The sequence below is a fragment of the Scyliorhinus torazame genome, chromosome 1, assembly GCF_047496885.1.
Source record: "Scyliorhinus torazame isolate Kashiwa2021f chromosome 1, sScyTor2.1, whole genome shotgun sequence".
NCBI classification, from domain to species: domain Eukaryota; kingdom Metazoa; phylum Chordata; class Chondrichthyes; order Carcharhiniformes; family Scyliorhinidae; genus Scyliorhinus; species Scyliorhinus torazame.
The window spans coordinates 411,111,834-411,183,922 of record NC_092707.1 but is presented as its reverse complement, the minus strand read 5'-3'; the positions used below and the strand labels follow the sequence as shown (position 1 = coordinate 411,183,922).

At 49.7% G+C, this 72,089-nt stretch overlaps 1 protein-coding gene across 1 annotated transcript; it reads right to left on the bottom strand.

The window, feature by feature from the left end:
• Positions 1 to 50,872: 50,872 nt before the first annotated feature.
• Positions 50,873 to 60,553, bottom strand: LOC140429222 (uncharacterized). Its single transcript, XM_072515966.1, has 5 exons — positions 60,544 to 60,553; positions 57,723 to 58,073; positions 54,740 to 55,084; positions 53,448 to 53,789; positions 50,873 to 51,304 (listed from the first exon to the last, which is right to left on the bottom strand). Exons 1-5 carry the CDS (start codon positions 60,551 to 60,553, stop codon positions 51,198 to 51,200), a joined length of 1,155 nt encoding a protein of 384 aa, XP_072372067.1. The 3' UTR covers positions 50,873 to 51,197.
• Positions 60,554 to 72,089: the final 11,536 nt, after the last annotated feature.

Sequence of the window (72,089 nt, the reverse complement as noted above, 5' to 3'; positions counted from 1 at the left end):
GGCAATAAATGCCGGCCTAACCAGCGATGCCCCGTAAATAAATATAAAAACATTTAAATCCCCAACTCCAAAGTTGTGAGTGAAGTGCAGCTCGCCAGGTGAGGCCCTCCCTCTGGTGTCCAGTGTTGAATGGGACCGGTTGAATTATCTGTCGGTGGAGCACCGTGAACATGATTTCAGAGAGCTGGGTGTTTCATCAGCATATCTGAGATGCAAAGGGGTAAACGTGGTGCCAAACATCCTCCCGGCACCGACCCGGCACCCGGCATCGACCCCGGCACCCGGCATCGACCCCGACACCCGGCATCGACCCCGGCACCCGGCACCGACCCCGGCACCCGGCATCGACCCCGGCAGCCGGCACCGACCCCGGCACCCGGCATCGACCCCGGCACCCGGCATCGACCCCGACACCCGGCATCGACCCCGACACCCGGCATCGACCCCGGCACCCGGCATCGACCCCGACACCCGGCATCGATCCCGGCACCCGGCATCGACCCCGGCACCCGGCATCGACCCCGGCACCCGGCATCGACCCAGGCACCCGGCATCGACCCCGGCACCCGGCATCGACCCCGGCACCCGGCATCGACCCCGGCACCCGGCATCGACCCGGCACCCGGCATCGACCCCGGCACCCGGCATCGACCCTGGCACCCGGCATCGACCCCGGCACCCGGCATCGACCCCGGCACCCGGCACCGACCCCGGCATCGACCCCGGCACCCGGCATCGACCCCGGCACCTGGCATCGACCCCGGCACCGACCCCGGCACCCGGCATCGACCCCGGCACCCGGCATCGACCCCGACACCCGGCACCGACCCCGCCACCACAAAATCCCCTTCCTAACATTCAGGAGCCAGAATTGGGAGAGGGAATTGACAGACTAGTCAAACAGCAGCCTGACACGGTGATACTGACACGGCATCGACCCCGGCACCTGGCATCGACCCCGGCACCGAGCCCGGCACCCGGCATCGACCCCGGCACCCGGCATCGACCCCGGCACCCGGCATCGACCCCGGCACCCGGCATCGACCCCGGCACCCGGCATCGACCCCAGCACCCGGCACCACAAAATCCCCTTCCTAACATTCAGGAGCCAAAATTGGGAGAGGGAATTGACAGACTAGTCAAACAGCAGCCTGACACGGTGATACTGACAGACCCCAGACACTGTCACCATCCTTCAATATGACCTGTCTCACCGACAGGTCACACCCAGCAGAGGTGGTGGTGCCGTGGTATACAGTCGGGATTTAGGTGTCTGGGAATCCCCAGTGTTTGTCCCAGAGGAACTGTATGAACATTCTCTGGATTTCTGTGACAGAGTCAGGGGGAGGGGCCAATGTGACCAGCCGGTACCACAACATGGAGGCAATCAGCTGGTTTATGACCAGAACTCGGCCCTGTAAGACAGCACTCGGAGCAGTCCTGTCCACTCTCTCAGGCGAGCGGTGGCCTTGGCCTCCAGCTCCTGCCAGTTAGCCGGCCAGGATTCCTCAGCCGGACAAAGATGGACGCCCAAGTAGAGGAGGCTGGTCCTGCTCCAGGTGAAAGGCCTGATCTCCTCTGGGAGGGATGTCCATCCGCCACGGACTGACCCGGAGTCGCGAGCAGTCGGCCCAGTGGATCCAGGGAGGAGACGCAGCTTCCGCTGCAGGTCAGCAGGGTTCATGAACATGAGGACATGTCATCAGCGGAGGCCAGAAGGACCACTCCAATGCCCAGCTGGCACAGAACCAATCCGGACCACCTCCTCCGCAGGAGGCGCTGAACATGGGTTCAACAACAGGAAGACTCCTTCAATCACCACCAGAGACAATGATTGGGTTCAACAATCATTGACAAATTACTTGCTGCTTATTTTCTCCTGACTCCGAGTTTCCGGAAGTGCTGTGTGCTTTGAGACAAAGTCTCGTAGCAGGTAGCCTTATCCATGCTGGTTGTTCAGGGAGCATTTTCCATATCTCCTGTGGTATCCAGAGTTATGCGTGTGCTGTCTGTGGTTCCTGGAGGAGGCCCTCACAGAGATGTACTCCTCTGGAATCAGATCCACATTCCAGTTCTGTAAAAAGGTCATTTAGATCCGAAACGTGTTTCCCTCTCCAAATACACTTCCAGACTTGCTGAGGTTATCCAGCATTTTCTGTTTGTAGTCCATGGGCACCGTGGCCACCACCTGCCCACCCACCCTGACCCCATCACAATTGTACCCATGGCAAGGGTAATATCGGGAGGCCGACCTGTCCACTGGGCCAATAGAGGCCATTAATTGGCCAAACATTTTGCCATCACTGGCATTGAACCAGCAGCAGGAGAAATCCAAAGCTGACCTGCAGCCGGGCAGCTTTCATTGGGTGGGCTGCTGGCGAGCGAGGGGGCTCCTCCTTTATGCCCCATTGGGCCTATCTGGGCAATGCCCCCAAGCTCTTCCCCACACCCCCCTGCCCCCACCCCCCAGTGAAGTTCCTCATCCTCAAACCATTTCTGTCAATCTTTTCTGCATTTTCTCCAATGCCTTCACATCCTTTCTAAAGTGTGGTGCCCAGAGCTAGACGCAAACCTCCATTGAGACTGGACCCGTCATTTATAAAGGTTCACTAGACCATCCTTGCTTTTAGTCGACATCACAATATACATGAACGATCTGGAAGAAGGAACTGAAGGCACTGTTGCCAAGTCTGCAGATGATACAAAGATATGTCGAGGGACAGGTCGTATTGAGGAAGCAGGGGGGCTGCTGATGGACTTGGACAGGCTGGGAGAGTGGGCAAAGAAGTGGCAGCTGGAAAACAATCTGGAAAAGAGGTTATGCATTTTGGTAGGAAGAATGGAGGCATAGACTATTTCGAAATAGGGAGATGCTTCGGAAATCAGAGGCACAAAGGGACTTGGGAGTCCTTGTTCACGATTCTCTTAAGGTCAATGTGCATCTTCAGTTGGCAGTTAAGAAGGCAAATGAAATGTTAGCATTCATGTCAAGAGTGCTAGAATACAAGCCCAGGGGTGTTCTTCTGAGGCTATCTCAGGCTCTGGTCAGACCCCATTTGGAGTATTGTGAGCAGTTTTGGGCCCCGTATCTAAGGAAGGATGTGCTGGCCTTGGAAAGGGACCAGCGGAGGTTCACAAGAATGTTCCCTGGAATGAAGAGCTTGTCATATGAAGAATGGTTGAGGACTCTCGGTCTACACTCAGAGTTTAGAAGGATGAGGGAGGATCTCATTGAAACGTACAAGATACTGCGGGGCCTGGATAGAGTGGACTTGGAGAGGATGGTTCCACTCGAGGAGTTTCCACGTGGAGAGGAGTTTCAAAATAGCGACAGCGATTGCTTATTCAGTCAAAGAGAGATAATGGCTTCCCAGCCAGGGATTTTCCTGCCCGGCTTGGGCATGCTCCAAAGCATACTTCCCCATCTCATTTCGTTTTCATTTCATTTCATTTTCATTTCATTCATTTCATTTCAAGCATACTTCCCCATGGTGAGAAGTAGAATATCGGGACTGAGTTGCGGGTGAGTTCAGGTTGATGAAGGGTGGAAGATGTGAGGCTGGCCTGGAGGGCATTAGGGGCGTTCTATTTGAAAGTGAGCAATGACGAGGGTTTCAGATGGATGGGGGTTGTTGGGGGATTCGGGGGAGGCAGCCAAAGTATGTCCTCAGTTTACAACATCACATTTTCCTTTGCACCACAATTGGGACAATATGTAAATAAAAAGAGGATCTCTGTCAAGCCTATTTGTACTTGTATTTCTCTTCAGGAGGCAGTGGTGTAGTGGTATTGTCACTGGACTAGTAAACCAGACACCCAGAGTAATACTGTGGAGACACAGGTTCAAATCCCACCAGATGGAGAAATTTGAATTGAAGGAAATAAATCTGGAATTAAAAATCGAAAGATGTCTATGAAACCATTGTCGATTATCATAAAAACCCATTGGGTTCACTAATGTCCTCGAGGGAAGTAAATCTGCCGTTCTTACCTGGTCTGGCCTACATGTGACTCCAGACCCACAGTACTGTGGTTGATTCTTTACTGCCCCCTCAAGGGCAATGAATCAATAAATGCAGGCCCGGCCTGCCCCGCCCACATCCCGTGGAATAAAAAACCTGTTGCCAGACAGACTGCAATGATTGTGTATTTTTTAAATGACTTCCTTAAATGTTTCAACGCAGACTTCAGTGGAGAAGTGACAAGGCCAGCAGCATTGTGCACCCTGCTATTGGACAGTCAAATGTGCAGAGGCCACAACTCCACAAACAAAAGCGCGCATTCAGACATGTTCAATCCGAGGAGGTCACAAGGCCTTTGACAAGGTCCCTCATGGCAGACTAGTACAAAAGGTGAAGTCACACGGGTCAGAGGTGAGCTGTTAAGATGGGTACAGAATTGGTTCGGTCATAGAAGGCAGAGAGTAGCAATGGAAGGGTGCTTTTCTGATTGGAGGGCTGTGACGAGTGGTGTTTCGCAGGGATCAGTGCTGGGAACTTTGCTGTTCGTAGCAGATATAAATGATTTAGAGAAAATGTAACTGGTCTGATTAGTAAGTTTGCAGACGACACAAAGTTTGGTGGAATTGCGGATAGCGATGAGGACTTTCAGAGGATACAGCAGGATTTAAATCGTTTGGAGACTTGGGCGGAGAGATGACAGGTGGAGTTTAATCAGGGCAAATGTGAGGCCTGTTCCTGTGCTGTACTTTTCTTTGTTCTTTGTTCTTTATTCAAAAATAAACTCCTGTGGTATTGTTTCAAGTTCAACTTCCCCTTTTACAGCTTCCTCAGTGACATTTCCATCAAGAAGGGGTTTGTGTCCTTTCCATATACGGCCAGCACTGAAAACTGAGTCAGCAACAAACTCGGATGTATTTCTTATCAAAGTTGCTATTCTGGAAGGAAGGTACCTGAATCAAGAGCCAAAAAAAGAACAGTTACATTTCTGTAGCACCTTTCAGCCTTTCAGGAAATTCAGCCGCTCATTTTCACCCAACGGTATCACAATGGCAGGTTTTAAATTGTCATAGAATTGCTACAGTGCACAAGGAGACCATTCGGCACATCGAGTCTGTACCTAGACTCTGATTGATCACTCTACCTAGGCCCACTCCCCGCCCTATCCCATTTTGGGTGAATTGGTTCCACAGCCTGAAGTTTACACAGTGCCTGTGGACCTGGACTTGAGTGGGAGTCACTGGATTCAATAAAAGAGACATTGAAGGGTGATTGGTGCCAATCTGTTTGCCCTCTTGTTCCTGATTTGTGAATTGTATATCAGAGCGCAGTCCCTCTTTCTCTTGTTATTCCTTCCTCTTTCTGTGACTGGTATTCGAGTTACGTGAACCGTAGTGAGAGTCAGTTACATCTGAAACTTCAGCAGTATCAGATTATACTCGGTGTGAAAGATCAGGGGCGAAATTCTCCCGAAACGGGGCGATGTCCGCCGACTGGCGCACAAAACGGCGCCAATCAGACGGGCATCGCGCCGCCCCATAGGTGCGGAATGTTCCGCATCTTTGGGGGCCGAGCCCCAACATTGAGGGGCTAGGCCGACGCCGGAGGAATTTCCAACCCGCCAGCTGGCGGAAACGGCCTTTGTTGCCCCGCCAGCTGGCGCGGAAATGACATCCACGGGCAGCGCATGCGCGGGAGCGTCAGCTACTGCTGACAGTTTCCCGTGCATGCGCAGTGGCGGGAGTCTCTTCCGCCTCCGCCATGGTGAAGACCGTGGCGGAGGCGGAAGGGAAAGAGTGCCCCCATGGCACAGGCCCGCCCGCGGATCGGTGGGCCCCGATCGCGGGCCAGGCCACCGTGGGGGCACCCCCCGGGGCCAGATCGCCCCGCGCCCACCTCAGGACCCCGGAGCCCTCCCTCGCCGCCTTGTCCCGCCGTTCAAAAGGTGGTTTAATCCACGCCGGCGAGACAGGCAATTTATCGGCGGGACTTCGGCCCATCCGGGCCGGAGAATCGAGCGGGGGGGCCCGCCAACCGGCGCGGCCCGATTCCCGCACCCGCCGAATATCCGGTGCCGGAGACTTCGGCAACCGGCGGGGGCGGGATTCACGGCAGCCCCCGGCTATTCTCCAACCCGGAGGGGGGATCAGAGAATGACGCCCCAGGAATTTCACCTTTGAAAAATCAGCTTGTTTGAAATGTTTGACTGGATTCTCTCAGCGCTGACTCTGGCCCTCGATCTCACAATCAGTAAGTAAACACCCAGGGTTGACTTTGTTTGGTGTGGTTATGTTTTGGAATTCGATTTGCTGGTTATTGGTGGGCGACGTGTATTTTGGGTCAGATATTTCTGTTTTGGAAGGTGATAGTTTGGGATTCCTCGCGGTTCGATGGGAAAGTCGGAGATAAGACTGAGTCCCCAGCCCAGTTATCGGTGTGTGTCAGACTGCTGGACTTTGTCACGATATGCAGACATGCACATAATGAGATACAGACAGGCAGCTAATGAACACAGAGAACAGGACATAACTAATCAGCAGGCAGAACACTTGGGGGTGGTTTCCCACTATAAAAAGCACGAGGCACTCACACTCCACCTCTTTCAACTGGGGACATCTACAGAGTGAGTCAGGTGTATATATCACATAACACCTACAGCACATGGCTAAGAGCCAGTCTGGTTCAGTCAGACAGAGTAATCACATTTAGGTTAGCAGAGTGTTGAACTCACAGAGAACTGAGCTAACTGTGTGACAGGTTCAATAAATCAAATTGAACTAACTTCAAGGTCTGGAGTATATTTCAGTTATAGCTGCACCAGTTGCAGCCCGTGTTACCTCAGTGTGCTTAACACGACATAGTACCAGAAGACTGCTATCCCTAGGTTGTTTACCTCAATCTGTTCCGTGACGACCAGCAAATGTATCCCGGTACCATGGAGAAGATCCAGGCTCCTCAACAGCTGCGGACCTCCAGCAATCTCAGTGCCAATTGACGGAATTTCAAGCAAAGGTTTCTGCTGTACATCGAAGCCTCAGACCTCGAGGGTGCGCCTGATACAAGAAAGATCGCGCTTCTCCTCTCAACTGCGGGGGATCAAGCCATCCAAATCTTTAACTTGTTTAACTTCACCGAAGGCCAGTACAAGACAAAGTTTCAGACCATCCTGGACAAGTTTGATAGTCATTGTGAAGTGGACTCCAATGAAATCTTCGAGCGCTAGAGATTCAAACAACGCCTACAAGGTAAAGATGAATCTTTCATCTCCTTCTTAACTAATTTCCGTCTACTAGCGCTGTCCTGCAACTTTGGTGATATTGCTGACTCCATGATCAGAGACCAAATCGTGTTTGGAGTTCACTCTCATCCTCTGAGAGAGCAGCTCTTGAAAATCAAGCATTTGACCCTGTCAGTCGCGATTGAAACATATACAGTGCATGAGCATGCCAAAAATCGGTATTCCCAATAGAAATCGGCTGAAAATGAGAAACTTGCCTCCCACGAGGCAGAGAGTGTACAGGTCATCGCCCGGATGCAGCACCTCAGCATTGAAGACAGCGGCCATCTCGCGCGCTTTCCCTGGAGCCCCACGCATGCGTGATGCGAACGGGTTAACGAAGCGGCCGACACCCACACTGCGCAGGTGCTGATGTCTGCCGACCGCACAACGCATGTGCGACGACGCACGGAGCGTAACAACGTCATGACGTGCCCGAACTGCAGCACCGCCCACTTAAAGAAACACTGCCCTGCAAGAGGCAGGTGCTGTTTAAATTGCGGAGAGCCTGGACACTATGCAGCCTTGTGCAGGTCTGCACCACCAGTCAAGGGCCAGCACTCCCAATTCCAACGCAGGCGCATTCGGAGTGTCCAACAAGGTTGACAGGATTCTGATCCTGGCAGTCCAACGGATCCAGAGGACGATTGCCTGGAGTTCCCCTGCCATGTGGGCATCATTACCACACGTGAACATGCCTGACCGACATCATCACGGTGCCTGCCCATCCTCACTGCGGATTCTGCGGACCAATGGCGAGCGGTGATGCAAGTAAATCAATGCTCTATCCAGTTACAGCTGGACACAGGTGCTTCTGCCAATCTCCTTTCACAGGCAGATTTCAACCGCATCAAGAAGCCACCCAAGCTCCTTCCAGCAGTCTGCCAGCTCCTGGATTATAACGGCAATGCCATCACAGCACTGGGATCCTGCCACCTGCTCGTCTCCAACAGGAGCATTCGCGCAAAGCTAAGGTTTAAAATCATCAAGCCAGACATGGCCTCCCTGCCCGACGCATGTGCATGCAAGCAGCTAAACCTTGGCAGCGGGTCTACACAATGCCCTCCCCCAACGTGGATCTTCAAGCCGGCATTGACGACATCCTCGCTCAGTATCCGGATGTGTTTGACGGGATGGGCATTCTGCCATATCGGTACAAGATCCTGCTACGGCCTGATGCCACGCCTGTGGCCCACGCACCACGACGGGTCCCGGCTCCACTGAAGGAGCGTCTGAAGGCTCAGCTAAAGGATCTTCAGGACCAGGGCAGCATTTCCAAAGTTACAGAACCGACTGACTGGGTCAGCTTGATGGTATGTGTAAAAAAGCCTTTGGGGGAGCTGCGCATCTGCATTGATCCCAAGGACCTCAATCAGAATATAATGCGGGAACACTACCCCATCCCGGAGCGGGATGACACTGACAAGTGAGATGCACACGCCCAGTTTTTCACAAAGTTAGATGCGTCACATGGATTCTGGCAAATCCAGCTGGCTGAGTCCAGCAGAAGGTGTCATAATATACACCAGTATATCATGGTGCAGACACACACTGATGGACACACAGTGGGACCAATCAACACACACAACACTGCAGCCAATCACCAGTGAGAGCACATGCACCATAAAGACAGGGGGCATCAGAGTTCCCGCTCATTCGAGTTGCAGCTAGCTAGGAGGACAGAGCTCACAGCCTGCAACACAGACATTCACCATGTGCTGAGTGCATCGACTGGTTAGAACAAGGCAAAGGGTTTTAGTTCAAGCTAGTATCTTATTAACCCACAGTCTAAGTATGTTTAAACAGTTAATGATTCAGTAAAATAGTGGCACTATTTCAAGTGTTGGTGACCTGTATGTGATCCAGAACACCCAACACATCATGATACCAGGGGTGGTGGGATACTAGCACTTCTTAGACAAACCTGCAAGTGATCTGCCTTCCGCCAGCATTCCATCATCCTGCAACATGGACAACATCAGCCCGCCGCCGCCGCTCCGCATCGCCGGCAACCTTGGGGCCAACTGGAAGATTTTCAAACAGTGCTTCCAGCTCTTCCTCGAAGCCACGGACAGGGAGGGCGCCTGGGACACCAGAAAGACTGCTCTTCGCCTCTCCACGGCCGGGGACTATGCCACCCACATTTTCAACTCTCACCTTTGCAGATGCTGAAGATAAGATGAAGTTCAAGACAGTCCTCCTCAAGTTTGACACTCACTGCAGCGTAGAGGTGAATGAAAGTTTTGAATGCTACGTGTTCCAGTAGCATTTGTAGGATAAGGATGAACCTTTCCAATCTTTTCTCACGCACCTCCGCATCCTTGCGCAATGTTGCAGCTACGACTGGGAGGTTATTGTGTAGACCCGCTGCACAAGGTTTAGCTGCTTGCATGCACATGCGTCGGGCAGGGAGGCCATGTCTGGCTTGATGATTTCAAACCTTAGGGCCCACGTCCGACTCCATGATATGCGACCTGATCGTTTTCGGTGTTCAGTCGGACCCCCTATGTCAGCAGCTCCTCAAAGTAAAGCAAATCACCCTAGCGACCGCCCTCGAGACCTGTGTCTTACATGAAAACGCCACAAGTCGGTATTCCCAGAAACAAGCGACTCAAACGGCGCGGCAAGGTCCCTGCGAGGCGGAATGGGTCCAAGTGATTGAGCACCTCCAAGGCCTCAGCCTGGATGAGGGCGGTCATTTCCGGAGTCAGGAGGTCATGTTGCAGCTGTACAAAACTCTGGTACGGCCGCATTTGGAGTATTGCGTACAGTTCCGGTCACCGCATTATAGGAAGGACGTGGAGGCTTTGGAGCGGGTGCAGAGGAGATTTACCAGGATGTTGCCTGGTATGGAGGGAACATCCTATGAGGAAAGGCTGATGGACTTGAGGTTGTTTTCGTTGGAGAGAAGAAGGTTAAGAGGAGACTTAATAGAGGCATACAAAATGATCAGGGGGTTAGATAGGGTGGACAGTGAGAGCCTTCTCCCGCGGATGGAAATGGCTGGCACGAGGGGACATAGCTTTAAACTGAGGGGAAATAGATATAGGACAGAGGTCAGAGGTAAGTTCTTTACGCAAAGAGTGGTGAGGCCGTGGAATGCCCTACCTGCAACAGTAGTGAACTCGCCAACATTGAGGGCATTTAAAAGTTTATTGGATAAGCATATGGATGATAATGGCATAGTGTAGGTTAGATGGCTTTTGTTTTGGTGCAACATCGTGGGCCGAAGGGCCTGTACTGCGCTGTATCGTTCTATGTTCTATGTTCTATTTCGCGCGCTTTTCACGGCCTCCCGCGTTTGTATGCACCAAACGAGGTGACGGCGACGTTGAGGGACGTAATGCGCAGGCGTGCACCACGCACGACCGCACCATGCATGCGCGGTGGTGCAGCGAACGTGCTGACGTCACAACGTGCGGCAACTGTGGCTCTGCCCATTTAAAGCGGCAATGACCCGCAAAATCTCGTCCATGTCTACGATGTGGAAGACTTGGCCACTATGCTGCCTTCTGTCGAGCAGCTCAGCCTGCCAACTCATATCACTTCAGCCAGCCTCGCAGGAATGTTTTTTTTATCATAGATTATCATAGAATTTACAGTGCAGAAGGAGACCATCCAGCCCATCGAGTCTGCACCGGCTCTTGGAAAGAGCACCCTACCCAAGGTCAACACCGCCACCCTATCCCCATAACCCAGTAACCCCACCCAACACTAAGGGCAATTTTGGTCACTAAGTGCAATTTATCATGGCCAATCCACCTAACCCGCACATCTTTGGACTGTGGGAGGAAACCGGAGCACCCGGAGGAAACCCACGCACACACGGGGAGAATGTGGAGACTCCGCACAGTCAGTGACCCAAGCCAGAATCGAACCTGGGACCCTGGAGCTGTGAAGCAATTGTGCTATCCACAAGGCTACCGTGCTGTTCGGGCAATTCAACCCGCGGTCACCGAGTCCGATGCGGACCTCCCACACAGCAGTGACACCGAGGACCAGAAGGCGCCTTTTGAGTCGGTGTCGTAACGAAAAACAGGCTGTCCCCGAAGCAAAGACACCAGCCGCTGTCGGTATACAGCATCGACCCAGACGATGAGTGGTGTGCCACCCTGACAGTCAACCAGAATTCGTCGCCCACCTCAGACTTAATTTGTGAACTTTGTGGATTTATGGACTTTCTGATTCGTTCTGTTCTTCCGTTTAATCGTTCATTGGTTTGTATATAGTGTTCATCTCGTTATTCTTGTGACACACTGTTTTTTTCTGCACCAGGCACCTTCCCATGTAAATAGCTTAGTTTTTACGTACATAGTCCGGTAAATATTCCACACACACATAGTCATGAACATTCACCACACACTATTTATTTCCACGCAGGTACATTTTTATAAAAGGGGGGATGTCATAATATACACCAGTATATCATGGTGCAGACACACACTGATGGACACACAGTGGGACCAATCAACACACACAACACAGCAGCCAATCACCAGTGAGCGCACACGCACTGTAAAGACAGGGACCATCAGAGTTTCCGCTCATTCGAGTTGCAGCTAGCTAGGAGGACAGAGCTCACAGCCTGCAACACAGACATTCACCATGTGCTGAGTGCATCGACTGGTTGGGACAAGGCAAAGGTCTTTAGTTAAAGCTAGTATTGTATTAACCCACAGTCTAAGTGTGTTTGAACAGTTAATGATTCAATAAAATAGTGTTGCACTATTTCAAGTGTTGGTGACCTGTATGTGATCCAGAACACCCAATACATCAGAAGGCTCTGCACCTTCAACACACCCTTTGGCAGGTACTGCTATAACCGTATGCTGTTCAGCATTGTCTCGGCCTCGGAGATCTTCCATAGATTCATGGAGCAGATGATGGAGGGCATTGGAGGGGTTCGTGTGTATGTGGACGCCGTTATCATATGGTCCACAACCCCCGAAGAGCACATCTCTCGTCTCCAGCAGGTATTCCGCCGTGTCCATGCCAATGGCCTCAAGCTGAACAGGGCCAAGTGTTGCTTTGGCATGTCGACACTTAAGTTCTTAAGTGACCAGATATCTCAGCAGGGTGAGCGCCCGGACACAGATAAGGTCTAGGCCATCGAAGCCATGAAGACCCCTGAAGACAAGAAGGATGTGCTGCGCTTCCTAGGCATGGTAAACTTTTTGGGCAAGTTCATCCCTAACCTGGCCTCACACACCACGGCCCTCAGACACCTGGTGAAAAAGTCTCCTGCCTTTGAGTGGCAGGCAGCTCATCAAGCAGAGTGGTTGGAGCTGAAAGCCAAGCTCACCACTGCACCTGGATTGGCATTTTTTGACCCTGACAGGGAAACAAAAATCTCAACAGGTGCGAGCCAGGACGGCATCGGCGTGGTGTTGCTCCAGCGCGATGACACCTCATCCTGGGCACCGGTTGCCTACGCATCACGGGCGATGACACCCACTGAGCAGCGGTACGCCCAAATTGAAAAGGAATGCCTGGGCCTACTCAATGGAATTCTCAAGTTCCACGATTATGTCCACGGCTGACCGACGTTCACCGTCGAGACGGACCACAGGCCTCTGCTCCACATTATCCACAAGGACCTGAACGACATGACACCCCGGCTGCAGCACATCCTCCTCAGACTCAGAAGGTACGACTTGGAACTCGTGTACACGCCTGGCAAGGTGCTCATTATTGCGGATGCCTTGTCCCGCTCCATAACCTTGCCTGTGACCCGCCAGCATTCATCCAACAGATCGAATCACAAGTGCAGCTGTGGGCCAGCAACCTCCTGGCGTCGGATGAAAAGGTGATCCGCATTCGCGAGGAGACAGCCAAAGACCCTCTTCTGCAGCGTGTAATGCACCACCTCGCAATGGCTGGGAAAAGCGCACTGCCCTAAATTCTTCAATGTGAAGGACGACCTGACGGTGGTTGATGGTATCCTCCTCAAGCTGGACCGCATTGTCATTCCATTCAGTCTCCAGAGCTTGGTGATCCGGCAAATCCACGAGGGACATCTGGGTGTCGAGGAGTGCAGGCGCAGAGCCAGGCAAGCTGCTACTGGCCTGGGATTAGTCAGGACATCTCAATATGGTCCTCAACTGACCGACCTGTCAATGCTTCCAGACAGCACAGAGCAAGGAGACGCTTCAGCAGCACGGAATCGTGACCTCCCCGTGGTCCAAGGGGGGGGCATCGACCTCTTTCACGCTAATGGTCGTGATTATGTATTAATCAGTGATTATTTTTCCAACTACCCAGAAGCTCTCGGACCTCACATCCAAGACCGTCATCAAGGCCTGTAAGGAGACGTTCTCCAGGCATGGTATTCCACTCACTGTCATGAGTGACAACGGTTCTTACTTCAGCAGCCAAGAGTGGTCAAGATTTGCCCAGTTATATCAGTTTCATCACGTCACTTCCAGCCCATATTACCCGCAGTCCAACGGGAAGGTTGAGAAAGGGGTGCACATAGTGAAGCAGCTCACCTGCAAGGCCGCGGATTCTGTTTCTGACATCACCCTTGCGCTGCTTGCATACAGGGTAACCCCTCTGTCTACCAGCATGTCACCGGCTCAACTCCTGATGAACAGGGACCTGCGGACGACTCTTCCAGCCATCCACTTGCCTGACCTGGATCCCGGTGCTGCAGAAGGTGCAGAAACTCAGGGACCGGCAAAAGCAGGGCTCTGATGCTCATGCCACCGATTTGCCTGTGCTATCCCCGGCGGATGCTGTTCGGATCAAGCTACCTGATGGAGGCTGGTGAGTTCCAGCTGTTGTTGTTCGACAGGCGTATGTTGTGCATGTGGCTGATGGCTCTGTTGTGCGGCAAAACAGAAGGGCACTGCGCACAGCTGCCCGCCCGCAATCACATTCTTCGTTGTTTCCATCTGTTATTGTGCCACCTCCAGATACCTCGAACCACGAGGCCACCAGTCAGGCTTCAATCCCGCCTATCAAGGTGCCGTAGTCCCCACCACCACCTCTCCAGCGGTCGACGAGGATCAGACGCAAGTCCCAGAGACTGGACTTATGAACACTTGCGTTGTTTGCTCTGTTCTGTTTTCGCACATTAGACACCTATTTTCACATTTACATATGTTCCCATCTGCCATTGTATGTAAATAAGTTAGTTTTTCGGCCTACACATGTAAATACTTTTGTATATGCTACAGAAAAACATTTCAACAGGGGAGATGTCATGATATGCAGACATGCACAGAATGAGAGACAGACAGGCAGCTAATGAACACAGAGAACAGGACATAACCAATCAGCAGGCAGAATTCTTGGGGATGGTTTCCCACTATAAAAGGCACGGGGCACTTACACTCCGCCTCTTTCCACTGGGGACACCTACAGAGTGAGTCAGGTGTATATATCACATAACACCTGCAGCATGTGGCTAAGAGCTAGTCTGGTTCAGTCAGACAGGGTTATCACACTTAGGTTAGCAGAGAGTCGAATCACAGAGAACTGAACTAGCTGTTAGACAGACTCAATAAATCAAATTGAACTAACTTCAAGGTCTGGAGTATATTTCAGTTATAGCTGCATCCAGTTGCAGCCCGTGTTATCTCAGTGTGCTTCACACGACAGACTTGGAGGCCAATCAGCTGCTCTTCGAGCTCGAGAAGCCACCCAAACATTTTCCTGCAGCCTCCCAAAGAATAATCATTTCCACACCAGGGCTGACATCACCTGTCAGTTCAAGCTGATATTAAACTAAAAGGCAGATACAATAAAAAATGTGAAAAGGAAAGAGATACAGAGAGAGTGAGAGAGAATAGTGAGGAAAGGAATGCAGGAAAAGACTGTGAAGAATGATCGATGAGAAGGAAATGGCAGGTTTGTTCACTGAGAATGTTGCAGTCCTTCAGGAAAACAAATTGGATTTGATACGGGTAAAGGCAGTGACAGTGGAGTAAGTGTTGGGATTTAAGATCGATAAATCTCAAGGACCTGATGGTTTCCATGTCAAGTTATCAAAAGAACAGGTGAGAAAATTGTAAACGTGTTCATCAGAAGTTTCCAAAGCTCGGGAGACCCAGGGGTAGTATTTGCACTGGAGAGTAACAAATGTCACTCGGGGTGGCACGGTGGCACAGTGGTTAGCACTGCTGCCTCACAGTGCCAGGGACACGGGTTCGATTCCGACCTCGGTGACTGTATGGAGTTTGCACGTTCTCCCCGTGTCTGCGTGGGTTTCCTCCGGGTGCTCCGGTTTCCTCCCATAGTCCAAAGATGTGCAGGTTAGGTGGATTGGCCATGATCACGGCACGGGTTTGCGGGGGAGTGGGCCAAAGGAAACAATTGGAAGTTGTTCAAACTCTCCTCATTTCCTCTGTTCAGGAGGTTCTTCTTCCATAATCCGTATTCCCCGGATCTGCTCCAAAGCTCAGCTTCTCAGCGATTGCCGGGAAATGTAACTGTGAAGCAATTCTTTAGCAAGAGGAAGTTGTGAAACTGAAGCAAGGAGGACATTGTGAATTCCGGCATAACCACAATATACAACCTGGCCAGCACTCAATTTCCTCTCCCGAGCTCAGGTAGCAGTTGGTCGGGTCGATATCAGAGGGTGTTGGGTGTGGGGCTGGGGGTGCCAGAGAGCAGAGTTGACCATTTCACACTACGATATGTGTTAGTTACTAACCCTGCCCTCCCCACCTCTCCCAGGGGTTAAATACATTTTACATTGGTACCGCTCACAAAGTCAGGAATTGACATTGAGTCATGATGTAAATGGCCAAGTTTCCCGGGCGACAGGTCTGTCTGATCGGTTTCAGCCTTCCAGAGATGTTCCCGGTAACAGCTACATTCTGACAGTCCGAGATGTGAAGCTCGGTGACTCCGCTCTCTATATCTGTGGGATTTGGGGGAAAATCTTTGGGAAAGGAACCCGGCTGAATGTAACCAGTGAGTAATGTCTATCTTATACTGATTTTATTCCATATTTGACCATATATTAGAGGAATATGATGGAACCTTGCCAGCCTCGGAGGCTGTGACCCAGAGGGAGGAACGATCTGGGAAGAAGCCTGAAGTCTGTGAAGTAAAAATGTACAATTTAAACACACACACAGACGTAAAGCGACAGCGTGAGTGTAAAGGTGTGACATCAAAGTTTCACCCCTGAAATCTCTCAGAGCTCCAGGGGGTGTTGTCCGGGATTTTCACGTTCAGATTCCCGGTGGGGATTCGGGGTGGATTTTGACAGAACTGAAAGTGTGAATTTCTGTCCTCTCTCTGCCTTTCCCCAGCTGATTGGAATTAAACTTTACCGTGCGGGCAGTGTGGGCACTCTGCTGGTCTATGGGCAGGGAAGCTGCTGATGTGGCACCGATAGGTGGGCTACAGAACCTCTGGTCAAACAGGGAAGCTCTTCCGCAATGTCCTCCCTGGATGGTTACATCCTGGCCAGCCTCTCTGCCGCTGCCATTGCAAACCCTCTTGTTGACCAGCGTCACATCCCCGCCTCCTGCTCCTGAGGTTACGGGAATATTGGGTGTCTGAGATCCAGAGGTGTTCCAGTGGCCAAACTGTATCGAGAGGGAAGGCCGTGATTGTCACTGTCTACAGAGGCTGCTGCGTCTCCTGAGCATTCATTCCCAGCATTTTCTGAAATCCTCATTGTCAAAACCTGCAGCACTTTGCTTGCGGTTTATTGTAACAAGTTAGTGCGGATAATACACAATATCCAGGCATCAATACACAGGAACTGGACACAATATTCCAAGTGTGGTCTAACCAAGGTTTTATAAAGTTGCAGCAAAACCTCGCGGCTCTTAAACTCAATCCCCCTGTTAATGAAAGCCAACACACCAGACGCCTTTTTCACAACCCTATTAACCTGGGTGGCAACTTTGAGGGAGCTCTGTACGTGGACCCCAAGATCCCTCTCTTCCTCCACGCTTCCAAAAATCCTGCCTTTAACCCTGTATTCAGCATTCAAATTTGACCTTCCAAAATGAATCACTCCACATTTATCTAGGTTGAACTCCATCTCAGCCCAGCTCTGCATCCTGTCAATGTCCTGTTGTAACCTGCAACCACCCTCAACACTATCTACAACTCCCCCAACCTTCGTGTCGTCGGCAAACTTACTAACCCACCCTTCCACTTCCTCATCCAAGTCATTTATAGAAACCACAAAGAGGTGAGGTCCCAGTACATATCCCAACACTTAGCCTCAGGATCAGAGAATCCCGCCCCCTATCTCTCAGAATCCTGAAGCAAAAATACTGAAGCAAAATATTTATTCAGGGCCTCCGCTATTTCCTCTGACTCTAGGCACAAGTAATAATAATAATAATCGCTTATTGTCACAAGTAGGCTTCAGTGAAGTTACTGTGAAAAGCCCCTAGTCGCCATATTCCGGTGCCTGTTTGGGGAGGCCGGTATGGGAATTGAACCCGCGTTGCTGACATTGTTCTGCATTACAAGCCAGCAGTTTAGCCCACGCTGCTAAACAGCCTCTGTTTCCTCCACTATCCCTGTTCGGCCCTAATCTCACTTTGATCATCCTCTTATTTCTCCGAGTCATGTCCTTGCTTGCTCAACCTCACGTAAATTTCTTTCTTCCTCTTGACTAGAAGCTCCACTTCTCTTGTCATCCAAGGCTCCTTCACCTTTCCATTCCTTCCTCGTCTCAGTGGGACAAAACTATTCAGCACTCGCAGCAAGTGCTCCTTAAACAACCCCCACATTACTGTTGTGCATTTCCCACAAACAACTGTTCCCACTTTATGCTCCTCAGTTCCTGCCTAATAGCATTATAATTTCCCCTCCCCCAATTAAATACTTTCCCATACTGTCTGTCCCTACCCCTCTCCATGTCTGGGGTAAAGGTCAAGGAGTTGTGCTCACTGTCACCGAAATGCTCTCCCACCGAGACATCTGACATCTGTCCTGGTTGTCAAATGTTGGGGTCTGGTCCGGATCCTAACAAATGTTGCGGTTTGCTCCGGGATCCTAACAAATGTTGGGGTTTGCTCCGGGATCCTAACAAATGTTGGGGTCTGCTCCGGGATCCTAACAAATGTTGGGGTCTGCTCCGTGATCCTAACAAATGTTGGGGTTTGCTCCGGGATCCTAACAAATGTTGGGGTCTGCTCCGGGATCCTAACAAATGTTGGGGTCTGCTCCGGGATCCTAACAAATGTTGGGGTCTGCTCCGGGATCCTAACAAATGTTGGGGTTTGCTCCGGGATCCTAACAAATGTTGGGGTCTGCTCTGGGATCCTAACAAATGTTGGGGTCTGCTCCGGGATCCTAACAAATGTTGGGGTCTGGTCCGGGATCCTAACAAATGTTGGGGTCTGCTCCGGGATCCTAACAAATGTTGGGGTCTGCTCCGGGATCCTAACAAATGTTGGGGTTTGCTCCGGGATCCTAACAAATGTTGGGGTCTGCTCCGGGATCCTAACAAATGTTGGGGTTTGCTCCGGGATCCTAACAAATGTTGGGGTCTGCTCCGGGATCCTTACAAATGTTGGAGTCTGCTACGGGATCCTAACAAATGTTGGGGTCTGCTCTGGGATCCTAACAAATGTTGGGGTCGGGTCCGGGATCCTGACGCTGGATGGAATTGAACAGGTGGATTTGAGATGGTTTATGGATTGAGATTAGATGAAGAGTCAGCAGTCGAGGGGCAGGTATGTCTGGATGGTTTCTATGAAGAGAGGATTGATGACAATGGTTTTGAATATTTGAGGAAAGCCTCCAGTGTGTGACCCGAGAGTAAACAATGACAAAGTGTCAGGGGAGGTAAGAAATAGAAATTAATGGGGGAGGGGGGCAATTAGGAAATATGGAGAGAGGGATTGGGAGGGAGAATGGGAAGACTCTGCAGTGATAGGGATCACGGAGGAGGAATAGGGAAGTTGGGAATGGTGGGGGGAGTGGCAGAGACAGCTGAACATGTGACCTTAAACAAATAAATCTTTAGCTTTTTCAGATCAGAGCGTTTGATAATTTCTTCAATTTGTCCCCAAGGTAACATCAGCGGATACATTTCTCATTGAATCATTTGCAGATATTTGCAACCTTCAGACTGGTTATAACTTGTTGATATTTTTGTCTTAAAGAGGTGAATGCTCCAGTCCTTATCCAGTCTCCGAGTCTGGAACGTGTCACAGAGGGTCAGACTGCACGGTTACACTGCACCATGCGGAACGCCGCAGTGACACACACCGATGTTCACTGGAACCGGGAGCTGCCAGGGAATGATATGGAGAGGGTTTTAACACATGATATAAAGAACAACACACGACAGAGTCCAGGTTTCACTGAGCGTTTCCATCCTTCCCGAGACACATCCAATAAAACCTTCAACCTGACAATCAGCAACGTGCAGCCCAGTGACACTGCCGTCTATTACTGCTCCGTGTGGGGAGATATCAGTGGGAATGGATCACAGCTGAATGTAACCAGTAAGTGCATTCACAATGACATCACTCCATAGAGGTGAATCCTGTAACCAAACATTCCCAGTGAAGAGGAGAATGGGCTGGGGAATTGCCATTGTGATGTTATAACCCAATATTCCATGGGACTGTGACTCCTCCCTGGGAGCATGGCATTGTCAAATCTTTCTCCTGTCCCCATATCAGCTCTGAATAGAGATGGTAACCCCAAAACATTATTTCTGTTATTCAGGTCGGCTTTGAGAATTCCAAAAAAGTTACAAATTGGACATTGCAAAACATTAATACATGAGTGACCATCGCTGATGCAGGTACCATAACCTCCCCGAATACATCACCAGTTCACCCCCAACAACATCAGGTCTGTGTACGTTATGAAACAGCCTTCTTAACTTGTCCTACAGGTTTGAAGGAATGTGCCCGTACCGACTGAGCTCTCTCAGCCCCTGCACCCTGTTTAAAATTGTACGAACTCATTCACATTGCCTCTCCTCATCTTTACCAAACTGAGTCACTTTCCACTTCTTTGTGATAAATTTCATCTGTCCCGACTCTACCTATTTCACCGTTCTGTCAATATTCCCCGGAACCTGACACTGTTCATCTCACTCTTCCCGACATTCCTGAACTTGGAGGGAGCTGTTCACTGGGAAATTCTGCCTCCTCTACTCGAGCCCATTTTAAATATTTAAAAATCTTGCTCATGTCCCCTCTTGCTGAAAATTAACCAGTGCGACAAAATCTGATTGTGTCATCACACCGAGCCTCCCCCATTGTCTGCCTGTCTCTCTCTGAGGACATGGTGCTGGGCACAGCCCTCTGCACACACTGCTGCCATCACTTTAGTCAGGGTGCATGCGGGAGCTGGACATTACTCTCAGATTCGGGTTGCCTTGTCCCAGCCTTGCCTTGTTATTTTAGGACAATTACATTGAGCAGAAAAGGAATGAAACAATTGTTTATAAATCACCTATCACAACTTCAGGGTGTCCAAACACGATTCGCAGACAATTAAATATATTTACACAGGAAAATAGGAATGTAGTTTTTCCACCCCCTGAGCTAGTGTGCGGTCAATTCCAGCCCCACTGGACCCGGAGTCGCAACACAATTGAAATTAACCAATAATTCTTCGAAAAACTCCCAAATTTTTGACCGCCCAATAATTACAGTCACCAGGTTTGTAAATCCCAAAACATTAATTTTTATCAATGACAACAACTAGAATTAAATATGCAGCAAGTACAACAGGCTAACAAATATATAATTCCTCATCCCCCCACTTTAATTCACCCCACCCTCTACACACACATACACAAGACAAACAAACACAGAGGGAAAAGAGGGGTGTATAAATAATGGTGACAGTTAAAGGATAAGAGTCCTTGTTGCAGATGGTTGTCTTCTCTCCCACCTTCCTTCAGTCCAGGCTTTCAGTTCGAGGTTTCTGCTTTCAGTCTCTAAGGGTTTGCACTGCAGATTCATCCAGGTTCTCTTTAGATTCAGAAATACAGCAGCTGTGCAGCATTTCTGGGGAAAGGGAGAGAGAGAGAGAGACTTACACAGTTTCTTCTCTGAGTGTTCACAGCCTGACTGTCCTTTCCTTGGTTCTCTGGGAACCATCCCACTCGGATAGGATCCAATCACCACCTGTCGCCGGGCAGAATACAGCCTTTTGCCAATTCATTGGCCACCAAGCAACCAATCGAGCTGAATCCCTCCAATCTCCCTTGGGTGTCAAAATGCCTGCTGTTCAAAGGTTAACACAACGCACTAGATTGCAAGCACTTCATCTGCGCGGTTAAAGGTACATGTCAATTAAACATCCATGGATCAAAAATGATAGTGGCAAAATAAATGAAATGGAAAATAAGGGAATCAACAGGAGTGGCCCTTACAATATGAACAGTAGTAGGCCATTCAGCCCCTCGAGCCTATCCCGCCATTCAATGAGATCATGGCTGATCCGTGCTAACTCCATATACCTGCCTTTGGCCCATTTCCCTTAATAACTTTGCTGAACAGAAATCTATCTCGGATTTAAATTTTACAACTGAGCTAGCTTCAGCTGCTGTGTGTGGGAGAGAGTTCCAAATCTCGACCACACTTTGAGTGAAGAAATGCTTCCTGACATCTCTCCTGAACGGTCTGGCCCGAATGTCTAGACCATGCTCCCTAATTTTAGAGTCTCCAAACGGTGGGAATAGTTTATCTGTCTTTCCCTGCTTTCTCCTGCTATCGGAATCACTGCTGTAGGGAACACACAAATCCCACACAAACGGCAATGATAGAAATGGGCATATCATCTGGTTTAGGGGTCTTTAAATAATGGTGTGGGGTATTTCATCTCGAGCTGCAAGGATGGACTTGGCTGAACCCCTCAGTTCAGTGATGGCTCCTCCTAAAGAGCAGCTTCAATACTGTACAGATTGTCTCGATATCTGTGGAACTCTCTGCACTGGAACCAAACCCATGACCTCCTAACTCGGAGGTGTGATCACTTCCCCTAAGTCACACCTGACACTCTTCATCATGTCCATTGCAATCTGGTTGGAAACTCATATATTAAACAACAAGTCATCATATAACTTTATTTAATGAATCGTTAAACTTTAAATGATGGAAAATCTATTTCTTTGCATTGAACTCCATCTGTTTGCTATGCACAGGTCGATTGGCTGACCCAGTCCTTATTCAGTATCCAAACATCAGCAAGGTGCCAGAGGGTGAGACTGTGGAGTTACAATGTGCCATGTACAATGCCAGTGTGAATGACACTGATGTCCACTGGTATCACCAGAGACCCGGGTACGAGAGGCAGTGGACGATGAGCTGGTTTGTAAATGGCACCATCAGCAAGTCCCGGGATTTCCAGGACCGTTTTCAGCATTCCCAGGATTTCAGCAGGAACAGTTACATTCTGACCATTGTGAATGTGACCCTCAATGATACAGCTGTCTATAGCTGCAGTGTGTGGAGCTACATCCATGGAGCAGGGAGCCAGCTCTATGTCACAGGTAAGTCAATACTGACTCACACTGACAGAGTGACAGTAACAATAAGCGGATTGGGAACCTGTTTTACCTCCCACAGCAGAGTAGACACGTGCAAACATACACAGCCACACACAATACTGTAGTGGGCACAGAATGCAGAGTGGCAATGTGGTTTGGAGAGTGAAAGATGCAAGAATTGAAGAGTGGAGATATGAGAATGGATCAATAACTTTTCAATGATCCATGGGAGTGTCTGTCACTGACTAGGTCAGCGTTTATTGCCCATCCCTAAATGCCCTTGAGAAGATGGTGGTGAACTGCTTTGTTGAACTTCTGCAATCAGAGACGTTTGATACATCTGAGTGTCCTGTTGGGCTATTTCAGAGAGCAGTTACTATCAACAACATTGCTGTGGGGCTGGAGTCACCTACAGGCCAGACTGGGTAAGGATGGCAGATTTACTTCACTGCAGGATATCAGCAAACCAGATGGGTCTTTGTAACAATCTGGCAATTTCATTATCACCATTACTGGGAATAACATCTTTATTGCAAATGTATTTAATTAACTGTATTGAAAATCCTCGGGTGCCGTGGTGGGATTTGACCAATGGAAGAAACAAGGACGAGTGTTGGACATACGATGTTCGAAGCTGCTCCAGTATTTAATCTGCTCTTGTCAATCCACTCCATTTCCCCATCCTCTCCCCAACTCCTTTGATTCACTCAGTGAACACAAATTGATCAAATTCAGTCCTGAAAACACCCAACAACAGGACAGAGCTTCCTGTGCTCGTGAATTCCAAAGGTGCACAACTATTTTCCTCCTTATCTCATGGCCAAGCCCTTATTCTGAGATGGTGATTCTCCCATTCGAAACTCCCCAGCCAGGGGAAGCAGCTTCCCAGTTCTCCCCTGCCAAATCCCTCAAGGATTTTCAACGTTTCAATGAGTTTATCTTTAATTTTTCTCAACTCCAGAGATGATACGCCCTGTCTACTCAATGATAGGCCCTGTCGACTCAATGATAGGCCCTGTCTACACAATGATAGGCCCTGTCTACACAATAATAGGCCCTGTCTACTCAATGATAGGCCCTGACTACTCAAAGATAGGCCCTGTCTACTCAATGATAGGCCCTGTATACACAATGATTGGCCCTGACTACTCAATGATAGGCCCTGTCTACTCAATGATAGGCTCTGTCTACACAATGATAGGCCCTGTCTACACAATGATAGGCCTTGTCTACTCAATGATAGACTCTGTCTACTCAACGATAGGCCCTGTCTACACAATGATAGGCCCTGTCAAAACAATGATAAGCCTTGTTTACTCAATGATAGACCCTGTCTACACAATGATAGGCCCTGTCTACACAATGATAGGCCCTGTCTACACAATGATAGGCCCTGTCTACACAATGATAGGCCCTGTCTACACAATAATAGGCCCTGTCTACTCAATGATAGGCCCTGACTACTCAATGGTAGGCCCTGTCTACTCAATGATAGGCCCTGTATACACAATGCTTGGCCCTGACTACTCAATGATAGGCCCTGTCTACACAATGATAGGCCCTGTCTACACAATAATAGGCCTTGTCTACTCAATGATAGACTCTGTCTACTCAATGATAGGCCCTGTCTACACAATGATAGGCCCTGTCTACACAATGATAGGCCTTGTTTGCTCAATGATAGACCCTGTCTACACAATGATAGGCCCTGTCTACACAATGATAGGCCCTGTCTACTCAATGATAGGCCCTGTCTACACAATGATAGGCCCTGTCTACACAATGATTGGCCCTGTCTACTCAATGATAGGCCCTCTCTACACAATGATAGGCCCTGCCTACTCAATGATAGGCCCTGTCTACACAATGATAGGCTCTGTCTACACAATGATTGGCCCTGTCTACTCAATGATAGACCCTGTCTACTCAATGATAATCTCTGTATACACAATGATAGGCTCTGTCTACACAATGATAGGCCCTGTCTACTCAACGATAGGCTCTGTCTACACAATGATCGGCCCTGTCTACTCAATGATAGGCACTGTCTACTCAATGATAGGCTCTGTCTACTCAATGATCAGCCCTGTCTACTCAATGATCAGCCCTGTCTACTCAATGATCAGCCCTGTCTACTCAATGATAGGCTCTGTCTCCACAATGATAGGCTCTGTCTACACAATGATCGGCCCTGTCTCCTCAATGATAGGCTCTGTCTACACAATGATAGGCCCTGTCTACACAATGATCGGCCCTGTCTACTCAATGATAGGCCCTGTCTACACAATGATAGGCTCTGTCTACACAATGATTGGCCCTGTCTACTCAATGATAGACCCTGTCTACTCAATGATAAGCTCTGTCTACACAATGATAGGCTCTGTCTACACAATGATAGGCCTTGTCTACACAATGATAGGCCCTGTCTACTCAATGATAGGCCCTGTCTACACAATGATAGGCCCTGTCTACACAATGATAGGCCCTGTCTACTCAATGATAGGCTCTGTCTACACAATGATCGGCCCTGTCTACTCAATGATAGGCTCTGTCTACACAATGATCGGCCCTGTCTACACAATGATAGGCTCTGTCTACACAATGATCGGCCCTGTCTACTCAATGATAGGCCCTGTCTACTCAATGATAGGCCCTGTCTACACAATGATAGGCCCTGTCTACACAATGATAGGCCCTGTCTACACAATGAACAGGAACTTATGGTGATTGATTAATTTCCGCTGTGAGGACCTTTTCCAGGATCTGATCCATGCGGAGCTGTATTTCACACTCCAGCAACATCTTTTGGGCAGCGTTACTGATGTAGTTTACATTGATTTTAGTAAGACACATGACAGATCGATCAGTAAATTAGAAAGACCCAAGATAACGTATCATAGAATCATCGAATCCCTCCAGCGCAGAAGGAGGCCATTTCGCCCATCGAGTCTGCACCGACCCTTCAAATGGGCACTCTATCCCTGTCCAATCCTATCCCCATAACCTAATTGTCCTTCCATAATTGTCCTTGTGGAGGTGGTGGTGAGCTGCCTTCTTGAACCGCTGCCGTCCCTCAAATGTAGGTACATCCACAGAGCAGTTAGAGAGGAAGCTCCGGGATTTTGACCCAGTGACAGTGAAGGAACGGATATATTTCCAATCAGGATGGTTAGTGACTTGGAGGGGGGCTTGCAGATGGTGGTGTTCCCAAATGCCTGCTGCCTTTGTCCTTCTGGATGGTAGAGTTTTGAAATTACTGCCAAAGGAGGCTTGATGAGTTTCTGCAGTGTATCTTCTATTGCGATCCTGGACCAGACTGTAACAGTGGCTGGGATATGGGACAGAACCCCCAATATTTTATTTTAATTGTGTAAGAGTTTGAGGAAAGGAGACCTCACTCCAGGAAGGATTTCATGAAGAAATAGGGACATAGTAAACAAACCTCAGAACTAACACAGTATTAAAGTATCTTTCACATCAGACCTGAAAATAGTTTACAATTACGCCTTCAACAATACTACTCAATACAGTGAATACAGTAACCCTTAACTGCTATCTTTGTTCCCACTCAAACTACAAGAAAATACATCTCAGCTCTCAGTCTACCTTCAGTACCTTTAGCTCTCAGGAATACCTGCTCGACAGGGATGCCTGGCTAATCTACTTTGATAAAGAAAGATCTCTTGACACTGCTTTAAAGAAACAATCTGTCTCCTGTCAGACCCATGCAGAAACTCTGGCTGTATCGCCTTAGAAGCTGTTTCAGCTGGTTTGTTCACCCTTCCAGCCACACAGCTCTCTGTCTGCAGACAGAGCTTTTAACTGAACTGCAGAGAACAAACTGCTTAACTTCTGGTCACAGCTTCAGTTAGAACTCCACTGCCCTGCATTCCCTGCAAAATGTCAGATACCCTAGGTCCACCCAGTAATGACATCATCTTACCAAGCTGAAATCTAATTAACTCCACAGGGAATCGCCTTAGTCCAAACAAAACTGCATTAGCCCAAGCCTTTTACAATAATTTCATCATTGGGAGCGCTGGCTCCCAATCCTGTGTTGCCTTTCAAACTAGGATTTATTTTGAAACATGCTTACAGCAGTCACACATTCTATCCCAGGCTTATAACCCTTACCCCACCAAGTACATATAATACAATATATCAGAAATTCCTACATTCATCACACTTGTAGGTGGTACACACAGCTGTTACTTGCTTTGATGGTGGAGGGACTGAATGTTTAAGGAGGTGGATGGGGTGCCGATCAAGTGGGCTGTTTTCTCCTGGATGGCGTTGAGCTTCTTTTGTGTTGTTGGAGCTGCAGTCATTCAGGCAAGTGGAGAGCATTTCTCACCTGACTGAATGGTGGACGGGCTTTGGAGAGTCAGGAGGTGAGTTACTTGCCGTAGGTTTCCTCACCTCTGACCTGCTCTCGTAGCCACACTGTTTCTATATTTAATGCAGTTCAGTTTCTGGTTAAGGGTAACCCCCAGGATGGTGGTACTGAAGGATTCAGCGATGGTAATGTCCTTGACTGTCAAGGGATGATGGTTAGATTCGCTTTGGTTGGAGATGACCATTGCCTGGCACTTGAGTATCATGAATGTTGCTTTCCACTTGTGAAGCGAGCCTGAATGTTGTGCAGGTCTTGATGCACAGGGACTCAAACTGCTTCAGTATCTGAGGAGTTGTGAATGGTGTTGAACATTGTGCAGTCATTGGTGAACATCCGCATTTCTGACCTTACGATGGAAGGAAGGTCATTGATGAAGTAGCTGGAGATGGTTGGGCCGAGGACACTGCCCTGAGGAATTCCTACAGTGATGTCCTGGCACTGAGATGATTGACCTCCAACAACCACAACCATCTTCCTTTGTGCCGGGTTTGAGCCCAACCAATGGAGATGGAGAGTAACAGTTTTTTACACCAAGAGAACATTTGACTGAGTTTGGCCTCAATGAACCCGAGCAAAACTGGAATCAATCAGAATCAGGAAGAAACGGGTGAGGTGAAAAGCCTGTGATAGATTCATTATGCACGGGCTGTGGAAAGTGATTAACTGAAATGAAAATTGCTTATTGTCACAAGTAGGCTTCAAATGAAGTTACTGTGAAAAGCCCCTAGTCGCCACATTCGGGGAGGCTTGTACGGGAATTGAACCGTGCTGCTGGTCTGCCTTGGTCTGCTTTAAAAGCCAGTGATTTAGCCCAGTCTGCTAAACCAGCCCCTGGCTAGGTGGAGTCAGATTTGGAGGAGAGTGTACACAGGCTGTGGAAGGATGGGTGTGGTAGTATGCATTAGGGGTCATGTGGGACTGTGAAGCCGTGATGCCATTGGCTGACAGATCCCGGGTTCTGGTTGGCTGTTGATCTCTAGCTCCGCCCTGAAGGCGGAGTATAAGAACCAGGAGTTCTCCCCGCAGCTCCAGTCTGTTGCTGAACTGCGGGGAACAAGTCACGCTTAATAAAGCCTCATCGACTTCATCTCTATTCGTCTCTCGTAAGTCATTGTGCGATACAATTTATTAAGCGTGCTTAAAGGACTATGGAGCTCAGGATCGTCCCGGAATGCCTGAGGATCAGCCCCCATGCAGTGAACTCAGCAGCAATTTTTAAACACTGGCAGACTTGTTTCGAAGGCTACCTCCGAACGGCCCCCGGCTGGATCACAGAAGACCAGAAACTGCAGGTCCTGCATTCGAGGGTAAGCCCGGAAATTTTCCCTCTCATAGAAGACGCAGAGGATTTCCAGACGGCGTTCGCAGCACTAAAGAGCGTCTACATTCGCCCAGTGAACCAGGTCTACGCACGCTACCAACTCGCAACGAGGCGGCAAAGTCCCGGAGAATCGCTAGACGAATTCTACGCCGCGCTGCTAATTTTGGGACTGGCCTGCAGCTGCCCGCCGGTAAACACGGCTGAACACATGGACATGTTAATTCGCGAACCGTTTGTGGCAGGTATGACCTCTCCCCAAATCCGCCAAAGACTGTTAGAAAAAGAGTCGCTAGGACTCTCAGAGGCACGGGCCCTAGCAGCTTCCCTAGATGTGGCCGCGCAAAACGCCCGCGCGTACGGCCCCGACCGCGCGGCAGCCCCTTCGGCTCCGTGGACCCCCGTCGCGACAAACCCCCCCCTCACAGGCTTGTGCGGTGCAGACGCCAGGTCATTCCGGGGGGCCCGCTGCTATTTCTGCGGCCAGGCGAAACACCCCCGGCAGCGCTGCCCGGCCCGCGCAGCGATTTGCAAGAGCTGCGGCAAAAAGGGCCATTTCGCGGCTGTGTGCCGGTCCCGGGGGTTCGCCGCTGTCCCCGGAGAAGAAAGAGTCCAGCGCATCCCAAACGCTCCCCAACCCCCCCAGCGCCCCATGTGCGACCCGCAGGCGCCGCCATTTTGGGTCCCGGCCAGCACGAGGGGAGGATGGGCGCCGCCATCTTGTGACCCCCCAGCCATGTGCGATGCATGGGGGCAGCCGTTTTGTCCACCCCCGCCGCCATCTTGGGAACCCCCAGCCATGTGCGATGCATGGGGACGGCCATTTTGTTCACCCCCGCTGCCATCTCGGACGACAACAATGGACCCCAGCATCGACGGCTCCACGGGGTTCGAAGAAGACGCTGAGACACTGTGACCACGTCTGGCCTCGGTGACGCTGGACCAAGCACGGCCCCGGACGCTCCAGACGACGACAACAACGGTGCTGATCAACGGACACGAGACACCATGCCTGATCGACTCCGGGAGCACAGAAAGCTTCATCCACCCCGACACGGTAAGACGCTGTTTTTTGACCATCCGTCCCAGTACGCAGAAGATTTCCCTAGCTGCAGGATCCCGCTCCGTACAGATCAAAGGGTTCTGCATAGTGACCCTAACGGTGCAAGGGAGGGAGTTTAAAAACTACAGGCTCTACGTCCTTCCCCAACTCTGCGCGCCCACATTACTGGGATTAGACTTCCAGTGCAACCTGCAGAGCCTAACATTCCAATTCGGCGGCCCAATACCCCCACTCACTATCTGCGGCCTCGCAACCCTCAAAGTTGAACCCCCATCCTTGTTTGCAAACCTCACCCCGGATTGCAAACCCGTCGCCACTAGGAGCAGACAGTACAGCGCCCAGGACCGGACATTTATTCGGTCCGAAGTCCAGCGGTTGCTGAAGGAAGGCATAATCCAGGCCAGCAATAGTCCCTGGAGAGCACAGGTGGTAGCAGTAAAGACAGGGGAGAAGCAAAGGATGGTCATAGACTATAGCCAGACCATCAACAGGTACACACAGCTAGATGCGTACCCTCTCCCCCGCATATCCGACATGGTCAATCGGATTGCCCAATATAAGGTCTTCTCCACCGTGGACCTCAAGTCCGCCTCCCACCAGCTTCCCATCCGCCCAAGTGACCGCAAGTACACAGCCTTCGAGGCAGACGGGCGACTATACCACTTCCTAAGGGTCCCATTTGGCGTCACAAACGGGGTCTCGGTCTTCCAATGGGAGATGGACCGAATGGTTGATCAACACGGGTTGCAGGCCACGTTCCCGTATCTCGACAACGTAACCATCTGCGGCCACGATCAGCAGGACCACGACGCCAACCTCCAAAAATTCCTCCAGACCGCTAAAGCCTTGAACCTCACATACAACGAGGACAAGTGCGTGTTTAGCACAAACCGGCTAGCCATCTTGGGATATGTAGTGCGCAATGGGATAATAGGCCCCGACCCCGAACGCATGCGCCCCCTCATGGAATTTCCCCTCCCCCACTGCTCCAAAGCCCTGAAACGCTGCCTGGGGTTCTTTTCATATTACGCCCAGTGGGTCCCCCAGTACGCAGACAAGGCCCGCCCCCTACTACAGTCCACTACCTTCCCCCCGTCGACAGAGGCTTGCCAGGCCTTCAGCCGCATCAAAGCGGATATCGCAAAGGCCACGATGCGCGCCATCGACGAGTCCCTCCCCTTCCAAGTCGAGAGCGACGCCTCCGACGTAGCTCTGGCGGCCACCCTTAACCAAGCGGGCAGACCCGTGGCTTTTTTCTCCCGAACCCTCCACGCCTCAGAAATCCGCCACTCCTCAGTGGAAAAGGAAGCCCAAGCCATAGTGGAAGCTGTGCGACATTGGAGGCATTACCTGGCCGGCAGGAGATTCACTCTCCTCACTGACCAGCGGTCGGTAGCTTTCATGTTCGATAATGCACAGCGGGGCAAAATTAAAAATGACAAGATCTTAAGGTGGAGGATCGAGCTCTCCACCTTCAACCACGAGATCTTGTACCGTCCCGGAAAGCTGAACGAGCCGTCCGATGCCCTATCCCGCGGCACATGTGCCAAGCACAAATAAACCATCTCCAAACCCTCCACGAGGACCTCTGCCACCCTGGGGTCACTCGGTTCTACCATTTTATAAAGTCCCGCAACCTCCCCTACTCCGTGGAGGAGGTCCGTACAGTCACCAGGAACTGCCACATCTGCGCAGAGTGCAAACCGCACTTTTTCAGGCCGGATAGAGCGCACCTGATCAAGGCTTCCCGTCCCTTTGAAAGCCTTAGTCTGGATTTCAAAGGGCCCCTCCCCTCCACCGACCGCAACACATACTTCCTGAACGTGGTGGACGAGTACTCTCGTTTCCCTTTCGCCATCCCCTGCCCCGACATGACAGCGGCCACAGTTATTAAAGCCCTTAACACCATATTCACACTGTTCGGTTGCCCCGCATATATCCATAGCGGCAGGGGGTCCTCCTTCATGAGTGACGAGCTGCGCCAGTTCCTGCTCAGCAAGGGTATAGCCTCGAGCAGGACGACCAGCTACAATCCCGGGGGAATGTAGAGAGGGAGAACGGCACGGTCTGGAAGACCGTCCTACTGGCCCTACGGTCCAGGGACCTCCCAGTTTCACGGTGGCAGGAGGTCCTCCCGGACGCTCTCCACTCCATCCGGTCGCTGCTGTGTACTAGCACTAATCAAACGCCTCATGAGCGCCTCCTTGTCTTCCCCAGGAAGTCTTCCTCTGGAACGTCGCTGCCGACCTGGTTGGCGGCCCCAGGACCCATCTTGCTCCGGAAACATGTGCGGGCGCACAAGTCGGACCCGTTGGTCGAGAGGGTTCACCTCGTCCACGCGAACCCGCAGTACGCCTACGTGGCGTACCCCGACGGCCGACAGGACACGGTCTCCCTGCGAGACCTGGCGCCCGCCGGCAACATGCGCACCCCCCCCCCCGACACCAATCACCCCCTCCCTGCCACTGGCGCACCCCGCGACCGCCCCCTTCCCGGGAGTATCGGTCCTCCTCCCATGTCCGACCAGGAGTGAAGCAGAAGCAGACACCATAAAGCTCCCGGAGACGACAACGCTGGAACAAGCACCTGCACCACCACCGGGGCTCAGGCGATCGACAAGGAAGACCAGACCGCCCGACCGACTCGTGGCATCGGTGCAACACAAGAATGTTGTGGACTTTAACGAGAATGTTCTTTTTTTCTTCTTACGAATATTGTAAATAGTTCACAAACCCAGTACATAGCCCAGTGTCGGGCAAAGTGTAGGGCACTGTAATGACATGCAAAAGTTTTCCTCCCAGGACCAGCCTTGTAAACCCCTACCACCATGCGAAGCACCACCCCGCCGGGTTCATTTTTAACAAGGGGTGAATGTGGTAGTATGCATTAGGGGTCATGTGTGATGCAATTGGCAGACAGATCCCGGGTCCTGGTTGGCTGTTGATCTCTAGCTCTGCCCTGAAGGTGGAGTATAAGAACCAGGAGTTCTCCCCGCAGCTCCAGACTGTTGCTGAACTGCGGGGAACAAGTCACGCTTAATAAAGCCTCATCGACTTCATCTCTATTCGTCTCTCGTAAGTCATTGTGCGCTACAATGGGTAAATTCCATGATAGATTCTAACCATTGTCGACAGCCCCAGCAGCCCCGGACACACCCATACCCACCGTCACAGCTTCCGAAGTCAGATGGGCTTCGTGAAAGTGAACCCTTGGAAAGCGACGGTTTGGGTCGGGGTCCCTGGTCATGCAGTCACATGCTGCACGGACTAATGTATTCACAAACATCTTCAACCTCTCCCTACTCCGTTCCAAGGCTCCCACCTGCTTCAAGAAGACCATCATCATACTGGTGTCAAAGAAGAACCAGGCAACGTGCCTCAACAACACGCGAACCCGCCTCTCATCCATTGACCCCCGCTGCCTTGGGAAAGCGGGGAGCATAATCAAAGACCCCTCCCATCCCGCTTATTCACTCTTCCAACTTCTTCCATCGGGCAGGAGATGCAAAGTCTGAGAACACTCACTAACAGATTCAAAGACAGCTTCTTCCCCACTCATACCAGACTCCTAAACGACTCTCTTATGGACTGATCTGACCGCTTCACACATCTTCACTACTGAGTAGTACTGCCCTCCTGTATGCTTCACCCGATGCCTGAGTCTATGTATTTACATTGCGTATTTATACATAGAACAAGAAAATTACAGTAGAGGAGCAGGCCCTTCAGCCCTCCAAGCCTGCACCGACCATGCTGCCCATCTGAACTAAATCCCCCCACTACTCCGGGGACCAAATCCCTCTCTTCCAATCCAATTCATGTATTTGTCAAGACGCCTCTTAAAAGTCGCTATCGTATCTGCTTTCACTACCTCCCCAAACAGCGAGTTGCAGGCTCCCACCACCCTCTGTGTAAAAAAACCTGCCTCATACATCTCCTTTAAACCTTGCCCATCGCACCTTAAACCTATGCCCCCTAGTAATTGACTCTTCCACCTTGGGAAAAAGCTTCTGACTATCCACTCTGTCCATGCCCCTCATAATCTTGTAGTCTTCTATCAGGTCACCCCTCAATCTATGTCGTTCCAATGAGATAAAACAAAGTTTCTCCAACCTCTCCTCATAACTAATGCCCTCCATACCAGGCAACATCCTGGTAAACCACTTCTGTACCAGCTCCAAACCTCCACATCCTTATGGTAGTGTGGCGACCAGAATTGAACACCAGATTCTCAGTTCAGCCTACCTAAGGTTCTGTAAAGCTGCAACACGGCTTGCCAATTTTTAAACTCAATTCCACGGCCAATGAAGGCAAGCATGCCGTATGCCTTCTTGACTACCTTCTGCACCTGCGTTGCCCCTTTCAGTGACCTATCTACCTGAACACCCAGATCTCTCAGCCTGTCAACACTCTTAAGGATTCTGCCATTTACTGTATATTTCCCATCTGTATTCGTTCTTCCAAACTGCATTACCTCACATTTGTCTGGATTAAACACCATCTGCCATCTCTCCGCCCAAGTCTCCAACCAATCTATATCCTGCTGTATCCTCTGACGGTCCGGTCCTCATCGCTGTCCGCAATTCCACCAACATTGTGTCATCTGCAAACTTACTAATCAGACCAGTTACATTTTCCTCCAAATCATTTATATACATTCCAAATACATGTATGGCCTTTGTATTTTTCATTTACGGAATGATATGTCTGGACTGTAAGCAGAACAATACGTTTCACTGTACCTCGGCACACGTGACAATAAACAAATCCAATCCAGTCCAAGATTGGGTCCAGTTTTGCAAAGGAATATAATAGTGGGGTGATCCATAATGGAGTCAACAGGAAATGAATGGCCTCATGTTGTTCAGTGTTTTTATTTCTCTGCTTATCAAAGGTCATTTTTTTTCAAAATCACCATTGCACGGTTACACTGCACCATGCGGAACGCCGCAGTGACACACACCGATGTTCACTGGAACCGGGAGCTGCCAGGGAAAGATATGGAGAGGGTTTTAACACATGATATAAAGAACAACACACAACGGAGTCCAGGTTTCACTGAGCGTTTCCATCCTTCCCGAGACACGTCCAATAAAACCTTCATCCTGACAATCAGCAACGTGCAGCCCAGTGACACTGCCGTCTATTACTGCTCCGTGTGGGGAGATATCAGTGGGAATGGATCACAGCTGAATGTAACCAGTAAGTGCAGTTTTCATGATTCTAATTGATCCCCATTGGTGTGAGAGGTGGACAGGTTGGGATTCAGGAAACAGGTTTGTGTGTTTATATTTTGTATTGATGACTTAATCAACAGGCCCCTGACTCTGAACACCAGCCCCCCACCCCCACTGGCCCTGGCAGAGGTTAATAAACCCTCAACTCTGTCAGCCCTGCTACCCACACAGTCAACCCCTCACCGTTCGTAAACCACCTTTCTTAACGTGCACTTGATTTACCTTTATTCTGCGAAAGACAGGTTCTGCAAAATGAAACTCATTAATCTCTAAATATATTACAGCAGTACCATACAATATTCCCCTACCAGCCTCCCCGAACAGGCGCCGGAATGTGGTGACTAGGAGCTTTTCACAGTAACGTCATTTGAAGCCTACTTGTGACAATAAGCGATTTTCATTTCATTTTCATTTCATTTTCATATCCGTGTGGATTTGTTTTTTTGTGTGTGTTCAAACCTCGGCCAATTTCTGTTTCCTGGTATCACGTTAATGATTGTGGTTCAATCAGATCATCAGACTTTTCAGGAACAGCTGTTGTGGTCAACAAGCTTCCCATTGGGAGAGAGTCACTCAGACTGGAAACGTTCGCTCCCTTCTCTCTCCACAGATGCTGCCAGACCTGCTGAGATTGTCCAGTATTTCCTGTTTTTGTCTCAGATTCCAGCATCCGCAGTAATTTGCTTTCATTTTCACTTTCCCATTGGATCCATTCACTTCCCGAGTAACCACTTGTCTCTGCTTAAATACATCTCCTGTTCCACAGAATCTATTCCATGGGCGGAATTCTCCGGAATTTCCCGACGCTGAAATCGAGAATGGCGATTGGGCGGAGAATGACTCCCGTCGGCAGAATCGGGGCAGGCGCCGGTTTGACTCCGGCTCGCTATGCTCCTCCCCCTCCGAATCGGCTTCATCGGGACGCATGCCGCGCGCAGTCAGAACGCCGTTGCCATGTCATCAGCCGGCCCACCCGCGATGCTCCGCCTCCGATGGGCCGAGTTCCTGACGGAGCGGGCCGCGTGTGGTCCCAGCGATCAGGAAGCTGGCGTGCTGGCTGCGGACAGCCTCTCACCATTGTCCTTGTCAAGCCCATTCAGAATAAGATTCACTGAGATCACCTTTCATTCTTCCAACTTCCAACAAGTAGCGTCCCAACAACCAGATTAACCTTTGCTGCAAAGACAATCCCTCCAACCCGTGTCAACCTTCCCGGAACCGCCTCCAATGGAATAATATCTTATCTTAAATAAGGGAGCAAAACTGTTCACAGCTCTCCAGATGTGGTCTCACCAGTACCTTTGGAATGACCTCCAATTGGCAAAAACGAGGTAAACAAAGAACCTTGCGGAGACCAGCTGCCGCACTCGAAGGGTAAGCTTGCTCTTTCAAAAAAGCCTCTTTTTGGGAAGTTGGATGCATTTGACCCGACTATTGAGGACTGGTCCCAGGATGTGGAGAGAATGTGTTACTTTTTCCAGGCCAATGAGATAACGGAGGATGGAAGGAAACAGGTTCTACTGCTGTCGGCGTGCGGACCCTCAGCCTTCGCCATTATACGTCGTCTAACTTATCCCGATACGCCGGACACGATACCTTTCCAAGAATTAACAAAATTGGTGGAAGAGCACTATGACCCAAAACCACCCCTCATTTTGGGTAGGTACAGATTCTACACAACGAAGCGGGAAGACAGAGAGTCAGTCACAAATTTCTTGACCCGCCTGAGAAGGCTGGCGGAAAAATGTGAGTTTAGCTCGACGCTAAATGAAATGCTTCGGGACCGGTTAGTGTGTGGCATAAACCGGCTGAGGCTCCCCCAACAGAGAAGGACCGTTTCTGGCACCAGACAGAGTGGGGTAACAGCGACAGAAACCCTAGAAGGAGGTGGCAAAAGAGGAATAGCAGGTGGGGACGCAGGGAAGTACACAACCTAGGTGCCCCATCCTCCTCCGAAGGGGAACAGTTCTATAATATTGCGACAAAGAAAGCAGAACCTATTAAGATTACCCCCTGGGTGGACGGTCGGACGACAATAGAACATAGAACATAGAAAATACAGCACAGAACAGGCCCTTCGGCCCACGATGTTGTGCCGAACCTTTGTCCTAGATTAATCATAGATTATCATTGAATCTACAGTGCAGAAGGAGGCCATTCGGCCCCCTGAGTCTGCACCAGCTCTTGGAAAGAGCACCCTACCCAAACTCAACACCTCCACCCAACACCAAGGGCAATTTGGACATTAAGGGCAATTTATCATTGGCCAATTCACCTAACCCGCACATCTTTGGACTGTGGGAGGAAACCGGAGCACCCGGAGGAAACCCACGCAGACACGGGGAGGACGTGCAGACTCCGCACAGACAATGACCCAAGCCGAAATCGAACCTGGGACCATGGATCTGTGAAGCAATTGTGCTATCCACAATGCTACCGTGCTGCCCTTAAGAACAAATAAATCTACACTATATAATTTTCCCGTAATCCATGTACCTATCCAACAGCTACTTGAAGGTCACTAATGTTTCCGACTCAACTACTTCCACAGGCAGTGCATTCCATGCCCCCACTACTCTCTGGGTAAAGAACCTACCTCTGATATCCCTCCTGTATCTTCCACCTTTCACCTTAAATTTATGTCCCCTTGTAATGGTGTGTTCCACCTGGGGAAAAAGTCTCTGACTGTCTACTCTATCTATTCCCCTGATCATCTTATAAACCTCTTTCAAGTCGCCCCTCATCCTTCTCCGCTCTAATGAGAAAAGGCCTAGCACCCTCAACCTTTCCTCGTAAGACCTACTCTCCATTCCAGGCAACATCCTGGTAAATCTTCTTTGCACCATTTCCAGAGCTTCCACATCCTTCCTAAAATGAGGCGACCAGAACTGTACACAGTACTCCAAATGTGGCCTTATCAAAGTTTTGTACAGCTGCATCATCACCTCACGGCTCTTAAATTCAATCCCTCTGTTAATGAACGCGAGCACACCATAGGCCTTCTTCACAGCTCTATCCACTTGAGTGGCAACTTTCAAAGATGTATGAACACAGACCCCAAGGTCTCTCTGCTCCTCCACAATGCCAAGAACTCTACCGTTAACCCTGTATTCCGCATTCATATTTGTCCTTCCAAAATGGACAACCTCACACTTTTCAGGGTTAAACTCCATCTGCCACTTCTCAGCCCAGCTCTGCATCCTATCTATGTCTCTTTGCAGCCGACAACAGCCCTCCTTACTATCCACAACTCCACCAATCTTCGTATCGTCTGCAAATTTACTGACCCACCCTTCAACTCCCTCATCCAAGTCATTAATGAAAATCACAAACAGCAGAGGACCCAGAACTGATCCCTGCGGTACACCACTGGTAACTGGGATCCAGGCTGAATATTTGCCATCCACCACCACTCTCTGACTTCTATCGGTTAGCCAGTTCGTTATCCAACTGGCCAAATTTCCCACTATCCCATGCCTCCTTACTTTGTGCAGAAGCCTACCATGGGGAACTTTATCAAATGCCTTACTAAAATCCATGTACACTACATCCACTGCTTTACCTTCATCCACATGCTTGGTCACCTCCTCAAAGAATTCAATAAGATTTGTAAGGCAAGACCTACCCCTCACAAATCCGTGCTGACTATCCCTAATCAAGCAGTGTCTTTCCAGATGCTCAGAAATCCTATCCTTCAGTACCCTTTCCATTACTTTGCCTACCACCGAAGTAAGACAAACTGGCCTGTAATTCCCAGGGTTATCCCTAGTTCCTTTTTTGAACAGGGGCATGACATTCGCCACTCTCCAATCCCCTGGTACCACCCCTGTTGACAGTGAGGACGAAAAGGTAATTGCCAACGGCTCTGCAATTTCATCTCTTGCTTCCCATAGAATCCTTGGATATAACCCGTCAGGCCCGGGGGACTTGTCTATCCTCAAGTTTTTCAAAATGCCCAACACATCTTCCTTCCTAACAAGTATTTCCTCGAGCTTACCAATCTGTTTCACACTGTCCTCTCCAACAATATCGCCCCTCTCATTTGTAAATACAGAAGAAAAGTACTCATTCAAGACCTCGCCTATCTCTTCAGACTCAATACACAATCTCCCGCTACTGTCCTTGATTGGACCTACCCTCGCTCTAGTCATTCTCATATTTCTCACATATGTGTAAAAGGCCTTGGGGTTTTCCTTGATCCTACCCGCCAAAGATTGTTCATGCCCTCTCTTAGCTCTCCTAATCCCTTTCTTCAGTTCCCTCCTGGCTATCTTGTATCCCTCCAATGCCCTGTCTGAACCTTGTTTCCTCAGCCTTACATAAGTCACCTTTTTCCTCTTAACAAGACATTCAACCTCTCTTGTCAACCATGGTTCCCTCACTCGACCATCTCTTCCCTGCCTAACAGGGACATACATATCAAGGACACGTAGCACCTGTTCCTTGAACAAGTTCCACATTTCACTTGTGTCCTTCCCTGCCAGCCTATGTTCCCAACTTATGCACTTCAATTCTTGTCTGACAACATCGTATTTACCCTTCCCCCAATTGTAAATCTTGCCCTGTTGCACGTACCTATCCCTCTCCATTACTAAAGTGAAAGTCACAGAATTGTGGTCACTATCTCCAAAATGCTCCCCCACTAACAAATCTATCACTTGCCCTGGTTCATTACCCAGTACTAAATCCAATATTGCCCCTCCTCTGGTTGGACAATCTACATACTGTGTTAGAAAAGCTTCCTGGACACACTGCACAAACACCACCCCATCCAAACTATTTGATCTAAAGAGTTTCCACTCAATATTTGGGAAGTTAAAGTCGCCCATGACTACTACCCTATGACTTCTGCACCTTTCCAAAATCTGTTTCCAATCTGTTCCTCCACATCTCTGCTACTATTGGGGGGCCTATAGAAAACTCCTAACAAGGTGACTGCTCCTTTCCTATTTCTGACTTCAACCCATACTACCTCAATAGGGTGATACTCCTCGAACTGCCTTTCTGCAGCTGTTATACTATCTCTAATTAATAATGCCACCCCCCCACCTCTTTTACCACCCTCCCTAATCTTATTGAAACATCTATAACCAGGGACCTCCAACAACCATTTCTGCCCCTCTTCTATCCAAGTTTCCGTGATGGCCACCACATCGTAGTCCCAAGTACCGATCCATGCCTTAAGTTCACCCACCTTATTCCTGATGCTTCTTGCGTTGAAGTATACACACTTCAACCCATCTCCGTGCCTGCAAATACTCTCCTTTGTCAGTGTTCCCTTCCCCACTGCCTCATTACATGCTTTGGCGTCCTGAATATCGGCTACCTTAGTTGCTGGACTACAAATCCGGTTCCCATTCCTCTGCCAAATTAGTTTAAACCCTCCCGAAGAGTACTAGCAAACCTCCCTCCCAGGATATTGGTGCCCCTCTGGTTCAGATGCAACCCGTCCTGCTTGTACAGGTCCCACCTTCCCCAGAATGCGCTCCAATTATCCAAATACCTGAAGCCCTCCCTCCTACACCATTCCTGCAGCCACGTGTTCAACTGCACTCTCTCCCTATTCCTAGCCTCACTATCACGTGGCACCGGCAACAAACCAGAGATGACAACTCTGTCTGTCCTGACTTTCAACTTCCAGCCTAACTCCCTAAACTTGTTTATTACCTCCACACCCCTTTTCCTACCTATGTCGTTGGTACCAATGTGCACCACGACTTCTGGCTGCTCCCCCTCCCCCTTAAGGATCCTGAAGACACGATCCGAGACATCCCTGGCCCTGGCACCCGGGAGGCAACATACCTTCCGGGAGTCTCGCTCGCGACCACAGAATCTCCTATCTATTCCCCTAACCATTGAATCTCCTACAACTATTGCTTTTCTATTCTCCCCCCTTCCCTTCTGAGCCCCAGAGCCAGACTCAGTGCCAGAGACCTGGCCGCTAGGGCCTTCCCCCGGTAGGTCATCCCCCCCAACAGCATCCAAAACGGTATACTTGTTTTGAAGGGGAACGGCCACGAGGGATCCCTGCACTGTCTGCCTGTTTGTTTTTTTCCCCCTGACTGTAACCCAGCTATTCTTGTCCTGTACCTTGGGTGTGGTTACCTCCCTGTAACTCTTCTCAATCACCCCCTCTGCCTCCCGGATGATCCGAAGTTCATCCAGCTTCAGCTCCAGTTCCCTAACACGGTCTTTGAGGAGCTGAAGTTGGGTGCACTTCCCGCAGGTATAGTCAGTGGGGACACCGGTGGTATCCCTCACCACCCACATCCTACAGGAGGAGCATGTAACTGGCCTAGCCTCCATCCCCTCTTACCTTAAAGAATATAGCTGCTGTGTGGACTAACTAGATCTCCGCCCTCCGACTCTGCTCCCAGTCAGCTACACTTCCTGTAAACACCTGGCTCTCTTTGCACTCTTTGCGGAAATGTCGGAAACAAAATGAAAGGAGCACCTTACTCCCTCCTCACCTAACTCCCTCGGTCACCAAACTCTCACTATCGCACTCAAAAAGCACCAAATTCAGCACTCAGTGCAATAATGGAAATAGACACGGGTGCGGCCGTATCAGTAATGGGAGTGGCAGCATTTTAAAAAATCAAAGATGGACTCCAGCCACTAACCCGAATAAAAACATCGACAAAACTTAAAACCTGCATGGGGGATCCCCTGGAAGTTCTAGTCACGACTCATGGACCCGTGGAATATGACAAACAATTGCTCAGATTACCATTGACGATAGTAGAGGGCTCCGGACTGAACTTCGTAGGACAGAACTGGCTGAAAGACCTAAACTTAGATTGGATGAAAATTTTCCAGAGTGGAAGCGGGCAGTTGAGTGGAGTACTCCAAAAATACCCGGAGGTCTTCCAAGAAGGTTTGGGGGAAATTATAGGCGCCAAAGCAACTTTGCACATGGACCCAGAAGCCCTTCCGAAATTTTGTGAGGCCAGGCCGGTACCTTTTGCATTAAGGAAGAAAGTAGATGTGGAAATAGAAAGGTTACGGCGCGACGGCATTATCAGACCAGTAAAGTTCTCGGAATGGGCAGCGCCGGTGGTACCAATTTTGAAGCCAGACGGCTCGATACGTCTCTGTGGAGATTTCAAACAGACAGTAAACAAATACGCACTGCTGGACAAATACCCGATCCCGAAAATAGACGACCTATATGCCAAATTGGCAGGTGGACTTTTGTTCACGAAACTGGACATGAGCCACGCCTCCCTGCAGTTAAAACTGGACAAGGACTCCCAGAAGTTCGCTACGATCAACACCCGGAAGGGACTTTTTCGTTATACTAGGCTACCCTTCGGAGTGTCATCAGCCTGCGCTATATTCCAGCGTACGATGGAAAATATTCTGCAGGGACTACCGCAGGTGGCGATTTATTTGGACGATGTCTTAATCACGGGTAGGACAAACAGGGAACACTTAAGGAACCTGGAGGAAGTGCTCAGGCGTTTCGCAAAGGCAGGCGTACGGCTGAAAAGAGAAACATGTGTTTTTCTGTCCCCACAAGTGACGTACCTGGGATATAAAGTAGACGAGTCGGGCTTACACCCATTGGCAATAAAAGAAGCCCCAGCTCCCACCACAGTCCAGGAGCTACGATCATTTCTAGGATTGGTAACATATTATGGCAAATTTATTGAAAATATGGCGTACATCCTAGAACGCCTCCACCAGCTACTAAAAAAGGGACAAGAATGGAAATGGTCCGCCCGCCAAAACCGAGCATTTAGGGACATTAAGGAACAGCTGCCATCCGAAAATGTCCTCGAGCATTATGACCCAAGGAAGGAGTTGGTGGTCACGTGTGACGCATCACCTTACGGGGTAGGAGCCATCTTAGCCCAGCAAGGAAGGAATGGGGAAAAACGGCCAATAGCCTTTGCTTCGAGGACCTTGGCGATGGCTGAGAGAAAGTACGCCCAAATCGAGAAGGAAGGACTGGCGGTGATATTTGCAGTAAAAAATTGTCACCAGTATCTGTACGGGCGGAAATTCACCAGAGTGACGGACCATAAGCCGTTATTAGGGTTATTAAAAGAAGACAAGTCAATACCCCCGATTGCATCAGCTAGAATCCAATATACTGGCACCGTATAGATACGTTCTGGAGCACAGACCGGGAACGCGAGGAGCAAATGCAGATGCTTTGAGCAGACTTCCCCTCCCCGACACCCCGCCGCTAATACCGAAAGTAGAGGAGACAGTCATTACTCTAAATTTTTTGGACACCCTACCAGTGGACGCACAACACATTCGGTTGTGGACACAAAAAGACCCAGTTTTAGCCAAAATGAAGCATTTACTGCTAACAGGGGAACTGGAGAGACCAGTGGAGCCCCAGATGCACCCATACTGGAGCAGAAGGGACCAAATAACCGTAGAAGACGGTATCCTATTATGGGGAGCCCGGGTAATAGTCCCAGCTCAGGGCCGTCGGGCAATCTTAACCGAGTTACACCATGGACACCCAGGGGTGTCTAAAATGAAGATGCTCGCTCAAAGCTACGTTTGGTGGCCAGGATTGGACACAGACATAGCAGCCTTGGTACGTCGGTGCCAGGAGTGCCAACAGGGGCAAAGAGTGCCACCAGCTGCACCATTGCACCCGTGGGAATGGCCAGGCAGACCGTGGACCCGCCTGCATATTGACTACACAGGCCCATTAATGGGCTCAATGTTTTGGGTGATAGTGGACGCCCACTCCAAATGGTTGGACGTCCACCGGGTAACGCGGCAAGCACAGCATCGACAATTGAAAAACTCAGGGCCTCGTTTGCAACACATGGACTTCCGGAGGTAGTGGTGTCGGACAACGGAACGGCATTCACAAGTGGGGAATTTGGAAAATTTCTAAAGGGAAATGGAGTCCGCCACATCAAAACGGCCCCTTACCATCCAGCGTCCAACGGCATGGCAGAGAGAGCGGTCCAGACACTAAAAGCGGGACTCAAGAAGCAGCCAGCAGCGTCAATGGACACAAAGCTCTCCCGCTGGCTGTTTGATTACAGGACAACACCGCATTCCACAACGGGCATACCGCCAGCTGAACTCTTAATGGGGAGGTGGCTGCGAACGAGGCTGAGTCTCCTTTTCCCAAATTCAACGGGGAAAGTGGAGAAACAACAGGAGGTCCAACGCAGGGGGCATGATAATAGTCGGCAGCAGAGACATTTCCAGGTGGGGGCACCGGTTTGGGTCAAGAATTATGGGAATGGACCAACGTGGGTCAAAGGCACGGTTGAGTCCCAAACAGGGCCCATGTCATATGAAGTTTCAATAGAAGGTAAGGTGCTGAAGAAACACCGAGACCAAATAAGGGCAGCGGAACCACACCTGGAGGCCGTCGAAGCAGGACCGCCTCAAGCTGGGATAGCTCAGACGGGAAAGATACCCACACCCCAGCCCCGAGCAATTTCTCCAGACCCCGTCATCCAGGCGTCAGAGTCGGAGATGGACACGTTTGACAAGGCCGCCGCGACACCTCTCCCCGAGGAGGAGGAAGTACAACTTCCAAGGAGGTCGTCAAGGAAAAGGCGGGCACCTATAAGGTACACCCCACCCACGTCGGAGAACGCCCCGGCGGACGACATAGAGGTGACAGACCCGGACAGGAGGAGCAGGAAGAAGCTCAGAGGAATGCCAGCTGGCAGGAATTCCTCGGACCTTTGCGGGGGGGGTGGGGTGTAATGACCTCCAATTGGCGTTATTGGTTGGCCAATTGGAGTATGAGCTCCCTCAATGATAGCTCATTGAGGGGGCCCATATAAGCACCTGTGTCGGCTTTATGACGCAGTCTTAGGTTGACTGGAATGCTAGTAGCCCTGTTTGGAGCTGCTCTTGTATATAAGTTATTGCAAATCAATACTGGTGTAGTGACGGAACCCCTGCCTCCTGTGGATTATTACAACCTTGTACAGTTGCAGCAAGACTTCCCGACACTTATACTCCAACCCCAGTGAAATCAGGGCCAACATTCCATTACCCTTCCTGATTACCTGCTGCCCCTGTGTGCTAGCTTTTTGTGTTTCCTGCACAAGTCCCCCAATGTCCCTTCGTGTTGCAGCTTTATGCAGTATTTTACATTTAAATAATACTCTTTATGCCTTCCAAAATGAGCACATTGTCCCACTTTATACTCCTGTGGTATTATAGGTATTACGGTACCTGATAGGCTAAAGCACCATTGGTGGAAATTGTCTGCTTTCTATTGGTTAGAATGTAAGATAGCTCCACCCTACTCGGCGGGGTATAAGAACCAGTGCCGCCCCAGCAGCCTTCATACTGTACCTGAGCTGCTGGGGGAAACATCTAGCTTATTAAAGCCTTCAGTTGGACTACAACCTCGCTTTAGTGGTCATTGATCGTGCATCAATTTAATTAGCTATTTTTTTTAAGTAGAAAGGATGAAAGGTGTGTATGTTTTTGTGAGTGTGTTTGTATGTCATTTGTGTGTGTGTGTATGTGTTTCTGTGAGTGTGTGTTTGTTTTTATAAGTGAGTGTGCGTGTATCTATTTCTGCGTGTCAATTTATGTGTTTCTGTGAGAGTGTGTTTGTCTGTATATGTGTGTTTCCGTGAGTGAGTGTGTTTCTGAGTGTGTGAGGATTTCTGAGTGTGTGTCTGTTTCTGTGAATGAGTGGATGCATTTCTGAGTCCATGTTCCTGTGAATGTCTGTTTTTGTGTTTCTGAGTGTGTGTGGGTTTCTGTGAGTGAGTGTGTGTGTGTGTCTGAGTGTGTCTGTGTTTCTGAATTTGTGTGTGTTTGTGGGAATGAGTGTGTGTGTTTCTGAGTGTTTCTGTGTGTTTCTGTGAGTGAGTGTGTTTGTCTGTGTTTGTCTGAGTGTGTGTACATGTGCTTCTGTGTGTGTGTGTGTATGAGTGTGTGTGTGTTTGTGAATGTTTGTGTGTGTCGAATGATCACCATGAAACCATTGTTGATCATTTTGAAAATCCATCTGGTTCACTTATTCGTGAAGGAAATCTGCCACCTTTTCCCGGTCTGGCCTGCATGTGACTCCAGGCCCACAGCAATGTGGTTGACTCTGAAACACCCTCTGAAATGGCCGAGCGAGGCACTAAGTCCCAGGGTAACTATAGACGGGGAATAAATGCTGGACCCAGCCAGTGACACCTACATCCCAGGGAAGAATATGTTTAAAAACATTCTATGCAGCGTTGCTGTTTTGGGTCCATTTTGAGTGAATGTTTCACCGTTTATACAGAAAGTGACAGAAATCAGCTGCTTTTCCCGAATCCATGATATGTGGCAGTGAGTTCTCCCAGTGAGACAGAGAAGACAGCCAGAGTGAGACAGCAAAGAGTGAGTTTGGGAATTTGAATCGAGGTGGGAATTGAATTGAATTAAATTGAATCAGTAAGGCAGCTCCTTTTAAATTTCAGGAGTTTAAATTAATTTAAATTAAGCGAATATTGTGCAGTGTAGGTTAACAAGGGCTGCCCCACCCACTCACATAACTGGTTGGCAGTTAAGTGTCAGTCACTTTAATCTACTTTGATCTAAAAGCAGGTGGGGGAGGGGAGTCAATTCAGGACAGTTTAAAAAGAGCCACTTGTAAACTCACTCCCAGTGAGTTCTCCCAGTGAGACAGAGAAGACAGCCAGAGTGATGCAGCAAAGAGTGAGTTTGGGAATTTGAATCGAGGTGGGAATTCAAAGCTGGGTGGGGAGGAAGTGCTTTTTGTGACTGGTAAGTAGTGTTTCTGTTTTTCTGTTTATTTTCATTGGTATATTTATTTACTTTTTTCTTCATTGTTTATTTATTTATTTAATTTTTTTGGGGGGGGAATTGAAATTGTTGAAGTTAACCGAAGGTTTAAGACATGGCAGGAGATCTCAGACCCGTGTCATGCTCTTCGTGTGCGATATGGGAGCTCAGGGACACGTCCACTGTCCCTGGCTCCTTCACATGCATGAAGTATGTCCAGTTGCAGCTCCTGTTAGACCGCTTGACGGCTCTGGAGCTGTGGATGGACTCATTTTGGAGCATCCGCGATGCTGAGGACGTCGTGGATAGCACGTTTAGCGAGTTGGTCACACCGCAGGTGAAAGGTACTGAGGGAGATAGTAAATGGGTGACCAAAAGACAGAGCAAGAGTAGGAAGGCAGTGCAGGTGTCCTCTGCGTTCATCTCCCTGCAAAACAGATATACCGCTTTGGATACTGTTGAGGGAGATGGCTCACCAGGGGAAGGCAGCAGCAGCCAGGTTCATGGCACCGTGGCTGGCTCTGCTGCGTAGCTGGGCAGGAAGAAGAATGGCAGGGCTATAGTGATAGTGGACTTAATTGTAAGGGGAATAGACAGGCGGTTCTGCGGACGCAATCGAGACTCCGGGATGGTATGTTGCCTCCCTGGTGCAAGGGTCAAGGATGTCTCGGAGCGGCAGCAGGACATTCTGGGGGGGGGGGGGGTGAACAGCCAGCTGTCGTGGTGCACATAGGCACCAACGATATAGGTAAAAAACGGGACGAGGTCCTACAAGCTGAATTTAGGGAGCTAGGAGTTAAACTAAAAAGTAGGACCTCAAAGGTAGTAATCTCAGGATTGCTACCAGTGCCACGAGCTAGTCAGAGTAGGAATGTCAGGATAGAGAGGATGAATTCGTGGCTCGAGAGATGGTGCAAGAGGGAGGGATTCAAATTCCTGGGACGTTGGAACCGATTCTGGGGGAGGTGGGACCAGTACAAACCGGACGGTCTGCACCTGGGCAGGACTGGAACCGATGTCCTAGGGGGGTGTTTGCTAGAGCTGTTGGGGAAAGTTTAAACTAATGTGGCAGGGGGATGGGAACCGATGCAGGAAGTTGGAAGGTAGTAAAACAGGGACAGAAATAAAAGGCAGTAAGGGGGAAAGTGTAAGGCAGAGAAGCCATAGTCAAAAATCAAAAAGGGCGACAGTACAAGGTACAGTGACTGAGGGGAGCTCAGTGAATAGGACCAGGAATACTAAAAGGAATAAAACGGGAAGTGAAAACATTAATGGTAAGCGGCGCAGCAGGTTGTTACAGGAAGATATGGGTTCGATGACCAGGAAAATTAGGAGAAAGGTTAAGAGGAAATATAACTTAGGAGAGGTTACTGATCGAGGTGTTAAGATTAAGAACAGAGGTAAAAAAAGCCAACATAAGTGTAATTTACCTGAATGCTCGTAGTATTCGGAATAAGGTAAATGAGTTGATGGCGCAAATCATCGTGAATGACTATGATTTAGTGGTCATTACTGAAACATGGTTAAAGGATGGTCACGACTGGGAGTTAAATATCCGAGGGTATCAAACTATTCGGAGGGACAGAGTGGATCGTAAGGGAGGTGGTGTAGCTCTGTTATTTAAGGATGACATCGGTGCTATGGAGGATAAGGTTGAATTCATTTAGGTGGAAATCAGGAATAGTAAGGCAGAAAAGTCACTGATAGGAGTAGTCTATAGGTCACCAAATAGTAACATTATGGTGGGGCAGGCAATAAACAAAGAAATAACAGATGCATGTAGAAATTGTACAGCAGTTATCATGGGGGATTTTAATCTACATGTTGATTGGTTTAACCAGGTCGGTCAAGGCAGCCTTGAGGAGGAGTTTATAGAATGTATCCGCGATAGTTTCCTCGAACAGTATGCAATGGAACCTACGAGGGAACAAGCGGTCCTAGATCTGGTCCTGTGTAATGAGACAGGATTGATTCAGGATCTCATCGTTAGGGAGCCTCTCGGGAGGAGCGATCACAATATGGTGGAATTTAAAATACAGATGGAGGGTGAGAAGGTAAAATCAAGCACTAGTGTTTTGTGCTTAAACAAAGGAGATTACAATGGGATGAGAGAAGAACTAGCTAAGGTAGACTGGGAGCAAAGACTTTATGGTGAAACAGTTGAGGAACAGTGGAGAACCTTCCAAGTGATTTTTCACAGTGCCCAGCAAAGGTTTATACCAACAAAATGGAAGGACGGTAAAAAGAGGGAAAATCGACCGTGGATATCTAAGGAAATAAGGGAGAGTATCAAATTGAAGGAAAAAACATACAAAGTAGCAAAGATCAGTGGGAGACTAGAGGACTGGGAAATCTTTAGGGGGCAACAGAAAGCTACTAAAAAAGCTATAAAGAAGAGTAAGATAGATTATGAGAGTAAACTTGCTCAGAATATAAAAACAGATAGTAAAAGTTTCTACAAATACATAAAACCAAAAAGAGTGTCTAAGGTAAATATTGGTCCTTTAGAGGATGAGAAGGGAGATTTAATAATGGGAGATGAGGAAATGGCTGAGGAACTGAACAGGTTTTTTGGGTCGGTCTTCACAGTGGAAGACATAAATAAAATGCCAGTGACTGATGGAAATGAGGCTATGACAGGTGAGGACCTTGAGAGGATTGATATCACCAAGGAGGTAGTGATGGGCAAGCTAATGGGGCTAAAGTTAGACAAGTCTCCTGGCCCTGATTCAATGCATCCCAGAGTGCTAAAAGAGATGGCTAGGGAAATTGCAAATGCACTAGTGATAATTTACCAAAATTCACTAGACTCTGGGGTGGTCCCGGCGGATTGGAAATTAGCAAACGTGACACCACTGTTTAAAAAAGGAGGTAGGCAGAAAGTGGGTAATTATAGGCCAGTGAGCTTAACTTAGGTAGTCGGGAAGATGCTGGAATCTATCATCAAGGAAGAAATAGCGAGGCATCTGGATGGAAATTGTCTCATTGGACAGACGCAGCATGGGTTCATAAAGGGGCAGGTCGTGCCTAACTAATTTAGTGGAATTTTTTGAGGACATTAACAGTGCGGTAGATAACGGGGAGCCAGTGGATGTGGTATATCTGGATTTCCAGAAAGCCTTTGACAAGGTGCCACACAAAAGGTTGTTGCATAAGTTAAAGATGCATGGCATTAAGGGGAAAGTAGTAGCATGGATAGAGGATTGGTTAATTAATAGAAAGCAAAGAGTGGGGATTAATGGGTGTTTCTCTGGTTGGCAATCAGTAGCTAGTGGTGTCCCTCAGGGATCAGTGTTGGGCCCACAACTGTTCACAATTTACATAGATGGTTTGGAGTTGGGGACCAAGGGCAATGTGTCCAAGTTTGCAGACGACACTAAGATAAGTGGTAAAGCAAAAAGTGCAGAGGATACCGGAAGTGTGCAGAGGGATTTGGATAGGCTAAGTGAATGGGCTAGGGTCTGGCAGATTGAATACAATGTTGACAAATGTGAGGTTATCCATTTTGGTAGGAATAACAGCAAAAGGGATTATTCTTTATATGATAAAGTATTAAAACATGCTGCTGTGCAGAGAGACCTGGGTGTGCTAGTGCATGAGTCGCAGAAAGTTGGTTTTCAGGTGCAACAGGTGATTAAGGAGGCAAATGGAATTTTGTCCTTCATTGCTAGAGGGATGGAGTTTAAGACTAGGGAGGTTATGCTGCAATTGTATAAGGTGTTAGTGAGGTCACACCTGGAGTATTGTGTTCAGTTTTGGTCTCCTTACTTGAGAAAGGACATACTGGCACTGGAGGGTGTGCAGAGGAGATTCACGAGGTAAATCCCAGAGCTGAAGGGGTTGGATTACGAGGAGAGGTTGAGTAGACTGGGACTGTACTCATTGGAATTTAGAAGGATGAGGGGGGATCTTATAGAAACAGATAAGATTATGAAGGGAATAGATAGAATAGATGCGGGCAGGTTGTTTCCACTGGCGGGTGGAAGCAGAACTAGGGGGCATAGCCTCAAAATAAGGGGAAGTAGATTCAGGACTGAGTTTAGGAGGAACTTCTTCACCCAAAGTGTTGTGAATCTATGGAATTCCTTGCCCAGTGAAGCAGAAGAGGCTCCTTCATTAAATGTTTTTAAGATAAAGATAGATAGTTTTTTGAAGAATAAAGGGATTAAGGGTTATGGTGTTCGGGCCGGAAAGTGGAGCTAAGTCCACAAAAGATCAGCCATGATCTCATTGAATGGTGGAGCAGGCTCGAGGGGCCAGATGGCCTACTCCTGCTCCTAGTTCTTATGCTCTTATGAGAGTTGAGATGGGATTTTTAATTGTTTGAGTGGGAACAAAGATAGCAGTTAAGGGTTACTGTATTCACTGTATTGATTTGCATTGTTTACGTGGCGATTGTCAGCTATTTCCTGGTGTGATGTAAAATATAATTTAGTACTCTAAGTAGTCAAGTTTGTTTAATACACCATATCCCTATTTTTCCCCAAATCACTCCTGGTGTGAGGTGTCATTTCATCACAGTTTTACCAAATTAAGATCAAATATTGGGGTTCCTGTCCCGTATCTCATCCACTGTTTTCGTCTGGTCTGGGATTGTAACATCAGATCCTCAGCAATGGGGTTGACTGTTAATTGCTCGCAAGGGAAATTAGAGATTGGCAATAAATGCTGATCTTGCCAACAATGCCCACATCCCATAAACAAACAAAACAAACTATACACAATAACCGAGAGAAACTGAATTATTCTGTCAAAATTACGGGATTGTTATTTCCGAAGCACGATGAATCCGATGAGCAAACTAAGTCCTGCAAATCCCGTAAGAGTTCCCACAATGATCCAGACAAGCTTCGTCTTCTCAGCGTCAGCCGGGTCTGTGAAAGGAAATCACATGTTTACGGTTAAAGGACGGGGAATGGATTTGATTCTCGTCAGTCGGTGACATTTGAAATGGTAAAGTAGAGACATGAAAGCAGGTGGAATTCAGACTGAGCAGATATTTCTATCTGCTGGACACCTGGAATAACAATGTCAGTTTAAACTCAGATCAATTTGATTTATTGATAATGCGGCAGGCCAATCTTATATCACACACTGACCACTTGCTGGCCATTCTGGCTGACTTGGTAACAGTGCAGCAAAGTTCCACAGATGGAAAGAAAACCACCAACAGATCCCCAGTGAGTTCCGTTCTGTATCCTCCTCCGTCCACACCAACATTACACTGTAGGGGAGTGACTTTTGGATAGGTGGTGTGTATTGTGTGACCGACACCACTAATGTGACCAGGCGATCCGTATAAACAAGATGAAGTTTGTTTTTAAACATGGAGGAGTTGAGTTGAGGAAAGACAGAGCAATGGGGACTGAGATGAAGGTAAAGTTCTCTATATTGGAAGAGGAAATGTCAATGACACATCAGTTAGCAAGATGGAGTTTGTCTAAAAGATTGTGATTGCAAAATTAACAAGGAAGAATGTAGAGAGTTTTAGATTAATGGAACACCCTCCAAAGAGAATTAACCTATTCAAAAAAGTGACTTAAATGTGTGAGTGGGATTGGGACTAAAGTTCAGAGTAATTGTGTTGATTCAGGTCATTGCCAATGTTGGCTGTGATGGGCAGCGTGCCAGGCTGAAAGGGAGCTAATGGGATGGGTTTTGTTTAGTTTATTCCCTCGAGTTACTGACTGGGGTGAACTCTCCTGCTCTTCTTAAGCTACTGTCATGTGGCCTCCTGCATCTCCCAGAGAGAGCGGACCAGGGCTTGGTTTAAAGTCTCGTCTGATCATCCTCTGATAGAATTGTTCCGAATTCTCAATCATTTTGCTGAAGCAAATTGAGACAAACTATTCCGACTTGTGATATTCATTCTTCAACACGACAAAGATGATATTATCGGGCCATTATCACATTGTTATTTAGGGAGCTTGCTGTGCACAAATTGGCCGATACATTTCCTACATTTAAATAGGGCCCAAGCTTTACAAAGGGTTTAATTGGTTGTAAAGCACTTTGGGACAACTGGAGATGTCAGTAAAGGTCCGTATGGCTTGGATTTTATGGATGGTGAGAGTTCCTTGCTCATCATTCGGAGAGTCGGCGGGGACGACTCGACAACATTGCTGCCATTTCCTGCTCAAATGAACTCCGGTCCGCATTTGGAAAGAAGTCCCAGTCCCTCCATGCACAGCGCTACAGTGGCTGTAAGAGGTACTGCAGCACTGTGCCTGAGACAATGTTCCAGGAACTGCATTGATGGTAAGTAGCAGTGTTCCCAGAAAGGGGCAGTCCAGTGGCGATTTTGGAGTTTTTAAATGTAAACCTCCAAGATTTATTGAGAAGAAAAGAAAATTTAACCACACACAATTACAATTACACAGTTAAAATTGATTTCACAATATGTTCCCCCAAAAGACTCCCTAATTGATCAGACTCATAAATAAAATTCTTCCAGGCAATACTCCCTAATATATGTTTAAATATCAAAATCCAGTTAATATTAACCGAGGCACAACTGCTGTAACTTGACTAAAAGTATCCCACATGATCTCTCAAACCACGTTGCACTCAAATGTGAAAATCAAAGACCTTCAGAAACTGCTTTTCACAGTCCAATACATTTCCAGACTGCCTGGATGGTTGATTCAAACATCACCTACTCCCAGCCCAGAGCTGTTTCCAAGGGATCTTTCCCCAACAGCCAATCCCCAACCAGTTCAACAGCTCTCCTCACATATCCTTTTCCCTTTCATCTTCAATTCCAGTGTGTTCACTCTGTATGGACATTGCGGGCAATTCCCTTTGTCAGAGCAGAGCAGCAGGAGAAGGCCATTCAGCCCCTCGAGCCCTCTGTGTTATTCAACTGGGCTATGGCTGAGTGTTGACCTCAGCACCATTTTCCCTCACTATCCCCATAACCCTCAATATCATTGGCACCTAGAAATCCATCAATCAGTATGTCCTGCACTAGATTATGTGCTCGAGTCTGTGAAGTTGGAAAATGTAACTTGTCCTTACTTATTACAGTGAGCTGGGTTCCATTCCAATCAATATCTCCCCTCACTTCACAATAGTAGATGGCAGCGTCACTGGGCTGAATGTTGCTGATTGTCAGAATGAAGCTGTTACTGGACATGTTTCGAGAAGACTGGAAACGCTCGGAGAAGCCAGGACCCCATCGTGTGTTGTTCAGTATCTCATCTGTTAAAATCCACTCGATGTAAGCTGGTTGTTGTCGGTACCAATGAACATCAGAATGTGTCACAGCGGCGTTATACAGGACGCACTGTAACCGTGCACTCTGACCCTGTCTGATAGATTCTGGAGCAGGAGACTGGATAACCACTGGGGCATCTGCACCTTTGGAGAAACAATATTCATAATTTAAAAGAGTATTTTGGATTTACAAAGTAGCTATGGTAGTTAACCATAGAATCGTTGGTGCCTCACGGCGCCGAGGTCCCAGGTGCGATCCCAGCTTTGGGTCACTGTCCGTGTGGAGTTTGTACATTCTCCCCGTGTCTGCATGGGTTTCACCCCCACAACCCAAAGATGTGCAGGGTAGGTGGATTGGCCACGCCAAATTGGCCCTTAATTGGAAAAAATGAATTGGGTACTTGAAATTGTAAAAAAAAACGCAGAATCACTGCAGTGGAGAAAGAGGCCATTCAGCCCATCCAGTCTGCACAAACCCTCTGGAAGAGCACCCTTCCTCGGACACTCCCCCACCATCCAAACAAAATCCTTAAATTGGCACCAATACCCATTTGAAGACCGCATTCCACCACCAGCATCAGGAGGGGGTCTCCCCATTTGGATAAAAACGAACCCACTTTGTGTTTCTAATGGTGACCTGGGGGAGTTCCTCATTTTCAAGTACTGGTTGCCATGACATCAGGAAGGGGGCAGGGGGCCTGTGAAGAGCTACCACCCTGTCCAGGTTGCTAACCCCTCTTCCCACAATCTCAACCTATGACCCCAAACCCTCCGACAATCACCTTTGGTCCAACTCCCTCAGCCTGAGCTTGTTGTGGGCCACTGGTTTGACTGGTGTTTGCAATGTGCAGCTCCCTGTCACAGGCACCATGGCCATGTGGAAGGCCCACCGATGTCTATGTATGTGCCTGATCCTTCACAAAGGAAGCAACATGAACCTTTCCCTGGATCTCAGGCCAGTGAGTGAGAGACCCCATCACCTGTATCAAGAAGCGGGCTTTGTGTCCAAAAAATTGTGAACATTTGAGACTTCTGAGAACCACAAGACAGAATATGTGGTGAAGATTAATGAGACTCATGGAAACTGTACTTACTGGTTACATTCAGCTGCGTTCCATTCCCACTGATATCTCCCCACACTGAGCAGTAATAGACGGCAGTGTCACTGGGCTGCACGTTGCTGATTGTCAGGATGAAGCTGTTGGAGTCCATGTGTCTGGAAGGCAGGAAACGCTCAGAGAAACCTGAATCCCGGTCTACATAATTCTTTGCATCAAGTGCTAAAATCTTCTCCCTCTCTTCCCCTGGCAGCTCCCGGTACCAAGAAACTTTTGTGTATCTCACTGCGGCGTTCTGCATGGAGCAGTGGAACCGTGCAGTCTGACCCTCTGGGACACGTTCCACACTCGGAGACTGGATAAGGACTGGAGGTATCTTACCTTTTAAGAGAAAAATATCAACAATTTATAAACAGGTGCTGAGGTTGCAGTCTGGGCTGATTCTCCGCTTTCCCAGCCGCGTGTTTCTCGGTGGCGCGCTGTTCCCAGGCAGCGCGATTCTGCCTTCCCGCTTGTCAATGGGATTTCCATTGAAGCCACGCCACAGGGAAAGCCCCGGGCGAGGGGGCACTGCCGGCGGCAATCGCAACGGCCAGAGAATTGCAGCCTTTCTTTCTGCTTTTCGTAGAAGTGCCACCCTCCGGTCAGAGACTCGGGGGTCCTCGATCACAGGGTCAGACCCATTATTGACCTGTCAATCCCTCCATGCTCACATAATCCAATGGAGCTTCCCAAAAAGAAATGTGGCGGGATTCTCCACTCCCGCGCCGAAGTGCCCACGCCGACGTGAACACCGTCGAGGTTCACGACGGCTGGAAACTGCACCGATCAGGACCGATTCAGGGCCCGATAATGGGCTAGGAGCGGGGCCGCGTCATCTACACGCGCCAGGCCTTGTCACCGCGTAAAGGCGTCGCCGCATACATGACGCGGCCGGCGCCGCATAACTGGCGTCGCCCGCGCATGCGTGGTTGCCGTCCTCTCCGAGTCCGCCCCGCAACAGGATGGCGGACGGATCTTGCGGGGCCGCGGAAGGAGGGAGGTCCTCCTTCAGAGAGGATGGCCCGACGATCGGTGGGCACCGATCGTGGTCCATCCTACATTTGAGGTACCCCTGGTGCAGGATCTCCCCTCCCTCCCCCCACAGGCCGCACCCCCCAGGGTTCCCGTGCTGTCCCCGATGGCAGCGACCAGGTGTGGACGGGGAACCCGCCATTTCGGCCTGGCCGCTCGCCCCATCCGGGCCTGAGAATAGCGGGGGTGCCGGAGAATCGCCATTTTGGGTGCCTCTGGCGATTCTCCGGCCTGCGGCCCGCGGAACTCGACGGGGCCGATCCCACCGCTTGGAAGAATCGGGGGAGGGCGTCGGACCGGCGTCGCGGGAAATTTTGGTGGCCCAGACAATTCTCCCAACCGTTGCGGGAGTGGAGAATCTCGCCCATGATGTGGGGGTGTGGCTGCCTCTACAGCCACCCGCTGAGTTCCCATCACCTCCACAAGATTCCACCCATTGTCCCGGCCGCACTGAAGCCGCCAGTTAATGTGTTCCTCACTCACATTCAAAGTCTGGGGCAACTATTTTGTGGCCCTTGTCCTATTAGCTGAAGGAGTTGCTCAATTCAAGAACAAACCTTTGTTTCTTTAGTCCACATTCCAGCAATTCTCATTGATGATTGGAAAGTGAGCATTGAGCTGCTCAATAGTTTAATAAATCATTGTCGATGCCACCAATCTGTGTGGCCAGGACTGCAGGGAACAAAGCTCAGGAAGAGTTCCCACCTCCGGGAGGGGAGGGCAAAGACAGCAAGCTGGAAAATCTCACACACCTGATGGCCCACACCCTGTGATTCTAAAAGAGATCGCTGCAGATTTAGAGAATGCACTCGTTACAAATTTCCCAAATTCCTTCATTTTAGGAACAATCCACAGGGACATCGGCCGGGATTCTCGCTCCGGGCCGCTGAGATCGGGAAACTCGCTGGGATCGGCGCGGGCGACAGACCCGTTCCCATTCTCTACCCTCCCCCCACCCCCGTGCTGTGCTACCCCCCCCCCCTCCCCCTCCCCCCCCCCCCCCCCCCCTGCAACCTGAAACCTTCTTCCTCACTATTAACCACCAGCTCAATATTTGTGTCTTTCACAAATTTGCTGGGCGCAATTCTCCACTCCCACGCCGGTTGGGAGAATCGCCTGGGCCACCAAAGTTTCCGGGGACGCCGGTCCGACTCCCTCCTGCGATTCTCCCAAGCGGTGGGATCGGCCCCGTCGAGGTCCGCAGGCCGGAGAATCGCCGGAGACACCGAAAATGGCGATTCTCCGGCACCCCTGCTATTCTGAGGCCCGGATGGGCCGAGCGGCCAGGCTAAAACAGCGGGTTCCCCCCGGCGCCGTTCACACCTGGTCGCTCCCGTCGTGAGCGGTGCGTGAACACTGGGGGGTGCGGCCTGTGGGGGGGGGGGGGCGAGGGGGGGATCCTGCACCGGGCTTTACCTGAAATGTGGTGTGGTCCGTGATCGGTGCCCACCGATCATCGAGCCGTCGTCTCGGAAGGAGGACCTCCTTCCTTCCGCGGCCCCGCAAGAGCCGTCGCCCATCTTCTTACGTGCGGACTTAGAGTGGACGGCAACCACGCATGCGTGGATGACGCCCGTTATGCGGCGCTGGCCGCGTCATCTATGCGGCGCCGCTTTTACGCGGGCGACAAGACCTGGCGCGTCTACATGACGCGGCCCCGATCCTGGCTCATTGTCAGGGCCCAAATCGGTCGGAACCGGGGTCGTTCTGCGCCGTCGTGAACCTCAACGGCGTTCACGGCGGCGCGGCCACTTCGGCGTGGGAGTGGAGAATCGCGCCCAGTACTGATCCTCCCTCCACATTCTCATCTGTATCAAACTTCAGCAATGTCTCTCTCTTTTCATCAAGATTCAAGTTCTGGGCGGTCAAGTCACTGTTTTTAAACTCAGTCTTTGTGCAATAACATTATTTGGAATAAAGGTAATAAAGCATCGACATTACTCACTGGTTACATTCAGCCGGGTTCCATTCCCAAAGACTATTCCCCAAATCGAACAGACGTAGACAGTGGAGTCACCGTGCTTCACATCTCTGACTGTCAGAATGTAGCTGTTACCGGGAACATCTCTGGAAGGCTGAAACCGATCAGACAGACCTCCCACCCGGGAAACTTCGCCATTTGCATCATGGCTCAATATCAATTCCTTACTTTGTGAGCGGTACCAATTTACAGTGTATTTATCCACAGTGTAATCTACATTCTTGCTCTGTAAGTCACACAGAAACGTCACTGTTTCACCCTCAGGCACTTTCACAACGTGAGGAGATTGGATAAGAACCAACCCTGTCACATGACCTGTGAACAGAAAATAACTGAAGATCAGAACAAATAAGAAAATACAGAATAGAAGCTGAAACACAAGTTATTATAAAATCCCGTGTAGATCAGGAATTAATATTGTGCATTGTCATCAGTAACTTGTAGCCCAGTTGCTTTATCCACACCCTGAACTTCACTGTCTCACATCGCACTGTACTGACCAATAATGTCAGCCCAGCATTTTGTGCTCAAAGCCTCGCGTCTCAAGTGGGATTTGAACTGAGCCAAGATGGACACAGTGGGGAGGATTTGAGGGATAGAACGATGTCCTGGAGGTGGGTCAGATTGACCAAATGTGTGCTGGAGTTATGAATGGCTGCTTGCAGGCCTTAGAGCCAGGAACAGAATGTATTCAGCCAGGAGCAGTGCAGTTTCCTCTGTTAAGCGTGGTCCAAGTTTAAATTATTGATATAAATGGTAAACAAGAGTCATCCCAGCACAGAACATTGTAGAGCTCCAATTCCCGTCTTCTCTCATTCATTTGTTTATTACCTTATCAAAGGAAATCTAAATATATTACATCTACAAGTTTACCTATGTCGACTCTCTTAGTTAGCTCTTCAAAGAATTCTGTTCAGTGGCATGGTAACACAGAGGTTAGCACTACTGCCTCACAGCACCAGGGACCCAGGTTCAATTTTGGCCTCGGGTGACTGTCTGTATGGAGTTTGCATCATCTCCCCGTGTCTGTGTGGGTTTCCTCCGGGTGCTCCGGTTTCCTCCCACAGTATAAAGATATACAGGTTAAATAGATTGGCCATGGAAAATTGCCCCTTAGTGTTCGGTTACGGGGATAGGGTGGGGGCCTGACCCTGTGTCATGTGCTCTTTCAGAGGGTCGGTGCAGGCTGGATGGGCTGAATGGCCTCCTTCTGCACTGTGGGGATTCTCTGAGTCTATGAATTGATTTGGTCAAGAATGACACGTCCATTTCAAGTCCATGTTGACTATTCATTCTTCTGTTTGTTTTTTAGAGTCTAGATTTTTTTAGTGGTAATTTCATTATGTTTCATACAACTTATGTGATACCAAATTGTCTATAATTCCCAGGACATGTTATATTTCCTTTCTTAAGTGCAACATTTCTCTTAATTTTATTTTAATTGAGATTTCTAATCACATTGTTGGATGTCATTTCCTGTCTGACTTCACTCTCTTTCCTGGCTTCTTGTGGTTTCGCATCAAGGATCCTATCAGAAGCTGAGAAAGATAAAATCCAAAAGTCTATGAAAATTGATAAAATAATCATCTCCCATTGGGCACGATGGGTAAACTGATCTCCTGACCCAACGATCGTCCAACAATCAAACTGGATCTCGAGAATTTCTGACCCCTTTGAGTTCCCAACGCCCCCTGCAGCCTACGGCAACGTTACTGGAGTCAGGAGCCTCAACGCAAGAGGCAGGGTTCTGACCCTCTGGTGGGCAGAACATTCCAAGGTGGCTTTCTGAGATTGTCAACTCTGCTGAGGCACCGAGTGGGACCTCTTCACATCCCCCTCAACATCACCACAGGATTCCCATTGGGAAGCTCGGATCACTCACACTAATTAGATCAGGAAACATGCTCACAAAATTCCTGACTGAAGCATTGAGGCAGAAAAATGCCTGGAGTTGTGTCAGAGTCACTTCAGCCTTCAGCATCTGTACATTAAACATCCTCCTCAGTGTGCTGACCCCCTCAGCTATCCCTACACCTCCCATTCCCAGTCACACAGCCAGCAGTAAATAGGGGCACACAAGTTTGGGGGAAAGGCTTCAAGGGGGTGACTGTTCCTATGAGACGGATCAGGCTCCTCACGGACATGAAAGGGGTCTGGAGGATTCTGGGATGATAATTCAGGAGCAGTTTATGAATGGTGGATTTGAGGAAGAAATCCGCTGGCAAATTAATTCCCTCCATTTAACATTCCAGGACGGAAAATAATCCAATGAAAATCATCCCGCAAATCAGGAGAAATGGGAATTAAAGAATTAACGAGGTTTTGTTAATTTTTAAATCAAATTTAGAGTATCCAAGGAGCAATTTGGAATGGACAATCCACCTACCCTGCACATCTTTGAGTTGTGGGGGTGAAACCCACACAGACACTGGGAGAATGAGCAAACTCCACACAGACAGTGACCCGGGGCCGGGTTTTAACCCAGGTCCTCAGCTCCCTAGGCAGCAGTGCTACGCACTTGCCACCGTGCCCTCCAACGATGTTTTAAACATGAAGAGTGAGACAATTGTGTCTGTGGATTGCCGGCCGCTCGAGTTTCAGAGTGGGATCACTGAGCTGGGGGCTCAGTGTTGTCTCTGAAGCTGTATTTTCCCATTGAACCATGAGAACCCCAAACTATCCCAATTCTTCAACAGGAAAATCTGACTAAAACACACATCACCCCCAATAACCAGAAAATCAACTCAAAAACATAACGATGCGCAAGCAGCCCCAGGTTACTTACCCACCGCCATACAGAGGGTGAGAGTCAGAGCAGAGAGAGCTGGGCAAAACATTCCAAACAAAGTCCTTTTGCAAACACACAATTCTTGTTTCTTTCACACACTCTTCTATTCGATGTTGCTGTGAAAGATTCCGGGATGTCTCAATATTACTTCCTATTTTTACTTCTAGAGGTGTGACAGCACGGTGACATTGAGGTTATGACTGCTGCCACACAGCGCCAGTCACCCGGGTTAGCAATGCTGCCTCACATTGCCAGGGACCCGGGTCAGCTGCTATCTCACAGTGCCATGGACCCGGGTCAGCACGGCTGTCTCATAGTGCCATGGACCCGGGTCAGCACAGCTGTCTCATAGTGCCAGGGACCCGGGTCAGCACAGCTGTCCCACAGCGCCAGGGACACAAGTTCAATTCCAGTCTTGGGTGACTGTGTGGAATTTGTACATTCTCCCCGTGTCTGCGTGGGTTTCCTCCGGGTGCTCCGGTTTCATTCCACAGAGAAAAGATGCACAGGTTAGGTGGATTGGTCATGCTGAATTGTCCCTTAGTGTCCAAGGCTATGCAGGTTAGGTGTATTGGCCATGCTAAATTGTCCCTCAGTGTCTAAAGATGTGCAGGGTAGGTGGATTGGTCATGCTAAATTGCCCGTACTATTCAAAAGCTTACATGGTGACATGGGGATAGATGTTGGGCGGCACGGTAGCACAGTGGGTAGCACTGTTGCTTCACAGCTCCAGGGTCCCAGGTTTGGGTCACTGTCTGTGCGGAGTCTGCACGTTCTCCCCGTGTCTGCGTGGGCTTCCTCCGGGTGCTCCGGTTTCCTCCCACAAGCCGCGAAAGACGTGTTGTTGGTGAATTGGTCATTCTGAATTCTCCCTCTGTGTACCCGGACAGGCGCCGGAATGTGGCGACTAGTGTTAACGTAAGCCTACCTGGGACAATAAAGATTATTAAAAAACAAAATTAAGTGTGGAGGAGTGGGCCTTGGCGGGGGGCTCGTTCACAGGGTCAGTATAGACTCAATGGGCCCTATGGCCTCCTCCTGCACTGTCGGGAATGTTTCTGTGATTCTCTGATTCATTCCCATGGAACAGATTGGGTTAGTGAGGGACATTAAAGTAGTTTTGGGGATGATAATTTAGGGGCCCCTGCAGCAGACTTCAGCAAGGTTCACCCTGCGTCTCCACAGATACTCGGAGAGCTCGTCAGTACTGAGCAGTGGAAATGGCTCCATTTTATTCTATAGAAAATGGTCTCGATCCCCTCACTCTGATGGTGTTTTTAAAAAATAAATTTTGAGAACCCAATTCATTTTTTCCAATAAAGGGGCAATTTTGTGTATCCAATCCACCTACCCTGCACATCTTTGGGTTGTGGGGGTGAAACCCACGCAAACACAGGGAGAATGTGCAAACTCCACACGGACAGTGACCCAGAGCCGGGATCGAACCTGGGACCTCGGCAACGTGCTAACTACTGCGCCACCGTGCTGCCCTCCTGATTCCAGGGATGGCAGGACTGACGTATGAGGAGAGATTGATTAGGTTAGGATTGTTTTCGCTGGAGTTCAGACGAATGAGGGGGGATCTCATAGAGACTTATAAAATTCTATTTATCTAATTCTAGTCGCCGTAAATGCCATCTTATTGATCGAGATCGGAACTCCTCTGAACCTTGAATGAAAATTTGAATGGAACCTCTGCCCCTCCCACCCTTTCCTCAGTCTCGTCTGATCCCTAATTGGCAAATATGTCTCCTGCAAGAAGACTACTTCTGCGCGGAGAGTCCGCAAATGAGTAAACACCCGAGACCTTTGAACCCGACCATTACCCCCTCACCTTCCCTTTCTGTGGTCCACCTTGAACTTGAACACAGGGAGGTGCGTGACAATGAGCTACCTGTGAACCACTGACCCGAGAATACAGGAAGAATGAATAGAATTGTACATTTGCAAAAGGACATTGTTTGGAATGTTTTGCCCAGCTCTCTCTGCTCTGACTCTCACCCTCTGTATGGCGGTGGGTAAGTAACCTGGGGCTGCTTGCACATCGTTATGTTTTTGAGTTGATTTTCTGGATATTGGGGGTGATGTGTATTTTTAGTCAGATTTTCCTGTTTAAGAGTTGGGATAGTTTGGGGTTCTCATGGTTCAATGGGAAAATACAGCGTCAGAGACAACACTGAGCCTCCAGCTCAGTGATCCCACTCTGAAACTCCAGCGGGCGGCAATCTACAGACACAATTGTCTCTGTCTTCATGTTCAAAACATCACATTGTCCCGGTTCAGTGACGAGGAACAGTTTTTGAAAAGAGTTATTGGAAGACTAATGCCACCTGTGGGATCACTCCCCACAGTGAGGTCAACACCATCAGGGTGAGGGACAGCACGGTATCACAGTGGGTTAGCACTGTTGCCTGACGGCGCCAAGGACCCGGGTTCGATCCCGACTCTGGGTCACTGTCCGTGTGGAGTTTCTACATTCTCCCTGTGTTTGTGTGGGTTTTAAAAGTTTATTTGAAAAAAACTCCCTGGAATCAGTCTGGTAAACCTTTACTGCTCACCCTCGAGAGCAAGAACATCCTTCCTCAGGAAAGGAGGCCAAAACTACACAATATTTAATAAATGTTTCATTAAAGTTTTCCAATGAACGTTTTACATAACAAAAATAGAAATACAGATAGTAATAAACAATAACAAGAAACATATCCCAAAGTTTACAGTGAAACTACTGACACAACAGAATTTTTTTTAAAAAACAGAACAAGGTGGGTTTTGTCTCCATGCCCAACTCACATTGTTTCAACAGTACCCCCACCTGAACCCCCTGCCCCTCCCCCCCAGGATGCTGCTGCTGCTGACACTTACGGCTCCCCTCGAAAGTCAAGGAAAGGTTGCCACCGCCGGGAGAACCCCATCAAGGACCCTCTCGAGGTGAACTTTATTCGCTCCAGACTGAGGAACCCCGCCATATCGCTAACCCAGGTCTCCACACCCGGGGGATTCGAGTCCCTCCACATTAGCAAGATCCGTCACCGGGCTACCAGGGAGGCAAAGGCCAGTACCTCGGCCTCTTTCGCTTCCTGCACTCCCGGATCCTCCGACACCCCAAATATCGCTACTGTTGGACTCTGCTTCACCCGAGTGTTCAAAATCCTGGACATCACCCTCGCAAACCCCTGCCAGAGTTCTTTAAGTGCCGGGCATGCCCAAAACATATGGGCATGGTTCGCCGGACTCCCTGCACATCTCGAGCAACTGTCCTCCACCCCAAAAAACGTACTCATTCTTCCCGCCGTTATATCCGCCCGATGCACCACCTTAAACTGGATTAATCCGAGCCTGGTACATGATGAGGAGGAGTTCACCCTGCTCAGCGCGCCGGCCCACAGACCCTCATCCAGCTCCTCACACAGCTCCTCCTCCCACTTGCCCTTCAAATCCTCCTCTGAGGCTTCCTCCACCTCCTGCAGCTCCTGATATATGTCCGACACCTTCCCCTCCCCTACCCAGATGCCAGACACCACCCTGTCCTGGATCCTACGAGGGGGTAGCAGCGGAAATGTCCCCACCTGTTTTCTAAGAAAGTCTTGAACCTGTAGGTACCTGAACGCATTCCCCGGGGGCAGGCCGAACTTCTCCTCCAGCACCTGCATGCTAGGGAAAGTCCCGTCTATAAACAGGTCTCCCATCCTCCTAATACCTGCTCTATACCAGCCTTGGTATCCCCCATCCAACCCACCCAGAGCAAATCTGTGGTTATTCCATATCGGGGTCCACACCGAGGCTCCCTCCTCTCCCCGTGTCTCCTCCACTGCTCCCAGATCCTCATTGCTGCTGTCACCACCGGACTAGTGGTGTATCGCGCCGGTAAGAACGGCAGCGGAGCCGTAACAAGTGCCCCTAGACTGGTGCCTCTACACGACACCACCTCCAACCGCCCCCACGCCGCCCCCTCCTCCATCATCCATTTCCTGATCATGGCCACATTGGCCGCCCAGTAATAACTGCAGAAGTTCGGCAGAGCCTGTCTCGTCCCCCGGTGCAGACTGAAATATTCCGACCTTAGCCGGTTTGTGGACACACTCGCTGCAAGGGCCTGATACAGCAGCTTGACACACCCTATAAATCCCTCCCCAAATCCAAACCTGCCTAGTGCGTCCCACAGATACTCCCACTCCACCCTGTCAAAGGCCTTCTCCGCGTCCATCGCAGCCACCACCTCCACCTCCACCCCCCCCCCCCCCCCCAAGCCATCATGATAATATTCAGGAACCTCCTCACATTCGCGTTCAGCTGCCTGCCCTTAACAAACCCCGTCTGGTCCTCCCCAATCACTCCCGGGACACAGTCCTCTATTCTGGTGGGCAGAATTTTTGCCAACAGCTTGGCATCCACGTTCAGGAGCGATCTCGGCCTGTAGGACCCACACTGAAGCGGATCCTTCTGCTTCTTCAGAATAAGCGAGATCAATGCCTGCGACATTGTCGGAGGGAGGATCCCTTTCTCCTTTGCCTCATTGAAGGTTCTCACGAGGAGCGGGCTCAACAGCTCCGAGAACTTCTTATAAAATTCTACGGGGAAGCTGTCCGGGCCCGGGGCCTTGCCCGTCTGCCTGCCTGCCGGCCCCCTGACTACCTCCTCCTACCCAATCTGGGCCCCCAGTCCCTGCACTCGCTCTGCTTCCACCCTTGGGAACCTCAACCGGTCCATGATCCGCCTCATCCCTTCCCCCTCCCCGGGGGGGGTGGGGGGGGTGGGGGGGGGGGGGGGTGGGTTCCGACTTGTATAACCTTCCATAGAACTCCCTGAAGACTTCATTGACCCTCTCTGGGCTCAGCACCATGTTGCCTTCCCTATCCTGCACTCCTCCAACCTCTCTGGCCGCCTCCCTCCTGCGCAGCTGGTGCGCCGCCTTCTCCCCATACTCATAAACTGCCCCCTTCGCTTTCCTCAGCTCCGCCTCCGCCTTCCCCGTGGACAGCAAGTCAAACTCCGCCTGTAATTTCCGGCGCTCGTTCAACAGCCCCCCTCTGGGGCCTCCGCGTACCTCCTATCTACCCTGAGTATCTCTCCCACCAGTCTCTCCCTCTCCGCCCTCTCCTTCTTCTCTCTGTGGGACCTAATGGAGATTAACTCTCCCCTACTGACCGCCTTCGGAGCCTCCCAAACCACTGCCACTGTCACCTCTCCTGTGTCATTTGTTCCCACATAATTCTCAATACTCCTCCTTATCCGCACGCACACCTCTTCGTCCACCAGCAGCCCCACATCCAGTCGACAGAGAGGGCGCTGACCCCGTTCCACCCCAGTCGCAGGTCCACCCAGTGCGGGGCATGGTCCGAGACCGCAATGGCCGATCTTTCTACCCCCTCCACCCTCGGGATTAACGCCCTACTCAACACAAAGAAGTCTATTCGTGAATAGACTTTATGGACATGGGAGAAAAAGGAAAACTGCTTCATCCTTGGCCGTGTAAACCTCCAGGGGTCCACTCCCCCCCCATCTGGCCCATGAACTCCCACAAGGCCCTGGCCGCCGCCGGCCTCTTTCCCGTTCTGGATTTGGAATGATCCAAGCCCAGATCCAAGACCGTATTAAAGTCCCCTCCCATAATCAGTTGACTTATCTCCAAGTCCGGGATCCTACCCAGTACACGCGTCATAAAGTCCGCATTGACCCAGTTCGGGGCATATATATTCACTAACACCACCCGAGCCCCCTGCAGCTTGCCACTCACCAATATATACCTGCCCCCCTTGTCCGCCACGATACTCCCCGTCTCAACCGCCACTCATTTACTGACCAAAATAGCCACTCCACTGGTCTTTGAGTCTAACCCCGAGTGAAACACCTGTCCAACCCATCCTTTCCTTAGCCTCGTCTGGTCCGCGAGCTTTAAGTGCGTCTCTTGCAACATGGCCACGTCTACCTTCAACCCCTTCAAATACGAGAACACGCGGGACCGCTTGACCAGCCCATTCAGGCCCCTCACGTTCCATGTGATCAGCCTGCTTGGGGTGGCGGGGGTGGTGGGGGGGTAACCATCCCCCCATCCCGCCGACTAGCCATCTCCCTTTTTCGGCCAACCGCGTGCCCCGGCCTCCCTCCTCCAACTCTCCCCCCGGCCGACTCGCCATCCATACCCCTCACCTGGCTCCCCTTCAGTCAGCAAAGCAGCACCCCTCCCCCCCCCTTTCCCCCCCCCCCCCCAAACCCCGCCCCCCCCCCCCCCCCCCCGGCCAAGCATCCGCTGAGCTCTGGTTTCCCCCCCATTTTGCTTCCGTGAGTCAGCTCACCCATGCTGACCCCGGCCGCTCCCGCCTCTATATATCCACCCTTAACTTGTTGCCCCCTTCGGGCCACCCTAACCCCCCCCCTCCCCCACAGGGTAGAGGGGCAAGCGCCATCTGGGACCTCCCCGTGCCCCGGACAGCCCGTCCCGGGCGATTCCCACCCCCTAGCACCGAACACCTGTAAAACAAAACACCTGGAAAACAAGCAAAACAAACAACAAACCCCAACCAAACTAGGGCAGACATGCCCATAAACTTATGCTTTACCCGCAGTCCTCCCCTCGGTCCCTACACACCCGCACATTTCACCCCCATACAACAGTCCCTTAGTTCAGGTCCGGCTTCTCCTGCCTGATGAACGACCACGTCTCGTCTGGGGTATCAAAATAGTGTTGCCTGTCCTGGTATGTTACCCACAGTCTCGCCGGGTGCAGGAGCCTAAACCTCACCCCTTTGGCGTGAAGGACCGCCTTTGCCCGGTTAAACCCTGCACGCCTCCTCGCCAGCTCAGCTCCCAGGTCCTGGGAAATTCGGATCTCGCCACTCTCCCACTTCCTGCTCCGCTCTTTCTTCGCCCACCGCAGGACTCGCTCCCGGTCTGCCAAGCGCTGAAACCGTATCACCATCGCCCTCGGTGGCTCGTTTACCGTCGGCTTTCCAGCGAGAACCCTGTGCGCCCCATCCAGCTCCAAGGGCCGTGGGAAGGCCCCCGCGCCCATCAGCGTCCCCAATATTGTGGCCACGTACGTGCTCGCGTCCTCCCCCTCCGCTCCTTCAGGAAGGCCCAGGATCCGCAGATTGTGGCACCGAAATCTGCACTCAAGGCCATCCAGCCTCTCCTGCCATCTGTTATGGAGCGCCTCGTGCGCCTCCACTTTCACCGCCAGGCCCAGGATCTCGTCCTCGTTCTCCGCCACCTTCCTCCTCACCTCCTTGATCTCCTTTTCCTGCGCCTTCTGGGTCACCACAATTCTCTCCATGGCGGCCAGCATCTCCCTTTTCAGCTCCATGAAGCAGTTTTTCAGGAGCTCCTGCTGTTGTCTGGCCCACTGGGCCCACACCTCCCGATATTCTCCGGCCGCCATTTTGTCCTGCCGGACCTTCTCGATCTTCTTCCCCGGGTTCGCGCATCTGCCGGCTCCGCACCTGGTCCTCTCCATGCACCAGCGGGGGGGGCTCTCCCACGTCAGTTCCCATGCCGGTCCCTCCTGTTAATTGCCGCCGCCGCTCCTTTTAGCGGCCCGAAACACCGATCCCGGCGGGAGCTGCCGTTCGCGTGACCTAGCAGGTCATGGCCGCTACTGGAAGTCTACAGACAATATTTAGGTGTGGCCGCACCAAGGCCCTGTATAATTGCAAAAACACATTCCTGCTCCTGTACTCAACCTCTCGCAATGAAGGTCAACATGCCATTCGCCTCCTTTACCACCTGCTGTACCTGCATGCTTACCTTCAGCGAATGGTGCACAAGGACACGCAGGTCCCGCTGCACACTCCCCTCTCCCAATTTACAACCATTCAGGTAGTAATCTGCCTTCCTGTTTTTCCATCCTCACACTTATCCAAATTATACTGCATCTGCCATTGATTTGCCCACTCGCCCAACCTGTCCAGATCATGCTGTAGGATCGCTGCATCCTCATCACAGTTCACCCTCCCACCCAACTTGGTGTCACCTACAAACATTGAGATGTTACATTTTGTTCCCTCATCCAAATCATCAATATCTCTTGTGAATAGCTGGGGTCCCAGTATCGATCTGTGTGGTACCCCACTAGTTACTGCCTGCCAATTTGAAAAGGACCCAATAATCCGTGCTCTTTGTTTCTGCTCTCCCAACCAGTTTTCTATCCACCTCAATACACTTCCCCAATTCCATGCACTTTAATATTGCACGATAATTTCTGATGCGGGACTTTGTCAAATGTCTTCTGAAAGTCCAAATATATCACATCGACAGGCCCCTTGTCAACTCTACTACATACATTTTCAAAGAATTCCATTTGATTTGTCAAGCATGATTTCCCCTTCATAAATCCCTGCTGACTCTGACTGATCTTGCCACAGCTTTCTAAATGTCCCGCTACAAAGTCCTTGATAATGGATTTGAGAATTTTCCCCACTGCCAATGTTAGGCTTACTGGTCTATAATTCCCTGCTTTCTCTCTGTCTCCCTTTTTGAATATTGGAGTGACATTAGCCACCCTCCAATCAGCAGGGACTGCTCCAGAATCTATAGAATCCTGGAAGATGACCACCAATGCATCCACTATTTCCAGAGCCACTTCCTTCAGTATTCTGGGATGTAGATTATCAGACCCTGGGGATTTATCCGCCTTCAGTCCTATCAATTTCCCCAACACCATTTCTCTCCTAATATTGATCTCCCTCAGTTCTTCCCTCTCACTCAGCCTTTCAATCTCCAACATTTCTGGTATCTAATTTGTCCTCTTTTGTGAAGATAGAACCAAAGTATGTATTCCATTGCTCAGCCATTTCTTTGTCACCAATTATACAATCCCCCATTTCTGTCTGTAGGGGGCCGACATTTGTCTTTACCAATCTCTTTCTCTTTATGTATTATAGAAACTGTTATAGTCTGTCTTTATGTTCCCTGCAAGCTTACTTTCGGACTGTATTTTCCCCTTGTTAATCAATCACTTGATCCTTTTTTGTTGAATTCTTTACTGCTCCCAATCCTCAGACTTATTATTTTTCTTGGCCAATCTGTGTGCTTCTTCCTTGGATCGGATACTATCCCGAATTTCCTTTGTAAGACAGAGATTGGTCCTCTTACCCAAGCGAGACAAGCGAGGCCAGCAGCGCGGGTTCAATTTCTGTACCAGTGACAAATCCCAAATTTCTTTACCCGTCAGTCTGGCCTCAATAAAAGTCGAGATGGATTTGCAGGTACAGCATTAGTTATTTTATTTAGCTTGCAAGCTTGTTTCATTTCACAGAAGCATAGGACACATCTAGTCTCCTACATCCCGGAAAGCGAATGAACAAAGAGACAAAGGGATCTCTGCAAATCAATTCAAATGGTATCAAGTTTCACATACACGATTCCCATAGGTCAGCCTATACCCCTCCTGGCCTAGTCAGACATTCTGATTGGCTCACTTCCAATCCCTTCCTCTGGCCCCTATTACCCAGCATCCTTTTCTCCTCCATTGGTGGACACACCTCTTCCTGCTTTGCCATGCGGTCTGAAATCCTTTGTCTGTGAACTCACCAGAATGAGACTGGCCTATCTCTACATTACAGTAACTAATATCTCTAAAGTAACTATTTTATATCACATTCGTCATTCCCTCCTTTTATCATTCCATGATAACCAAACTATCCAATCCATAGCTACGGTCCCTCATCTAAAAAGATCTGTCACTGCATTTCCAATTCCTGGCGTAGCCCCCCTTCATCTGCTGCACGCTCATAGATTTTGACAGCTAAGATTTTAGGGGCGTTGACCTGTTCCAGTGTACCCCGCATTCTACCCATCACACATTTAAGGATGGCTGGGCCCACAAACATGCAGCCGATAGCCACCACTAAATAAATGACCATATTTATCAACCAGCCCTTTCAACCTCCAAATCCCCAGTTACCCCAAGTGCTTTGATGCTGCATTCCGTCCAGGTGATCCCGTATGTGATCCATTAATTTAGTGATGTTAGCGGTCAAGTCCTGAACTCCCATGATACACTTGCCCTGCACTATGGCGCATACCCCACCCTCACGGGCCAGAAGATAGTCAAGAGCATACCGGTTCTGCATTGCAAACAACCGTAGCTGAGACAATTCCTTGGTTATTGCCCGAGGGCTCCCAAGGTTTCATTTCCCAAGATGGTAAGGCCACAAATAAAATAATTCCTATTGCTGACAGCCAAGGAACCCCCCACACCTCCCAGTGTCAAGACGCTCAGAATCCCCCACCAGGCTGAGTGGCCCCGGTTGGGTGCGAGAACCTGAGGTTTTTTCCAGTTCTCGCAAAATTCAGCCGAGACTGCCCGGCGTGCTAACTGATTATGCAGCTTCCACGCCGCAGGGCAGGGGACTGTGGTAGGGACTAGAGTCCCTATAGCAATTTGGCGGGGAAATGGGGGTGACAAAACATTGGTCGCTGTGCCATTAAAGAAAAAGTAGTATCCTTGTTCCGTGTGCAGGCTAGCATCACAATCAGTATATCGGTTGCGTAAGGATCCCCCAGTAGCCCAGTTTATCCAGCTTCGAAATGCCCATTCGGGCCGCCTAGCAATGCGGAAAGCCCTAGTCCCAACAGTGATATGTGAGACATTCGCCCAGCCACAAAGGAGCTGGAGGCCGGCGTTCAATGGAACGCAAGTGGTGTTGTAACAAACGCATTGGCCAGACGCCTGGGTGATATGGCACCTCCTGTCCGTACAGGTGGGGAACAGACATGTTATATTCGTTTCCACCTCTTCCAGCAAACAGCCGTATCCGTCACTGCTGAAACAATTCTCGTACGACCGGGAATCCCTATTGGGAGTGAAGTGGCTAGGTATATATGCCCTCCACCGTTGCAACCTATCATACTGTGAATGGGAATTATCCCGAGGAAGGGGAAGGCAAATAGCCGGTGGTGCTGAACCCGGATCGTAAGGAAGAGTGACTTGCTCGGGCAGTGGCTCGGAATGCTGACAATGAACCACTGTTTGGGGAGTGCCCCAAAGCGGTGAAACAGAAAATAATCTAGACACTGCTGCGGGGTTCGGATAGCAGACAACCCGTCCCTGGCCATACAAGCGATGGTAAATCTGGTAGAAGATACTACCCAGGTTTTCCTCAGTTTGGCCTTTAACTAACTTAAGTGTATCTCCCGGTAACCTACGTTCTAGCTGTACTTCCCTTCTCACACGCCCCGTCCTCTCTCTAGTCCCTCTCTCTTTCTCATAGCCTCTTCCTACGCTCTCCTGACGGCCTGATGTTACCTTTATTGCACCAATCTTAACACATCCAAAATCAAATTTACATGTTTTCCAAAAACAAGGCAATGTTTCCATAAAATATTCCCTTCCCATCGCCGGGACCGGTGCAATTGCTTCATGAGTCCTGCATTCTCCTTAACTTTGACGATCTTCCATGAGTCGATACCATGTCCTCGTATATGGGGGCAGCGAAGAACATCACCTTTGCATAGGTGATGTATCCTTGTAGATTGGTTGGGTTTACAAATATAGATAATATTCCCCTTTTCCATGTCCGTCGCCAATAACACTCCAAGCGAAGTGA

Coding starts and splice junctions, on each gene's coding strand:
- LOC140429222 (XM_072515966.1), bottom strand. Junction 55,085..57,722: donor AACCCGGCTGAATGTAACCA/GTGAGTAATGTC, acceptor TTCTCTTAAAAG/GTAAGATACCTCCAGTCCTT. Junction 53,790..54,739: donor AACGCAGCTGAATGTAACCA/GTAAGTACAGTT, acceptor GTTTCTCCAAAG/GTGCAGATGCCCCAGTGGTT.